Source organism: Lactuca serriola, chromosome 9 (assembly GCF_051521515.1).
Source record: "Lactuca serriola cultivar US96UC23 chromosome 9, Lser_US96UC23_V15, whole genome shotgun sequence".
Lineage (NCBI taxonomy): Eukaryota > Viridiplantae > Streptophyta > Magnoliopsida > Asterales > Asteraceae > Lactuca > Lactuca serriola.
Window position 1 is genome coordinate 59132073 of NC_136416.1, and position 72089 is coordinate 59204161.

The window sequence follows — 72089 nt, forward strand, 5'->3', positions numbered from 1 at the left end:
TTGTCCAAATGAGGGTTGATGTGCTAAATCTTTTATGGAGGGCATGTAATGACATTTTTAAGCAATAACATCATGCATGAACGTAAAGATTGAAGCTTTACGTGATTATTGAGCCTTTAGATGATATATCTATAGTTTAGAGTGATAGATCTGAGTGAAATCGTTTGAATGAGAAAAGGGCTGGATAGACTCGCCGAGTCCATGAGCCGACTCGACGAGTCAGTTAGGGTTTTCCTGGTTAAGCTGAATCGCATACTAACTCGACGGGTCAACTCGATGAGTTGATCTGAATCTTTGCGAAACTTCGTAGAAAGTGAGTGGACTCGACGAGTCACAAGGGTGCACTCGCCGAGTCAGGTCAGATCTAGACTGTGGACTCAAATTTGACTACGATTGACTCTAGGGTTGGGTCAACCATGTGTGATGGAAGCCATGGAGGGGTAAAATCGTCTTTTACCCACTTCAAGAGTTAGACAAAGAAAGAGAATATCATAGGGTGCATTTGAGTATGAGTAAGTATGGCTAAGAGATGTTTATCCTATGTGTTAGGAGGAAGCTAGGTCGAGATTTCTGAGTGCGAGGCTGTCACTTGGTTGCTTTCAAGGTGAGTCTTCTCACTATACCTTACCAAGAGTGGTAATTATGTGTGACCAGAAGGTCTTATGTGTTATGAGGAGTATGTGATATATGTTTCGATGTGATATGTATGTGTTATGATATGTTATGAGTAGTATGGTATGGACCGGAAGGTCATCCTGGTAATAGGTATGTGTTATGATATGTTATGAGTAGTGTGATATGGACCGGAAGGTCAATAGGGTATGGACCTGAAGGTCAATATGGTACGGACCGAAAGGTCGGCAGAGTAGGACCGGAATGTCATCATGAGTAGGATCGGAAGGTCTACCAGGATTGTGGGACCGGAAGGCCCCTGAGACATATTGACTAGAAGGTCTCGTAGAGTTATAGCCTTGAGTGGCTAATTGTATGTACATGGTATTTTGGGGAACTCACTAAGCATGCGTGCTTACTGTGTTATGTGATATGTGTTTTAGGTTCTTATTAGGATCGCGGGAAGGTGGCGACTCGATTGTTCACACAAGAGAAAAAAGTCATGAATGAGGATCCTGGATTTTGATAATTACTTTTGAAAAATATTTCGAAATACGTTATGACATCGACACTCAAGATTTTGTGAATTGTTATATGTGACGTTGGTAATTTAAAATTGAAAAATTTGTTTGAAAATTTTCGGTGTTACAGTTTTCTCTCATGGATTGCATCTCTGCGTTTATGGCTTCAACCCAATTTTCAGATTTAGGATCAGCCATTGCATATTGATGGCTGATGGGCTCATCAGCATTCATCATCATGAAGCACTCATCAATGAGAAATCCATATCTCTCAGGTTCTTGACGAGTCCTACCAGATCTGTGAACGCTTTGTGTTTGCGTAGGTTGAAGAACAATAATTTCTTCATCCATTTGAAACTTGTTTTCTATGAATTCAACTTTTCATGAAATAAAGATCTTATTCTCACTAGGGACGTAGAAGTAATATCCTAAACAATCTTTGGGGTATCCTACAAAGATGCATTTGGTATATCTAAGTTTGAGTCTGCTTGAAGTTTCCTGTCTAACATATGCTTCACTACCCAAAACCTTCAAATAAGATAAAGGTGAAGCTTTTCCATACCAAATCTCATATGGTGTTTTGTCTACCTTCTTAGATGGTGCCATATTCAAGATACAGGTTGCGGTGAGTAAGACATAACTCCAAAGTGATAAAGGAAGAGTACTTATGCTCATCATAGATCGAACCATATCAAGTAAGCCTGATCTCTTCTCTCAGACACACCATTAAGTTGTGGTGTTTTGGATGGAGTAAGCTGTGAGATTATTCTGCGACTTCTAAGATGATATTGGAACTCTTGGTTCAAGTACTCGCCACTTCTATCCGAACGAAAAATTTTGATTGTCGTGTTGAGTTGATTTTCAACTTTACTTTGAAACAATTTGAACTTTTCAAATGCTTCATGTTTATCTTTCATCAAATAAACCTAACCAAAACATTTTTTTATTGTGTTTATATTTTTGTATGATTCATGATGAGTTAAATAAACTATATGTTTATTTTATATTTTTCGTGTTTATCATGTTTTTTATTGTGTCAGTAAAGCAAAGCACAACGTTGTATCGTGTCATCTTCGTGTTATATAAAAAAATATTGTGTCGTGTCCAATAAAAATACGACAAGACCGTCCGAAATTAGAATATTTAGCTATTAAAAAATGATTGAAGAAGTTATATGTTTGGCCAAAGTTATAAAGTATAAACACGTTAAAAGCAACTACAACAAAAGTTTTTGTGATTTTTCCGAACAAAAAATCTCATGAAATTCGAAAACATTATTGTATTTGTTTTTTCAAACCATAAATTTTTTCAAAAATACCTATGTTATTTATTAAGGGGGTGTTTGGATAGAGAAAAAAATAGACTGCTTATTGCTTATTGCTTAATCTCACTGCAATAAGCAAATTTAAGTGTTTGGATAGGAGTCTTTAAAAATCAGTTTATTGCGGTAGGAATAAACAAAATTAGCTGATTTTAATAAGCAAGGAGGGGAATGCTTATTGCTTATTGGTCATTTTACTCATATAAGCTGTTTTATTTTGCCAAACACTTAAATGCTTATTGTTTATTATTTATTCCCACCGCAATAAGCTAATCCAAACACATTTTAAAAAAATGCTTATTCTCACCACATTAAGCAAATAAACAATAAACTAATAAGCTAAAAACTATTTATTCAAACACCCCCTAAATTCTTATCATGAGTTTTAGATAAGCTCACATATATTTTCAATCAACTGTAAATAAATTTTTTATAAAACAATCTATAAAAAAATAAATTGCAAAAAACTCTCACAAGTTTATTCATTTTAAACCATCTATATAACAAGTTTTTTCGTTTTAAGTTTTTCTCATGAAAAACTCCACCAAAAAAGAAGGCCGAAAAGACTTTACACAATGTGTGGGGAGTCTATGTGATAATTTTACATACTTGAGGGTCTAAAGTAAAAAATTCGTCCGCGTTTGGGAAGTAGGCTATGGGGAAATATACCCAATTACACAAATGAAGAAACACCATAGAGTTCGCTAATGGAGTAAATGCTCTAAAATTCTGCCCAGTCCAGGTCATCTCTCTTCCGCCATTGCTAATCACTGAAGCTCAAACTTTCACTTCTTCATTCTCTTCCTTAACTCTCCATCCGAGACTTCAAGCGGAGATTTCAATTTTAAAGAGGCTTAAATCTGAAAGCAGCAAAAACAAGAAGGTTATTGGGGATTTAGAAGAAGATCTGCACAGAAAACTTACGTTTCGGCGCATGCTATATGCGGATTTAGGTAAAATTCGTGATACTTTACAGTTCATATTACATGAGTTGTTTTTATTGTATGTAACAATACAGTAGAAATCGGAAAAAACTCACTGGAAGTTACATCTAACTAGGCTACAATGCGACGTTTGAAATTGAGTATTTTTTTTTCCAAAAATTCTGTTTAGTTACTCCCAAGGTTCCTAAAAAGGAGCCGCGCTTCGTTTTCGATGGCAGACCTAGTAATTTGAAATGCAAATTTGATCGAGATTCGATCCGAACTTTTAATCTGTCTGTCAAAATCATCAACGCACTGAGTTTTTTTTTTCTTCGTTTTGAAGTTGAGAAGCAAGCGTGACATTCGAAAACGAAGTGTAGCGTTGATTTTTTTGACAGGAATTTGTAGTTGAGCCGCGTGTTGACGCTTGCTGAAACTTGCATTTGAGTTTGAACAGGTCTTGATGAAGTACACGAATTGCGGAATATTGTTTTGTCAAGTTATGTTCGTTTTCTTTCTTCTTTGATCTTCCTGGCTTTAATATTAGGGTTTTTTTTGCTTGTCTATTACAGTTCTGACATGGCAGACTCAAGCTCAGTGAACGTCATACTTGAATTTCTGCGAAGTAATAAGTTTGCTAAAGCTGAGGCTGCATTGCGCTCTGAGATAGGTAACCAGACTGATTTAAATGGGTTTATGCAAGGTCTTAAGCTTGAAGGGAAGGACATAGGAGGGAAGTTAGTAGATGAAGACAGTAGGTCAAAACCTGGTGTGAGTGATGAAGTATCAAAAGAGGAGCTTGTTGTGAAGGAAATAACAAGGAATGGATCAGATAGTAAATGGAAAAATGTTGCCTTTGTTGAAGAGCAAAGTAAAGCGGGAGAGTCAATTGGAACAAGGGATAAAAATTATATGTTATCTAATAATTCAGAAGAAACTGTGATTGATTTATATTCAAGAAAGTTTAATTCCAGTAATGGATCGGTTGATCTCTACCAAAATGATGCTGCTTCAATCAGAGCAAATGATGCAAAAGAGTATCTGGTTTCTTCTCAATCAAAGATTCATCCATCTGAATTAGCTGATAAAGATAGAGTTATGGACAACCCTTGGTCAAGAACTGATGAAATTAAATATAGTTCATCAGATGTATGGAAAGATTGTTCTGTTAAAACAGTGTTTCCATTCCCCAAGGGAGCTGCATCAACTAGTTATGATGCTAATTCAGGTATAGGAGAAAAAGAAGATAGAAAACGGGGTGTTGACAACAACATTAGGGCAGCAATCAAAGAGCAAGTGGACGAGGTTGGAAAATCTTTGTATTTTTCAACAACTCAAGGGAATAATGAATCAAAAGCTTTTGGTGGGTTGAGTTTTCCAGTTATCTCAGAGAAACATAAGGAAGAATTACCTAGGTTGCCACCTGTCAAACTCAAGTCAGATGAGAAAGCATCAAATATAACTTGGGAGGAGAAGTATCAACGTGATGGGCCTTGTTCAAAGACTATTAATGCTGATACTAGTTTTCTTATAGGCTCATTTCTTGATGTTCCTATTGGTCAAGAAATAAGCTCTTCAGGTCAGTACTCACTAGTATATATTATATAACTATATGTATGATTTTTATTTTTTGTTAAAAGCTATGCTGTTCAAGATGTAACTAGGGAAGTAGGGATGTTATTTGATCTTACCTTCTACTCCTTTAATGATTTAGGTGGAAAAAGGCCTCCAGGTGGCAATTGGTTTTCTGTAAGCCAGGGAATCACTGAGGACACTTCTGATTTAGTATCTGGTTTTGCAACAATTGGTGATGGAATGAGTGAATCCATTGATTACCCAAATGACTATTGGGATTCAGATGAGTATGATGATGATGATGATGTTGGCTACATGAGACAACCAATTGAAGATGAAACCTGGTTTCTAGCTCATGAAATTGACTACCCAAGTGACAATGAAAAGAAAACAGATCATGAAAACAATCGGGACCCACAAGAAATATCTCCAGAAAAAAACGAAGATGACAATCAGTCGTTTGCTGATGAGGATTCATATTTATCAGGTGACCAATTTTTTCATTCAAAAAGTATGGATCCAGTTATTGCTCAGTATGATGGGGAGCTCATGGATGAAGAGGAGTTGAATTTGATGCGTGCAGAGCCTGTGTGGAAAGGGTTTGTGACACAAACAAATGAGCTTATCATGTTAAGTGAAGGGCAAGTCTTGGAAAAGACTAAAATGCCCCTGTTGGATGATCTTTGTGTAGATGAAGAACAACATGGTTCTGTGAGATCAATTGGTGTTGGAATCAACAGTGATGTTGCAGATTTTGGTAGTGATAATGATGTTGGTATTTCATCACATGATTCCGAGAAGAAATATATTGACAAATCTACGAAAGACAAAAGGGTAAAACCGTCATTTCATCATGATAAACCTGTAGTTTTGACAAAAAACACGACAAACAGTGGATTTTCTTTTCCACCACCTAGAGACGGGCAGCCGGTGGCTGCTTCTAATAAAGCTTTCTGGATAAACAAAAGCGAGGAAACTGATAATCGATTGCATACTTTAATGGGAAATGACGATTTCGCCCCTCCATGGAGACGAAAAAGCAGTAGTTCATCACCTGTTAAGAGTTCAAGGGAAGAAGAAGAAGAAGAAGATGATCAAGATGCTGTAGGTTCAGCAAATTCGAGCCCTTCCACTTTCTCAAATTACGGTTATGCCGAAAATGCCCGTGTTGCTAAGAAAGAAACCAATTCTAAAGAAGACGATCCAGGGGCATTATTGGAAGATGAAGAAGCAGCTGCTGTCCAAGAGCAAGTGAACCAGATAAAAGCTCAAGAGGAAGACTACGAAATCTTCAACCTCAAAATTGTTCACAGAAAAAACAGGTATGTCTTATTGTCTTATTTAATTTTTATTGTCTTCTCTTGCATCTAAAAATTACCACTTTACCCTCGATTTTTGTTTTTTTCTCAGAACTGGATTTGAAGAGGACAAGAATTTCCATGTAGTTTTAAATTCTGTGATAGCTGGTAGGTATCATGTTACAGAGTATCTTGGTTCTGCTGCATTCAGCAAAGCTATTCAAGCACATGATCTTCACACTGGCATGGATGTTTGTGTGAAAATAATAAAAAACAACAAAGACTTTTTTGACCAAAGTCTTGATGAGATAAAGCTTCTAAAATATATCAACAAAAATGATCCCGGTGACAAATACCACCTTCTCAGACTTTATGATTACTTTTACTACCGAGTAAGTCAAATTCATAACTCTATTTTTTATAAATTTGATTTTTCCTTTTTGTATTATTAACTTGTTTATATATATATATACTTTCAGGAGCATTTATTAATCGTTTGTGAACTTCTCAAGGCAAACTTATACGAATTCCATAAATTCAATAGAGAATCCGGAGGAGAGGTTTACTTCACAATGCCAAGATTACAGGTTTTGTTTTGTTTCCATTTCACCCCTTTTTCTTTTTATGATAAAAAACTAAAAAAATAACATTTTTTTTGCAGTCGATAACGATCCAGTGTTTAGAGGCGCTTCAGTTTTTACATGGTCTTGGCTTAATACATTGTGATTTAAAGCCTGAGAATATTTTGGTGAAAAGCTACAGTAGATGTGAAGTGAAGGTGATTGATCTTGGAAGCAGCTGTTTTGAAACAGATCATCTTTGTTCTTATGTTCAATCCAGGTCATATCGTGCACCCGAGGTTATTTTGGGACTTTCATATGATAAAAAGATTGATATTTGGTCCCTTGGATGCATCTTAGCTGAACTTTGTACTGGAAATGTAAGTTTCTTTTAAATAATTTATAAAGTATTCAAATTACCAAAGTGGAATAATTTATTTATTTATTTATTTATTTTTTGTAGGTTCTATTCCAGAATGATTCCCCTGCTACTTTGCTTGCTAGAGTGATTGGAATTATTAATCCCATTGACCAAGACATGTTGGTCAAAGGGCGAGATACGTATAAATATTTTTCAAAAAACCACATGCTTTATGATCGCAACCAGGTACACTTTAAAATATAGAGTAAATTACTGAAATGGTCCCTATGGTTTGGTCAAAATTACATGTTTGGTTCCTAACTTTTTTTTTGCACTCGGATAGTCCCCGTGGTTTGATTTTATTGCGTTTTTCGTCCCTTACATACATAAAGTTAAGGACCAAATATGCAATTTTGACCAAACCATAGGGACGGAAAACGCAATAAAATCAAACCACAAGGTCGATCCGAATGCAAAAAAAAGTTAGGGACCAAATGTGCAATTTTAACCAAATCATAGGGACGGTTTTAGTAATTTAATCTAAAATATATAATTCTAATAGTCTTTGTATACATGATGCTTTATGGTTTGTGTTTGTATTCAGGATACAAACAGATTGGAATATCTGATTCCAAAGAAGACATCATTAAGGCATCGGTTACCAATGGGTGATCAAGGGTTTATAGATTTTGTGTCTCATTTGCTTGAAATTAATCCAAAGAAACGGCCTTCAGCAACAGAAGCTTTGAAACACCCGTGGTTATCATACCCTTATGAACCAATTTCATCTTGAAACTTGAAACAAAATGAAAAAGAGTTGGATCAAATGTATTTATTTATTTATGTGTTTGGGTTAAGAGCGTAATTGTGATATGTTGAAACTTGAAAGGAGTTGGTTTGGTTTGGTTTGTATGGTTAGGGAAAATGTTGAAGGAGGTTGTTGTACATATCATGATGCTACCAAGTACTGATACTATATCATCATGTGTTTAGGGGTCATTTTGGTAGTGGTTAGTGAAATAGTGTTTTAATCAAATTTTGGGTTGGTTTTGGTGTTTTTCATGTGTTTAAAGCCAAAATGGAATGGTGTTTCTTGAAATTGTTTTTGTTTTTGTTTTTGAATTGGAGTTCGTATTTAAGAGCATCTACAATAGAAATAGAAAAAGCTTTTCTGCTAAGCTGTTTTATGATATTATTGTCACGTCAACAAACCAAAAACCTTAATATACCTTGACTATGGTGAACTGTTTTCATTTAGCTTGTTTGTGGGTCTCATTAATACATCGTTAACTTTTATGAAACCCTTTGAAAAAAATATATCTATATATGTTGGACTTATTTACGATTTAGCCATACATTTTTAACATAGTAGGACATGAAAACGGGCAATTTATTCAATTTCGGGTTATCACACAGTTACCGTGAATTACCCGTGCCCTTACAAACGTTTACATGGATTATGAGTAATTTTCTAGGGTTTTTAAGGGGTTAGAGCTTCACATTTCTTCCTCTTTTTCACAATTAACATCAAAACCTAACAAAACGTATTTTCTTCTCGTTGAGTACGTGGATGATGTATTATAAGATGTGGTGGAAGATGATTTCAAAACAAAAGCCAACAATAGGTGCAAATATTGTAAGATAATAGATTGTTTTTATTGACAAATACTGAGGTTAAACCTCATATAAATAAGGTTGCATAACAGACCCAATCTAAACCCTAAAGGGCTTGCGCCTAAACCCTAATCACTAACATCTCCTCACAGTATGATCGGGAGGGGACGATTAAACTGGAATAATAAAAACATAAAACATAACATAAATGAAGACATCGTCAACGACGGTGGCAGAGGTCTAACGATGACGGATAACAACTGCTTGTCGGAGAAGGAGAGAGAAGAAGCGACGACCAACAACGGTTCCTTTGTGTAAGAAGAGAAGAGTGACGACGACAATAATGATCGTGCAACCAGTGACAGAGGGGTCCGAAGAAAGGCAGCTAGAAAGAAAGAAGGCTCGAGCTGCGGCGGACGGAGCCAATTCTAGCGAGATAGACGACTGCAATGTTGATAGAGAAAAAACGACTACAGATCAGAGGCTGCCCGGCAAAGAAGGTGCCATCGGAGAGAGGCAGCGACAACATCAGAAGAGGCTGAATCGGAAAATAACTCTGAAGAAGTGGCCAACCGAGAAGGAGGCAGAAGTAGACGAGGCAGTAGAAGAAGCCGATGAGCGGCAGGGGCGGTCCTAGATAGGTGCCTGGTGTGGCACTGGCAACACCTAGCTTCCGCGCACGTAGTAGAAAAAATTTTGTTTTTTTTTTTTTAAATTTTTACCTATTGTGCCACTACGTAAAAAAATCGTGCAACTACTAAATTTTTTTTGTGCAACTACATAAAAAAAAATATTGTCACTCTATGGGGAATTACCAGACGAAAAAAAAATAATAACGAGCCCAAATGCCCAATGTTTTAATCAATTATTGTCTAATACCAAAATAAAACTTAATTGGATAAATTAGCAATTGGGTTAATTACTTGTAAAAAACATAGCCCAATCCTAATTAATTGAGTGTTTAATTGTGTATTATCGGTACAAGGAAAAAAAAGATTACGATTACAGAATCGACATCGACTACTTGACTTCTTGATCCTGCGTCCAAAATTCCTTCGATCGTGCCTTGGCTACTGTCGCCTGTCCGACTCGTGAACTCACAATCCTTCATCCTTGATCGATTTCAGTGTTGGATCCATCACAATCATTGATCGATTTCAACAATACTCAATCACTCAATGTCTCAATCTATCGTTCTCTTGAAGACTTGAAGCAAGTATCGATCAACTTCTGTCTTCTTTCAACTTCTATTGTTTTGGTTTATTGGTTAACAAATAACAAAATCCACTTCAAAGTTCAAACATCAAAGCCCTACACTACAATGAAACAAGTAAGTTTTACTATCAATTCATTTAGATATTTGAAATTGATATTTTTTTTTGAAGATATTGATTGACTTGGGTGAAATTGATTTGTTTTATTGAAGTTATATTGTTTGCTTAGGTTATATTGCTATGTTTTTATTGAATTGATTGTTTGATTAGGTGTAATTGTTATGTTTTTATTAAATTTATTGTTTGATTAGGTGAAAGCAGCTTGTTTTATTGAAGTCATTGTTTGATTATCTGTAATTGTTATGTTTTTATAGGTTAAACTAAGTGAATTTTTTTTACCAAAAGACAAAGACCTAATCCTAATGAAAGTGGTGAATAATGCTCCTAAATACCAATCACCAATCAATCAATCCTCGTACTAACCATCAAACAAGAAAGGTGAAAGCAACTTGTTTTTTTTATTATTTTTTTTATTATTTTCTTTTATTTTTACCAAAGGACAACTTGAAATATTTTATCACTCTTGCATCAAAGATGAACGCTTCACTAGTTTGAAACGAATTTCCGACCTTTCTCGTTTGATGGTTAGTACGGGGAAGCATCGATCTTATCCTTTGGTTTATAAGCTTTTAAAGTTGGCTTTGATATTACCCGTAGCGACCGCAAGTGTAGAAAGATGTTTTTCAAAGATGAAGCTCTTGAAGACCGACTTGCGTAACAAAATTGACGATGAATTTTTGAACGACGCATTGCTTTGTAATGTTGAGACCAAAGCACTTGCAAAAGTTGAGAATGTAAAAGTAATGGAGCGGTTTCAAAAGATGTCTGCATGAAGATGACAAATTTAAATTCTAATAGATCGTTGTTATATTATGTTTAACCATAAAAAAATTGTATTAGATGTTTTATATCATGTTTGACCGGAATTTTGTTTTTAATGTTTTATATTATATTTGACCGGAAAAAAAATTGTGCAACCCCTACCACTAATTCCTGCGTCCGCCCCTGATGAAAGGGCTTTGGTTTGGTGCCATCTGACTGTTTTATTATTTAGACGAAGAAGAGAAGAAACAAAAAAATAAGGAACATATGACGGCACCTCCGACGACTATTAGAGAAGGTCGCCGGAGGTGGAGGGCGGCAGTAACGGGTTATGGTCAGAAGTAAGGTTTTAATCGATACCATGTAAGATAATATATTGTTTTTATTGATAAATAGTGACGTTAAACCTCATATAAATAATGTTACATAAGAGCCGTAATCTAAACCCTAAAGGGTTTGGGCCTAAGCCCTAATCACTAGCAAATATGATTCTTCAACAAATTTTGTGTTGAAGACTTTGATTTTTTTTTTTTTTGTTTTTTATTTTTTATTATTTATTACTTGAGACGACCAAATCTCAAGTGGAAATTGGTTATGAAGACGATAAAGACGATAACAAAGAGATAGCTATGGTCGGGTAAAATACAATATCTACCATTCAACAATGAAATAGAATATGATGAGATGAATTGTTGGAGAAAGATATAACTCATCACATCAACTAACATATTGTTTAACTATGTCATAAGAAATAGTTATTGGCTTTGGGTTTCACAAATATGGTATTGTTCGTTTAGTTGTTAGATGTGGGGAACACAAACAAACTTCTGTGTCCATGTTGACTTTGGGCATAATGAATGAATAAAGAGAGGACTTTCCAAATTTAATATATATATATATATATATATATATATATATATATATATATATATAGAGAGAGAGAGAGAGAGAGAGAGAGAGAGAGAGAGAGAGAGAGAGAGAGAGAGAGAGAGAGAGAGAGAGAGAGAGAGAGTTAGGATTAAATGTGAATTCTAAATATTGTGTGAATGTGTGACCAAACTATGATCATTGGATTAAAAAAAATTAATAACTATGATTTTAGGGTGCATTATATTAATGTAGGATAACAATTACTATATAATTACAATCAATTAATTCTAAGGTTATTAAAGAGTAATTATGACATTTTATTAAATGAGATAAAAGAGAAGTAAATATATTTTAGGAAACTAAGTCAAATATATTAACAAAATCCATATTATTATTTTTAAAACCAAATCACAGAAAATCACGTATTGGAAAATGTGCAATATTTTTTTACACGATAATCACAAAAAACAAAATAGATTTCATTCTTTAAAAATTACTTAGTTTGATAATATATTTCTTTCGATAATAATTAGACGATTTCACTATTAGTTTTAAAAACTATTAACAAAATGTTTTTATACAAAGTTTAGAAAGTATAAAATTAAAGAATTTGACGGTTTGATTTTTTAAAAATCAAGAATTTACTTGAAACTTATTTCATTTTTTAAGAATGCATTGACTAATAAATATTTGTGAACTCCTGTCATAAAACTAGTGAGATATATGAGACAAAAAATCATTCTTTAAGAACGATCCATTAATATTTTATAACATATTTTTTTAAAGTATATATAATATTCTTTTTATATAGATTCACCAAACCTATAGACCAACTCAAAATTCTTGAAGAATAGAAAAATATTATTTTTACAAATAAAAATATGTTATAGTATGTAACATAATCTTGAAGAATATGCAATAAACTAATATATTCTTTATATGAATTCTGAAAGAATGAGCATTTGATTCGACATTATATCTGAGTTTTAGTCACCAACTTTCTTGATACATATATTAAAGAATTCAATTTAAACTACTTACCAAAATTATAGGAGTGAAGTTAAATGAAATGAGTTACAATAATTATAAGATTATAACTGAAAATACATTTATTGATTTATATGTTAATTAGTATCATATCTTTTTTAAATGATTGGTCAAAAATTGGTTATACAATCACACAATATATAGTGTTTATATATGAACCTAACTATATATATATATATGTATATATATATATATATATATATATATATATATATATATATATATATATATATATATATATAGGGTTAGGTTCATTTGAGACCACTTATATTTTGTGAGATCGTGAGACGCATTTTTTTTTTTTTTTTACTTTTTTTAGTTAATTCAAGTTCCGAAAATAATATTTAAAAAAAGAATTTTTGGATTTTTCTATTTATTTTGCATTTTAAAATTATTTTTTAGAATATGTACAGTGTAATATTCTATTAGAATATTTCACGTATTTAAAAAAAAAAACGGATTTTTTTTTATTTTTTTTATTTAATTCAAGTTCCGAAAATAATATTTAAAAAAAGAATTTTAAATTCTCCCACAAGTAAACCCTAGGCTAACAGGCATCATAAATTAGGCAACATTATCATGAAATCATGAAGATCCCTAGCCTAGTACTAGCATGCTGTTCTATCAAAGCTCAAAAACAAATATCATGTATGGTATTTTGGGGTTACTTACTGGCTCCGGCTGATCGTACCTCCGCGTCCTCCTTTACTCATTTTGAAAACCATTTTAAATTCTCTTTTGAAAACCCTCCTCGATTTGAGACTGGATTCACACGAATGTTCCTCCAATTCACTCAAACCAAGGCTCTGATACCAACTTGTAACGACCATAAAATTCCAACCAATTTAAACTTTTCAAAAACAACACGATTTCATAAATTTATTACAAAAAGATTTTCAATACAATTATTTCAGAGTATTCCCAGAATCACATCACAAAACATAATCATGAGGAGCGGTACGATCACGCCTTTGCCTTGCCACGGTCTCCTGAAGAACCTGAAAAACATTAAACCACAACCGTAAGCCCGAAAGCTTAGTGAGATATCCCCAAAATACCAACCACATATACCATACATGCATAACATGCCATATCATAACAGAACATAGAACAACCATGCACTTCGGGTCTGCTGTGTGACTGGTCCGCCCGCACTGGGCCTTCAGTCCACCTGGTCCACCCTCCGAGTCTAGCCACATACATCGAGTCTATAGTGTGATTGGTCCGCCCGCACCGGGCCTTCAATCCACCTAGTCCACTCCTTGAGTCTACAGTATGACTGGTCCGCCCGTACTGGGCCTTCAGTCGGCCTGGTCCACTCTCCGAGCCTCGGCACGTCTGGTCCGCCCTCTCGGGGCCTACAGCCTATCCGGACCGCTTGCTGGGCCTTCGGGATAACCGGTCCGCCCTGGGTATGTTGGCCTACAGCACAAAGCAGGACTCGCCTCAACCCAACCCCAGTCCAACAACCATGTGCACATAAACCTTCAATCATATAACAAATCATATCCAATCAAACTGATCTAACAGATCACATAGCATAGCATCATCCTAACCAGGATACCGACCTAACCGGTCACTAGCATAGCATCATCCTATATACCAAGATACCGACCTTAACCAGGTCTCTAACATATACCATCCTAACTACCGGATGCAAACATAGCACAACAAAACATATCAACGATACCCGAATCACAATCCGATAAAGGGCCGACCTTGGTGCCGTAGACCTTGTCGATATAGTGAGGATAACTCACCTCGCAACTGCCGACTGAAAAGATAAAACCAAGATGCTCCGACCACTGGCACGATCTCCACCACTAGCCGACACCAACACTGAACTCAAAACAAAGCCAACAATTACCAATATGCCCCTGGAAGTCAACTAGTCAACCCTTGGTCAAAGTCAAAGTCAAAGTCAACCTTCTGACTGACTCTACTTGCCGAGTCAACCTGATGACTCGTCGAGTCCCCATGCTCAGAACTTCTCGATCCGCGACTCAACTCGTCGAGTCACCCCGAGACTCGCCGAGTCCAACAACTCTGAGTCCCCTCGCACTCAACTCACCGAGTCCTCCCTTGACTCGCCGATTCACGGCTCGACCAGAAGAAGGTTAGGACCTCGCGACCAGACTCGCCGAGTCCAAGGCTATCTTCAACCAACTTGCCGAGTTGTTCTTCCAACTCGTCGAGTTCCTGCCCACCTTCATGCAACTCGCCGAGTACACCCTTGTGACTCGCCGAGTATGCCTAGATCTGAAACCATACAAAGGCTTTCCAAGCCATGCATATGCTCTAAACCATAGATCTACCCTTCTACAAGCCATCCATCACGTAAAGTGGCAAACTTTACGTGAATCCAAGTAGATCTAAGCATTTTACACTCTAGGGTTTGGGTTTGGGACAAAAGGGCTTCATCAACCATTCAAGAACAGGGACTTTAATGCTCTCTAGACCTCCTCCATTCCAGATCTGAGGTAGCAACCTCAGATCTAACTTCCAACTCACAAAACCACAAGCTATTATTTCCCAATGCTCCAAAGATGATGAATCTAGAAGAATAACAGCCCAAGAAACAAAATAATACCTCAAAAGAAAGCTCCAACAGAAGAGAAATCCGAATCCTTGCAAAGCCCCTTGCTCCAAGCCTCTTAACTCTCCAAGATCTCTTCCAAAATCTCTTCTCCAAGGTTCAAAAGCTCTTAATCCACTCACAAACGCGTCTTAGGGTTTTCTGGACTTCAAGAGAGGGTAAAGAGGCTGAGGAGAGGGTTTAATGTCCTTTAAATAGGGCTCATCCTCCGAAATTAGGGTTTTCTCCACTCAGCACCAACTCGCCGAGTCCAGCCGACGACTCGCCGAGTTGGCCACTTAGCACACGACCAGAGTCGCGACCCTACTCGTCGAGTCCACTCATGGACTCGCCGAGTTGCCCTCTCACACTTACACTTTTAGCCCTTCTACTTTACTTCCGGTATTCCGGGATGTTACATCTAGCTTATTAATCCCTATAATACTTTCATTTTTAACATTATATGCTCAAATCATGATTTAAATGGGTTTTTGGAAGCTTCATGGTACAACTCAACAATGACGGATCTTTATTTCTATATCCTTTTCATGGAAGTAATGTTGTTTTAAAGCAAATAATATGTTTCTAATCTCCTCCATGTAAAGGAATCCACCATTGTTTTATGGTTGTGTTGTTTGATCCACTTAGCTGATTTAAGTTAACTTATGTTTTGTTTAAGCTGCTTCCATGATTTGATCTTGTTATTAAGTCACTAGAACTCATTTAAGTGTTTTGATGTTAAGCCATTATGACAATGTGAAGCTAGCACAAGTGTTGATAATCCATAATTATGCGAGTTTATGTCATTTCTAAACATTTGGATCAACACATTTGTACTTTAGATTTGGTTGAAATCATGATTTGGAATGATGAAAATGAAATTTTTATGTGTTATAGAACTTGAGGAATCATTTGATAATGAAAAAGGATTTTTTAAGGAGTATTTTAGTGATCATTTGTAAACAAGATTTTTATTATTGAGTTCATGCCTCATTTGAGGTTTTTATTATTGTAAGTAAACTTCTAGTCATTATCATCCATTTAAAGAGATTAAATCATCATTTTAGACAAAAGAATTGACAATAAATTAGTCCTATTTATGTTGGGAACAAGTTAGTACCTAAGTAAATAATTAAGACCGTTAGGAATGAGTTGGATGTTCATATAACACATTTGGACAACTGAGGGAAGTTTGGAAGACATTTCTGCATGTTTTAGGGTTGTGCATATTTGACTTGGTGAAGTCAAATCCATGTACAAATTTGACTCAGTCGAGTAATGTATTGTCCTAAATCTTGTTTACCTTATAATTTTTGCATCCGATATCTAAATAAGTCCCCGTTTTCACTTACGTTCATGTTTTAACATTAGGAATGCTTTGAAAAACAAAACTTTAGTTTTGGAATTAATAACTTAATAAGTGAATTAATGGAGCACTTAATGGGATTTTGATATACTAATTGTTACTTATAGGTGATATTTAAGTTCTCAAACCATTTTAAAAGGGGAAAGGGGGTGTTTGAAGCTATAAAAACTTTAAGGTATAGAAGTAAATGTCCATATATATATATATATATATATATATATATATATATATATATATATATATATATATATATACATACTTTGTTGTTTTTAATTTATTTGGCCTATATAACTTTCTTGATGTGCTAAGTGCCTATAATAAATATTTCTTGTGCATTGCAAGAAAGTTGCTTTGAAAAGCCTTTTGTTTATTTGGGAAGTTGGTTGTTTTGGATTTTTTTTTGACATTTTGGACGATCTGAAATGATTAGATTTATTGGTTATCATGAATATGCACAAGTGAGGCTAGTACCCTTGTGTGGTGGTTCATAAGATACCTAGTTGGAGGGTTATTGGTGTAACTTTTAAACTATACCAGCCTAAATTTGAACCACAATGACTCTTGAGATTGACTTGAGAAACGAGAGAGATGCATAATGCATTATTATTATGGTTTGTTGAATTATTCCATTTGTTTGATTGTATTGTTGGATCCAAGGTTCTAAATAATGTTAGACGTGACTTGACGATAATCTAAAGCCTCAAGCTTTTACTAGCCGTGACGAGCCACACCGTTTGTAAAGTGTGACTTAAGGCGACAATTTTGTATATAATTAATAATTATATATATTTTTCTACTAGTATTCATTTTTATACATATATGGCTTAAAGCAACATTTTGTTAAAGTATGATGTCAAGTACAAGACTTGGAGCCATGACGCGCCATGATGAGTTTTTTAGAATATTGGTTGGATCTTTCTTGATCTTATTTGGCTAACCATTATTAGCATCTTTTGAATTAGAGCTTGGTTTTGAATATATGGGTTACAAACAATTTGACTTTAACTTGTGAGTTGATAAACCCTTTGAATTTAGATTACAGGATATTAGACAATCCATGATTTGTGTGGTTGAACTTAAACTTTGTTATAATATTATATTGATACAACCTCACTATCTTTTTAACTAAAACTTTTGTTTGGCACTTGACACCAATATTTTTGCAATTTTACTTTTGAAACTCTTTTGAACTAAAATAAGAGGATTTTATAAATGTTTATAACTACCCTAACGAAGAGTATTTCAAGTGATGATAACTATGAAGAATTATGAAATCTCATCAATCAATCAATCAATCTCTCTCTCTCTCTCATGTTTTTCTTCATGTTTTCCTCAACATCTCCACATAAGAGGTTGTTTATGATGTCGATGGTAAAGAAGGGAGTGTGGGAGGTGAGTTGGCGATGGTGAATAAAGGTGATGCTAGAGGTGGTTTGAAGATGATGATTATGTTCAGAGATATAAGTTTCTAGGTTTCATTTTGAAAGTTGGGATGAATATGACAATTTTTTTAGGTTTTAAATTAGTTTTTAAATTGATGTGTGTGTGAGAGAGACAGTGTGATTAGGTGTAGAGATTTGTCTGAGATATAAGTTTATAGGTTTCATTTTGGAAGTTGGGATGAATATGACAATTTTTTTAGGTTTTAAATTTAAATCGGAGAGAGAGAGAGAGAGAGAGAGAGAGAGAGAGAGAGAGAGAGAGAGAGAGAGAGAGAGAGAGAGAGAGAGAGAGAGAGAGAGAGAGAGAGAGAGAGAGAGAGAGAGAGAGAGAGAGAGAGAGAGAGAGAGAGAGAGAGAGAGAGAGAGATTTTCATTTACAAACCATTAAAAAAAGGTATATTGTTTCAATTTCAACAAAATCTTAACCTTTATTTTCGACCGCCTTCAAACTTAAGGACCATCCATTCAACAAATTTCTCATAAGGACCATCTATGGTACTTTTTGTAAACTATTGGGACATTTTTGAAAAATTGTCTAATTATTGGAAGGGGAATCGAGCTTTTGTACAAACTCTAATCTTTTATCGTAAATCCAGAGATCCATCCCTGAGAGCAAAAATCCTTCTGCGGCTTCTTCCTCATACTCTTCTGTACTCGAGGTAGCTTCTTCATCTCCATCTCTGCCTTTTCTCCTTTATGCTAACCCTAATCCCTCCATCTTCGATGCCGGCCGCCATTGTTAAACGGATTTGGTGATTGAGTACGGTTGTTGGTTTCGGAAATTGGTTGATTGGAGCAACCAAGTTCCGCCATTGTTACTCTAGTTGAGATACTAGATTGGTAGAATCCGAATGTTTTATCGATCAGTTTCTCATCTTCAGTCTAGTTACTGCTTTTCCTATTACTGGTTTTCTCTTTTAGATCAACTTCTGCAGTTCTGCTATTAGTATTTTTGAAAATTACACAAATTTTTTGTTGTTACAATGCGTTGCGATGATTAAATTATGCACGTGATTTCAAATATTTTGCCTTCATTTTGCTTCGAGTTTGTTATCTGTAATTTGCAACATGTAGTTCGTTTCGTGTCGGCATTTGCAATTGGATATTTTAGTTCTAGGTCGGTTGTATTGGAGAAAAAAACTTGAAAGTATAAAATTACAACGAGAAAATGCAAGAGGATTGGGGCCATGATGGAGAATTGATTTAGAAGTGCTAAATAACTGGACGCCTTTAATCCTATGCTCTGGTCCATCTTCTTCACTTTTTTAAATTCCTTACTTGCAGATCAACATCATCCACCACGTTTTTCTCATCATTCAGCCAGGTTGGTGTTTGTTTTGTAAGTAAACTCATTGTATGTAAAACAGATATGCCACCTTTATCCTTGTATGACTGTGCTTTATGCTATCAATGTGTAACATATGAATGATGCTCTAACTCTAAAAACTCAGTTTTCTCTCCTCTAATGGGAGACTTGCTTAAGCTGCACATCAATCATTGATTTTTGGTGCATATGCATATTGATTTCAGGTTATTGTGAAGTTGAGGATGAATTACTTACTTTGACAGTTGCTAATTGTTAATATGGCTTAGCTGATTCATATCAGCTTTTAGATTTGGGTACAAAGTCATTTGCATGTTTCATGTGCCAAATAAGACATTAAGAAGCCTGATGTCAATTATCAAGTTAATTGAGTTCTGATTAAACTTTCTACTGCATATAAGCACCATCATGAACCTAATGGCGTTATTTGATTGTCCGAGTCTTACATGTGCACTTTGTGTAATGCAAAATGCAGTTAATATGACTTAAAAATAAGAGGCAAAGTTGTAATGTGTAGTTTATACATTGTATGTGTGTTTTATATAATTGGCAGGTTGTAAAAGCTAAGTTGCAGAGTATATCCAATGGGATATATAGGTGTTCATGGCATAAATGCACTTCACAAATACAAGTACAGTGGAATTGATCACTCTTATCTTGCAAAATATGTCCTACAACCATTTTGGAGTCGATTTGTTACTTTCTTCCCTCTTTGGATGCCGTAAGTGATGTTCACCTTTTTCTCTTCATACAACATACATACTCATTGGTGATTCTTCTTTATGTATGTAACTAATTTTTTTTTTGTCTTCTTGCTGCATGTCATGGATGCTTTAGACCCAATATGGTAAAATGCCTTTTCAACTATCTTATCTTGCATTGCTATATAATCTAAAGCTTTTTTTTTCCTTGTTTTGTTTTCTTACACAGATTTCTTCTCTTTTCAGATAACACTAACAGGATTCATGTTCTTGCTCATCTCTGCATCACTTGGCTATGTGAGTTTGCTTTCAACTTTTTACATAAACAAACATTTTTAACTATTACTTTTTGCTTTTGTTCTAACTTGTAGTTTATGTTTGGGAATGTTTTAGATATACTCACCTCAATTAGATTCTCCACCACCAAGATGGGTTCACTTTGCTCATGGATTACTCCTCTTCTTATACCAGGTTTTATTCACCTTTATGAAATCATGTCTTTATTCCTCTGATATACCTAAGTATCTATATTTCATTAGTTAAAGTGGAATAGAATTGTCTAGGTGTTCATTTGGGTGTTATTTCTTCATTAACAATGTTCAAAATTCCTGTATGTTGATTCTAGACTTTTGATGCTGTTGATGGAAAGCAAGCTAGAAGGACAAACTCATCTAGTCCACTGGGAGAGCTTTTTGATCATGGTGATTATTACTTTTAAATAATGTTTCATATTGTTTGCTAATAATGTAAACTTATGCCTTTTTTTTTTTTTTGTAATTTCTGCAGGATGTGATGCACTTGCATGTGCAGTATGCCTTCTTTGTTTCTAAAGTCTATATTCAACAGCTGTCATTGTTGTCCAGTTGTAATTTATTAATGTATGAATTATGATTCAGTTGGAAGCATTGGCGTTTGGAAGCACTGCTATGTGTGGAAGATACACATTTTGGTTTTGGGTGATTTCAGCTGTTCCTTTTTATGGAGCAACATGGGAACAGTAAGTAACAAAAGTTATTTTTCTTTTTAATTTTTTTAGAATTTAATAAATATAAGTATGCTGAAGTTAGTTTTCATGTTGCAGTTACTTTACAAACACATTAATCCTTCCAGCAGTAAATGGACCTACAGAGGGTCTCATGCTGATCTATGTGGCACATTTCTTCACTGCTATAGTTGGTATGCAACTCTTAGGCTTCTAGAATCTTCTATTCACTCCTTTTGTAACATTATTTAATTGTTTATTTATTCACATGATCATTTTAATTTCAGGTGCTGAGTGGTGGGCACAAGATGTTGGGAAGTCTATTCCCCTGTTGGGTTGGGTTCCTTTTATAGATGGTCTCTCTCTCTCTCTCTCTCTCTCTCACACACACACACACACATACACAAACATTTTTGCTTAGGCCCCGTTTGATAGTTGCTGATCGAGAAAGTGCTGACTGAGAAAGGTCTGTCTCAGTAAGAAATTCTGACTGAGTAAGAAATCATGCTGTTTGATTGAAAATCTGACTGAATGTGCTGACTAGTGCAAAATGACCATTTTACCCCGATGTTCTACACGTTTCTATGCAATATGAAGATAACAACAACAACAACAACAACAACAACAACAATAATAATAATAATAATAATAATAATAATAGACATTGATAATAATAATAATAATAATAATAATAATAATAATAAACTTCCAGCATAATAGACATTAAATATATTATTTTAGGAATAAAACACAAAAACCCATTTAGCTTGCTGGTAAATGACATCCCTTCTACAATGGAGACCTAAGTTCTAATCTCGTAACCTTCATTAGCTATGAATTTTTATCCAAGCCAAGGGTACTATTGGAAACCCTCACTTTCTTTCTGGGTCAGCCATCTCCCAACTTCTTTCTCGGTCAGACCTTGCTTTCCGAGTCAGACGTCAAGATTTTGTCTATCAAACACCTTTCATCTGACCGAGTCAGCCAAAAATGTCTGACCTGACTCGGTCAGATGCATATCAAACAGGGCCTTAATCTTTTTTATATTATTGAATTCAGGAATCCCTACATATGGAGCAGTTTTGTTTTGTATGATAGTTTTTGCAGTTATACCAACACTCACCTTCAAGTAAGTATATATCTTTTTCTAAATTAATTTTACTCTTCTTTTATATCATTTTTCTTTGACTTTTATTTATTTATTTATTTTTGGTTTTAGTGTGCAGAATGTTTATAAGGTTGTATGCATGAGACATGGAAGCATGCTAAAGGCCTTGGCTATGGTAATAAGTAATGGCAATTTTTTTCTTAATCATATGGCTCATGTCTTGATTGTTAAAAAGACTTATTTGCCCCTGTTTATCTTTCCATGACAGCTTGTCCCATTTGGTGTACTCTTGGCAGTAGTTCTTCTGTGGTATGTGCCTTTTTCTATTTTTCTTACTCCATATGTCCCAAAAATTTTAACACTTATTTTTAGAAAGATTTAACACTTATTATGTATAGGGATTTTATGTCTCCATATGATTTGATTGGGAGTTACCCACATATGGTTGTTATGGGAGTTGGACTAGCATTTGGGTTCCTTGTGGTAAGATTCTATTCTATGTGGAATATAAAACTCAAATTACAAATTATAAACTGAAAATTAAATTTATAGTTTTTTTTGGCTTCTTTTAGAAATTAAATTCATCTATTTGCAGGGAAGGATGATATTGGCTCACTTGTGTGATGAGCCTAAGGGATTAAAAACTAGTATGTCCATGGTAAGTTTTAATTAAAATATTTACTAATCACATCTTTTAATTAGTCAATGATATGATTTACTAATCCATTTTATTTTCCTTTTTAGTCCTTGTTCTATCTCCCGCTTGCCATTGCAAATGCACTCACTGCCTGGTTGAATGAGGGGTATGTGGTCTTCTAACCTATAATAAATATAATCCCACTTTTTTCATCTTCTAATGCTAGAAATAGCAACATATTTCTCACTCATTTGTTTATTATAGGAAAGTCTATTGCTATAATAATAATTAGTAAACAAAAAATAAAATAAAAGTACATTGCTGTTTGTTGCATTTGATTGGCTAAAAATGGTTATTGAAATATGTGGCAGAATTCCTCTAATTGATGAGAAATGGGTTCTGCTAGGTTTCTGTCTATACACAGGTATCTAAAAATCAACATTATTACTTAAAATTTTGATGAAAATTGTAATTGAACATATATTCTTTTTTCATGAATATCTCTCAGGTGCACTGTATCTACACTTTGCTACATCAGTGATTCATGAAATCACAACAGCACTTGGAATCTATTGTTTCAGGTATAAACCATTTTTTTTTTCTTTTCTCTTGATTATTTGGTTGCTAACTATGTGGTAAAAATAACAGGATCACAAGAAAAGAGGCTTGAGAAATGTGATTGCAGAAAATTCATGTGTATCCTTACTGTGTTTTTGGTGCGACTTTTGCTACACACTTGATGTTTTTTTTTGGTAGGAAAAATTCACAGTTTATTCGTTTAGTCTGCTTTATTACTTTTTATGATGTGGTGCTTTTGGGTCGGCTTTAGTGATGGTAAATGGTAATGTCTGTGGGAATGGAATCACACTTTCCCCCAATTGGATTCTTCTCCAAAATGATTGTGCAATTTCAAATAGGCAAATATGAAGGATATGGTATGGAATTTAAGCGCGTGATGATCGAAATGTATTAGATGTATTATTGGCAAGTGTGTAGTCAAATCAGGTGTCTTTTTGTAGAAAAAAGATCCCTTCCTAATAATAGTGGCTGGTGCCTAGGGATAATCGAAACATTTTTGTTGGGATCCACTCATGTAAATTACAGAAGGGTGGATCAATAAGTTGGCCCATTAAATAGTTGCAACGACGACAGAGTGAGGAGAGTACGCAAAGGTGTGTCGGTGTTCTAGATGCTTAAACAGAACGAAAGCATGAAGAACGGACTAAACGAAGGGACTTTTGAGATATTGAAATTAAGAAACCGATGTCCGCGAAATATGGAATATCACAATATATATATATTTTTTTTCAATTTGTTTAATTAATTTATAAGGTATAAAGAAATATAATATGTAAATCAATACATGAAATTGGGTAATTTGGTTTGGTTTAGTCTGAATTCCACCGGACCGTAACTCAAACCATAAATCAAATCCATAATTCGGTTTCCAAAACCAAACGAAATACTGAATTTGAAATTTGGTTTGGTTAGAATTTGGTTTCAGTTTTCGATTCCAAATCAAATAACACCACACCCCTCGTAATTTGTTGATCTTTATATTGAAATGACTATTGTATCTTTCTAACATACGTTTTACATTTTTTTTTTTTAATTTTAAACTATTAGGCGCATCCACCCTCTCTATCTCCACAATTTGCACCTTTTTTTTTTAGCTTGTCACCTCTCACATAGATCTTGGCATGCCGAGGGCTCTCTGCTTGTCTTCACTTCTCGGTAAGAGGCAACAAAAAAAAAAAATGCCTTGATTGACATCTGCTCATCGGGTTTCTCTCCAATAGCAAGTGTTTGGTTGATATGGGCATGAGTTTGGAGTTTGAGAAGAGGTGTGCTACGCATATAGCCATATTTTTATGGGCAAATTTTATAAAATCATGTAGTTTGTCAATTTTTTGGTTTAAGTTTAACCATTCCTAGATGCCTGTTATGCTTTAACTTCTATCAAAACTAATAATATAATACTTTTAATTATATATAAACCACTGTAGTTTATATATATATTCACTTGAATTATTCTTATGATTTTACAACACCATTTTTTTTTTTACTTTTTTCTTTTTATAAATCCACTTGAAACATCACTTGTATGGACTTCAATAAAATGATGTGAAACATAAACCTCCCCCCTTCACTGGAACATCCCTACCATCAACTACCGCAACTATTGGTCAAATGATTAGGGTGATGACTTTCCTCTTCATGATTTGGGACATAAAACCAATTTTTTCTCCGAAGTAATGTTTTTTTTTGACCCATTGTCCCATATGCCATATGAAGATAAGTAGATTCATTTCCGAACGATCTATGTCAGTGGTAGAGCTAATAGGGGGATATATGGGTGTTGAGCCCTCCACAATCTATCTCTTTTATCTGGACTAGAAGTCAACAGCAAACTACAACTCACTAAATCTTGTTCATTTCTTTTAAGCCCTCATTATTCAAAACTTTTATATTCAAATTAAAAAAAATCTCCAGATGATTAAATCAGATAAAATATAAAGCTACAATAAGTCTTATATAAAGTTTCCTTTTCTTAAGCTAATATATTTACATTATTTTACTTAACTTCCAAAGTATAAAGTATAAACCAAGAGCCAAAAATTGTTTTTGGACTTATTTTTGGATAACAAGACGAATATTTTAGTACAGAGAGGTGCAGTTTGACGTGGCCTGGGTCCCACGTGGGGTCCATAAACGCCTTTAATATTCGAACTCTGAATTATGTATCACTCCCTCACGTCACTCCGTCTCCATTACAAACAACTCCCATTGCCGGAAAACTCAAAACACTTGATAATCCATGGCCACTGCCACCGCCGGTCCCGCCTTTGCCTTCTCCGCCGTCACTATCCGTGGTAATTCTTCTGCCAGACTTTCCGGTTTCGATTTTTCATATTCAACGATTCCTCAGCTTTCTCCGTTCAAGTCGTCTTCACCTCACCTCGCTTTCTCTCCCCGTGGATCATCTCATTTTGTTAGAAAGTAAGTTTAATATCTGGAAAAAATTGGTAAATAAGGTCTATTGCTGTTTGATAGTCAGAGATTTTGATGGAAATGATGTTTTGATCTCTACGAATGAACGAAAAATCGTGTTTAATCATGTAGTATATGTGGTTTAACTGACTGATAGTTAGCTTCAATTGTTTACTTGTCAATTTGTTTTTACGATTGTTCTATAAACCACGAGGTTTTTGCGAGAAATTCCGTATGGTTTTTGTACTTCAGACAAAGTCAAAGTGGAAGAGGTGAAAATGATATAAACGAATTGACCTAATCAGGATCACTATTTCTAACAATACGTTTTCTGTCAATACCTTTGTTGCTAAGCAGACATTTTCTTCATAGAAGGTCAAAAACGTTGTTAATAGTAGTGGATCGATAGGATCGTTCTGATTTGTGCTAATTTGGGTTGATAATCGGGTCAGATTGAACTGGTTACTGTTTGTTCACCTTTCACACAGTTTGACCAAAAATGCAGCAAGTTTTGTAAGTCAGATGTCTTAATCAAACTGTCTTCAGTACTAATTGAACTGTTATGCAGGAACATTTTCCAAGCTTCCATTGATGGTGTCGACTCACTGGGTGTAAGCTCTTTGGTCAGTTTCTAATGCTTTATCTGCTATATAATCAAAGTTGTTGTTCTTCTTCTTGACATTAACATTGTATCTCTGTTACATATTCTTAAACAGGATGCTGATAATATTCCTACTCCAATTGTTTTAATTGATCAAGGTTCAGATCCATCTGCAACTATTGTACATGTTAGCTTTGGTGATCGTCTTGGTGCCCTCATTGATACGGTAAATGACAAGTATACTTACTTTTTTGACCATAATACCCTTGTTGTTCTGAACAAACAACAAAATTTCTGTAAGTTATAGCTAATAAGCTTGCATATGTGATGCAGATGAAGGCGTTGAAGGATCTAGGCTTAGATGTAGCCAAAGGAACTGTCACAACTGAAGGATCAGTCATTGAAACAAAATTCTTTATTACTCGATTGTGAGTGTGCTTCATAGTAATTAGGTGTCAGTTTCTTTTTTTATATAATGGTTTTTATTTTTATAGATCCACTGGACGAAAAGTTGAAGATCCTGATCTCTTGGAGAGAATCAGATTGACCATCATAAACAATCTCTTGAAGTATCATCCGGTATTTATACCTAATTTATGAATAATCACTTCATGTTTATCTGTTAATTCAGTTATTATGATCTATGAACATATATTTGGTTTGATGCTTTCTTGTTATTTATGAATTTAAGGAGTCTAGTGCACGACTTGCAATGGGGGAGGCTTTTGGCATACAAGCTCCAGTCAAGAAGGTAATTTTCTTCAACAAATATATTGTAGAGATCACTTCAAGGGGCATTTTGGACTTTTGATCACTTATCTTTCTCATATATAAATTTTATAGAGATTAATAATAATAAACTCCTTCCTATAAATTTTATATCATTCAAATTAAAATTTGTATCTTGATGGCAGCTTGATAGAGATATAGAGACTCATATTCATGTCAAGGATGCTGGGCCTAAAAGAAGGTTAGCAGCTATGCAATTTAGAGTAATTTTTCAATTACTAAAATAAAAAAAATAAACTTTTTCACATTTTCAGCATTTGAAATTTACGAGTTTGTAATGTGTGTTTTGTTTTTAGCTTGCTGTGTGTAGAGACAGAAGATAGACCTGGATTGCTTCTAGAAATTGTCAAGATAATGGCTGATGTCAATGTCACTATGGAATCAGCAGAAATTGATACTGAAGTATGTTAATTTTTTTTTTTTTTTAAATATATAGAAAATACAAGGACATTTCAGTCATTTTCTCCCTCTTTTTTATGGTACAGGGGTTGATTGCCAAAGATAAATTTCACGTTAGCTACAGAGGGGCATCTTTAAATGATTCTTTGTCTCAGGTAACCAAAATGTCTTCGTTCTTTTCCAGAGTAAAAGTGAAATTACTATTATACCCTTTTGTAAACTGTTTAAATGGGCAGGTGTTGACGAATTGCCTACGCTATTACCTTCGAAAGTCGGAAACCGATGAAGACAGCTACTAACTAGGGGAGCACACGTGCGTCTTCCATGCATTATGCATGCTATCTGTAAAATTACACAAAACTCCCTGTGCTTGTTTTTGTACACATATTTCAGAATCATGAATGTATTCAAGAAGATAACCATTCCATTAAAAATAATCATATTGTGACTAGTTTATAAACTATGTCCGGTTTATAATAGTAAAATATCAAATAATATGGTTTAGGAAGGCAATTCACATATAAAAATAAACTATCATATTATGATTCATTCTTATGCGTACCCTTAACATATGCGTTAGGACCAGATCTATCTTTAATCTGTAAGACCGCTTTTATGGTTTCAATTCATAAAATTGCATAGTATATAATTGGGAAAATTAAGTTGATAATCGGTTGTCATCCGCATATAGTTCATTTATGCCAATGAAGGATCAATGTTATTGACATGTTGAATCCTGTGTCTATGACCGGAAAATAAGTTAATCGGGTGGTGTTTATATTCAAAACTTATAAATATGACATAAATATTAGAAAATCGTCACGAAAATGGGGTATGAAATAATAAAAAACTTGGTTATCGGATGGATTGTGTTAAGCTTTCTTTATGGTATTATGGACTGCGAGTTAAGGTATATACATATTAGAAAAAACCAAAGCCTCGAAACAAAGGAATTTGATGTGTGTATATATAGCCATATTTACTCCGAAATGAATAAATATCACAAATGTTATGAGATTTTTTTTTATGTTGTTCTCAACAGTTGCGAATGTTCAACATAAACAGCAATATCGGCCGTTCTTGAAACAATCACCGGATCCCATTATTGAACTACCAACTCAAACAACCCTAATATACTCATAAATTCCAACTTTCTGCAAACCGACATTTGAATCTTCAACCTACTGACTGACGGACACCTTTCCTTATCGTACTTGTAATACAATTTCATTGACTAATGCATGACTCCAACACTTGATATATAAATTACATACCAAAAGCATAAACACATCAACAAGATAAATAAACAAACCCAATATACATAACTAAAGTATTGAATAATATTTTTGAGATGTAAATTATGACACAAAGTAATAAATGTTTGCAACAAATGAAAAAGAAAATGAGGTACCCATAAACATTGAAATTCACAAGGAGGGTGTATAAGAATGTTTAAACAACTTAGCTAGTTAATTGAAATTATGCTTGATATCTTTCTTATACGTAGTATGGTGGAGACTTGTAGATGTAAGGAGGAGGTGGTGAAGGTGAAGGTGGCGGCGGGGATTTGTAAATGTACGGAGGAGGAGGCGATGGTGATGGTGGGGGAGGAGATTTGTATACATAAGGCGGGGGAGGCGAGGGTAAAGGTGGTGGCGGTGACTTGTAGATGTAAGGAGGAGGCGGTGATGACGACGGTGGCGGAGGTGAGTTGTAAACATAAGGTGGGGGAGGTGAGGGTGAAGGTGGCGGTGGCGATTTGTAAGTGTATGGAGGAGGAGGCGATGGTGATGGTGGGGGAGGAGATTTGTATACACTAGGTGGTGGTGGGGAGGGTGAAGGTGGTGGTGGGGATTTATAGATGTACGGAGAAGGAGGTGACGGTGATGGTGGGGGAGGAGATTTGTATACATAAGGCGGGGGAGGTGAGGGTGAAGGTGGTGGTGGGGATTTATAAATGTATGGAGGAGGAGGTGATGATGATGGTGGAGGAGGAGATTTGTATACATAAGGTGGGGGACGTGAGGGTGAAGGCGGTGGTGGAGACTTGTAGATGTAAGGAGGAGGCGGTGAAGGTGATGGTGGTGGAAGTGACTTGTAAACATAAGGCGGGGGAGGTGAGGGTGAAGGTGGTGGTGGCGACTTGTAAATGTAAGGTGGAGGCGGTGATGGTGACGGTGGGGGAGGTGACTTGTAAACATAAGGAGGAGGTGGTGAAGGTGAAGGTGGCGGTGGGGATTTGTAAATGTATGGAGGAGGAGGCGATGGTGACGGTGGGGGAGGAGATTTGTATACATAAGGTGGTGGAGGGGAGGGTGAAGGTGGTGGTGGGGATTTATAGATGTATGGAGGAGGAGGCGATGGTGATGGTGGAGGAGGAGATTTGTATACATAAGGTGGGGGAGGTGAGGGTGAAGGCGGTGGTGGAGACTTGTAGATGTAAGGAGGAGGCGGTGAAGGTGATGGTGGTGGAGGTGACTTGTAAACATAAGGTGGGGGAGGGGAGGGTGAATGTGGCGGTGGCGACTTGTAAATGTAAGGTGGAGGCGGTGAAGGAGACGGTGGGGGAGGTGACTTGTAAACAAAAGGAGGAGGCGGTGAAGGTGAAGGTGGCGGTGGGGATTTGTAAATGTATGGAGGAGGAGGCGATGGTGATGGTGGGGGAGGAGATTTGTATACATAAGGTGGTGGATGGGAGGGTGAAGGTGGTGGTGGCGACTTATACATGTAAGGAGGAGGAGGTGATGGAGATGGTGGAGGAGGAGATTTGTATACATAAGGTGGGGGAGGTGAGGGTGAAGGTGGTGGTGGCGACTCGTAAATGTATGGTGGAGGCGGTGACGGTGACGGTGGTGGAGGTGACTTGTAAACATAAGGAGGAGGTGGTGAAGGTGAAGGTGGCGGTGGCGATTTGTAAATATACGGTGGAGGAGGTGATGGTGATGGTGGGGGAGGAGATTTGTATACATATGGTGGGGGAGGTGAGGGTGAAGGTGGTGGTGGCGACTTGTAGATGTAAGGAGGCGGTGGTGATGGAGATGGTGGTGGAGATGACTTGGAAACATAAGGAGGAGGCGGTGAAAGTGAAGGTGGCGGTGGGGATTTATAGATGTACGGTGGAGGAGGAGCCAATGGTGATGGTGGTGGAGGGGATTTGTAGATATAGGGAGTACGAGGAGATGGTGGTGGTGGTGGTGGTGATTTGTAAATATATGGAGGTGGTGGTGTCCTAGACGGCGGCGGCGGCGACTTGTAGTAGTATGGATGGGGAGGAGGCGATTTTGTTGGTGGGGGTGGTGACTTGTAGTAGTAGGAAGGTGGTGGTGATTTAGTTGGCGGTGGGGGAGATTTGTAATAATATGGTGGCGGTGGTGATTTTACCGGTGGTGGAGGTGACTTATAATAATACGGTGGAGGTGATTTGACTGGTGGCGGTGGTGACTTGTAATTATAGCTCGGTGGTGGTGGTGATGCATAAACATAATGATCATCATGATCTGCCAGGACTTGAGTTGCCAACACAAATATTGCAAAAGAGAAGAGTAATCGAGGACAAGCCATGGCCATCTCTATCATCTATTGTGTGGTTGAGATATAATATGAATGATTTGGATATGTTGTGCAATGTGTAGAGCCCCTTTTATAGTTTCAATTCCATCAGATTGCATAGTATTAAATTCGGAAAATGAAGTTGGATACTTGGGACTTGGGAGTCACTAACATATTGTTCATGTACGCCAAGAATTGGTCAAATAATATTTGACATTTTCAACAACAACCTTTATAAACAATCTTATAAAAGTCAAATACATTATTTACATCTTATATTGTTAATTGTTTGTCGATGTCAGACAAAATACCGAATTAATCAAAGTTATAAATCGTATATGGGTGTGTACCCAGCAAAAGAATTGTCAGAAATCATATATCTTATCATAAAACTAGGACAACCAGAATTCAGACATATGACGTAAAAATAATGAATTATTAAGCAGGTTCAATGCATGATGAATACTCGAGCAACCGAATTTTGTTATGTTAAAAACCCAATTGGTTTGTTAAAAACCCAAATGTGCAGATTTACGAGAACTTTGCATCTTTGCTTTTGCAATCACATATTTTATTGGGATAATCACAAAAGGAACCTGGAATGGGGGGCTTTAAGTTTCTAACCCACATTTTTAACATTTTCCAAAATGACCACAACAAAATTCTTTATTACTCGATTGTGAGTGTCCATATTTCTATTCTTTTTTCTCTAAGCTGTCTGTTGGTACCCAGATGTTATCTTTATAAAATATATTTCCTTAATCCTTTCCTCTAAATCTTATATCTCTCCACTCATCTGAACCTACATTATTCTCTTCTTGCGATCACCTTCTCTCTCGGCTTCTTCCTCATGGCTTCTTCTAGCAATACAGAAAAACACTATCTGATTACGAACATCAAACTTTACATCTCCCTTTCTCTACTTCAGGTGATCCTAAAAATAAAAGAATGCAACTGCTCGACAGGTTGGGCAAAACCTAAAGACCTTGTTTCGCGATAACAATGATGCGAAGGCTATATATTAAACTATACAACCAGCTTCACAACATCAGAGATGGTGGTTGCTAGCTCTATATCCGACTATTACTTCCTCTTGTAATTTGCTTAAACGGGCAGGTCTTCACGAACTGCCTTCGCTATTACCTTCTGAAGTCAGAAACGATGAAGACAGTTACTAGGGAAGCACTTCCAATTCGAGCGTATATCTTCCACAAATGCTATCTGTAAAATTACACGTATCTCGCTGTGCTTGTTTTTGTACACATTTCAGAATCATGAATGTATTCAAGAAGATAACCACTCCATTAAAAATAATCATATTGTGACTAGTTTATAAACTATGTCCGGTTTATAAAAGTAAAATCATCCCTTCTAATAAATAAGTAGGATGAATATCCTAATGCCATGTGTCAACCTCTAACAACTCCTAATCAATTACACATGCCACATGTCATGTTTTTGCTATTCATTTTTACATTTAATTCTTTTCAAAATTTCAAATTCCAATATCCTTTTATTCATCTACATTTACTGATATTGAATATTGATTTCTGGAATCTATTTCTACTTAAAATAATATTTTTACTTTAAGGTTTCAACCCATTATTCTTCATCTTTTGTTATGCCATCCATTTTGAATTCCCTAAAAATTAGCCAAGAATTTTGTTAACATAAACCCAAGATATGCTGCAGATATTATATACCTTCCATATCAACATTACAGTATATTAGGAATTATGAATTATGAATAGAAATATGAATATATATTAGGAATATGTATATTAAATTTAATGCAAAATTGAATGAATTCCATCACACCAATGGTATATAAATTACAACACAGAGACCAATTTTAACACATTTGTTTTTTTTTTTTTCTCTCTACATTTTTTTCTCCTCCTGCAATTTCATACTACAAGGTACTATAAATCCATTCTTTTCCTGCTGCATAACATTTCAATAACAAAACATTAATAAAGACTATTTAAGCCATATTCAACCATCTTAATATTTATGTATTTGTCGTTATTACAATTTCATGGCTGCTGGTAATTTTACTCTCATAAGAAATCTCGATATCTTGAAGGACATCTTCACAATGAAGCTTCGTGTTATCAGATTATGGACACTTGACAGTTACTACAACAAAAATGAACTTTTCTTTGTTGAGCTTATTCTAATGGACGAAGAGATATATTTCATATATCTATTTTTATTATTTATCTGTTTACTGCTTATACTAATCTTTATTAATTGTATTTGCATCACATCTTTTCTTCATTCAGGGTAACAAGATCCAAGGTTATGTTAGAGCCGCTCCAGACGGTGGGTAACCCGGGCGACCGACCAGGGCCCACGTCCCCAGGGGGCCAAAAAAAAGTTCTGGGTTATGTAGTGTTTATATATAAAAAAAATTATTACCTAATGATTTTTAGGGCTTAAAGTTGGTTTAAACTCAAACTAGCTTAAAAGATAAACAATTTGAATTGCTTGTTATTGGTAATTGAACACATTTATAGTGAAAAATAAATAATATATTTTTTAATGTTTATTATATTTGTCTTTAAGGGGCTATTTTTTTCTTTTCGCCCCGGACCCCATATACGTTTGGACCGGCACTGGGTTATGTCCATAAAACTTACTTTTACACGTTCAAAAAACTTCTAAAAGAAGGTGAAGCTTTTATCATCAAACCTCCGAATTTAGCAAAGATGCAGGAAGGAAGATTTCAACTTACCAATCAGCTACAAAAGCTTGCTTTTTGAATCTGGGGAATACTGTTACTCCGTGTGACGATTTTTGTGGATCATTAAATGGCTTTGATTTTTTTTAATATCGGACGGTTATCAATGACACTGTTCTAGAAAATATGTCATTGGGTTAGTATTTTCTATTTAATAATTTTTATATTATCCTTCAAACATGCATATATAAAACATTAACAATTCTACTTCTGCTAAAGAAATTAAGGAAATTATATTTGGATAACAGAAAGACAGTCCTTATCTAAGGTTGGTTTGTTTTTGAAACATCCGGTTTTTAGACATGGTCAATTATATGTTGCCCTATCTAAAGTTCAAAGTAGAGAAGCATTAAAATTGCTAATTTTAGATAAGGATGGTAGACTTACAAATAAAACTTCTAATACTGTTTATAAATAAGTTTTCAGAAATTTGTAAGTTGTTTGTAAAATATTATTCCTCATAACATATTTTCTTATTATTATTAATAAGACTTTGTTAATTTTATTTATATTATTTGACTAATAATTACAACATTTTAGTATGAAAGTGTAATTAATCTCGCAACTGTGGTTCCCAAGGGTTATAAACCAGTATAAAATAATATGGTTTAGGAAGGCAATTTGCATATAAAAATAAACTATCATATTGTGATTCATTTTATTACGAACCTTGACATATGCGTTAGGACCGGATCTATCCTTAATCCGTAAAACCGCTTTTATAGTTTCAATTCATAACATTTCATAGTATATAATTGGGAAATTTAAGTTGATAATCGGTTGTCATCCGCATATAGTTCATTTATGCCAATGAAGGATCAATGTTATTGAGATGTTGAATACTATGTCTATGACCGGAAAATAAGTTAATCGGGTGGTGATAATTTTCAAAACATTTAAATATGACATAAATATAGAAAATCGTCACGAAAATGGGGTATGAAATAATAAAAAAATTGGGTTATCGGATGGATTGTGTTAAGCTTTCTTTATGGTATTATGGCCTGAGAGTTAAGGTATATACATATTAGAAAAAACCAAAGCCTCGAAACGAAGGAATTTGATGTGTATATATAGCCATATTTACTCCAAAATGAATAAATATCACAAATGTTAAGAGATTTTTTTAGGTTGTTCTCGACAGTTGCGAATGTTCAACATAAACAATATTGGTCGTTCTTGAAACAGTCATCGGATCCCATTGTTGAACTACCAACTCAATAAACCCTAATATACTCATAAATTACAAGTTTTTGTAAACCGAGACTTGAATCTTCAACCTACTGACCGACGTACACCTTCCTTATCGTACTTGTAATACCATTTCGTTGACTAATGCGTGACTCGAGCACTTGAAATATAAATTACATACGGAAAACATAAACACGTCAACAAGATAAATAAACAAAACCGATATACATTACTAAAGTATTGAATAATATTTTTGAGATGTAAGTTATAACACAAAGTAATAAACGTTTGCAACAAATAAATAAGAAATGAGGTACCCATAAACATTGAAATTAACAGGCAGGGTGTATAAGAATGTTTAAACAACTTAGTTAATTAATTGAAATTATGCTTGATATCTTTCTTATACGTAGTATGGTGGAGACTTGTAGATGTAAGGAGGAGGTGGTGAAGGTGAAGGTGGCGGCGGGGATTTGTAAATGTACGGAGGAGGAGGCGATGGTGATGGTGGGGGAGGAGATTTGTATAGATAAGGTGGGGGAGGCGAGGGTGAAGGTGGTGGCGGCGACTTGTAGATGTAAGGAGGAGGCGGTGATGACGACGGTGGCGGAGGTGAGTTGTAAACATAAGGTGGGGGAGGTGAGGGTGAAGGTGGCGGTGGCGATTTGTAAGTGTATGGAGGAGGAGGCGATGGTGATGGTGGAGGAGGAGATTTGTATACATAAGGCGGGGGAGGTGACGGTGAAGGTGGTGGTGGGGATTTATAGATGTACGGAGAAAGAGGTAACGGTGATGGTGGAGGAGGAGATTTGTATACATATGGCGGGGGAGGTGAGGGTGAAGGTGGTGGTGGGGATTTATTGATGTATGGCGGAGGAGCCGATGGTGATGGTGGAGGAGGAGATTTGTATACATAAGGTGGGGGAGGTGAGGGTGAAGGCGGTGGTGGAGACTTGTAGATGTAAGGAGTAGGCGGTGAAGGTGATGGTGGTGGAGGTGACTTGTAAACATAAGGCGGGGGAGGTGAGGGTGAAGGTGGCGGTGGCGACTTGTAAATGTAAGGTGGAGGCGGTGACGGTGACGGTGGGGGAGGTGACTTGTAAACATAAGGCGGAGGCGGTGAAGGTGAAGGTGGCGGTGGGGATTTGTAAATGTATGGAGGAGGAGGCGATGGTGATGGTGGGGGAGGAGATTTGTATACATAAGGTGGTGGAGGGGAGGGTGAAGGTGGTGGTGGCGACTTATATATGTAAGGAGGAGGAGGTGATGGAGATGGCGAAGGAGGAGATTTGTATACATAAGGTGGGGGAGGTGAGGGTGAAGGTGGTGGTGGCGACTTGTAAATGTATGGTGGAGGCGGTGACGGTGACGGTGGTGGAGGTGACTTGTAAACATAAGGAGGAGGTGGTGAAGGTGAAGGTGGCGGTGGTGATTTGTAAATGTACGGTGGAGGAGGTGATGCTGATGGTGGGGGAGGAGATTTGTATACATATGGTGGTGGAGGTGAGGGTGAAGGTGGTGGTGGCGACTTGTAGATGTAAGGAGGCGGCGGTGATGGAGATGGTGGTGGAGGTGACTTGGAAACATAAGGAGGAGGCGGTGAAGGTGAAGGTGGCGGTGGGGATTTATAGATGTACCGAGGAGGAGGAGGAACCAATGGTGATGGTGGTGGAGGAGACTTGTAGATATAGGGAGTACGAGGAGATGGTGGTGGTGGTGATTTATAAATATATGGAGTTGGTGGCGACCTAGATGGTGGTGGCGGCGACTTGTAGTAGTATGGATGGGGAGGAGGCGATTTTGTTGGTGGGGGTGGTGATTTGTAGTAGTAGGAAGGTGGTGGTGATTTAGTTGGTGGTGGGGGAGATTTGTAATAATATGGTGGCGGTGGTGATTTTACTGGTGGTGGAGGTGACTTGTAATAATACGGTGGAGGTGATTTGACTGGCGGCGGTGGTGACTTGTAATCATAGCTCGGCGGTGGTGGTGATGCATAAACATAATGATCATCATGATCTGCCAGGACTTGAGAAGCCAACACAAATATTGCAAAAGCGAAGAGTAATTGAGGCCGAGCCATGGCCGTCTCTATCATCTATTGTGTAGTTGAGATATAAGATTAATGATTTGGATATGTTGTGCAATGTATAGAGCCCCTTTTATAGTTTCAATTCCATCAGATTGCATAGTATTAAATTCGGAAAATGAAGTTGGATACTTGGGACTTGGGAGTCACTAACATATTGTTCATGTACGCCAAGAATTGGTCAAATATTATTTGACATTTTCAACAACAACCTTTTTAAACAATCTTATAAAAGTCAAATACATTATTTACATCTTATATTGTTAATTGTTTGTCGATGTCAGACAAAATACTGAATTAATCAAAGTTATAAATCGTATATGGTTGTGTACCCAGCAAAAGAATTGTCAGAAATCATATATCTTATGATAAAACTAGGACAACTAGAATTCATGACGTAAAAATAATGAATTTAAATAATTTATTAAGCAGGTTCAATGCATGATGAATACTCGAGCAACCGAATTTTGTTATGTTAAAATCCCAATTGGTTTGTTAAAAACCCAAATGTGCAGATTTACGAGAACTTTGCATCTTTGCTTTTGCAATCACATATTTTATTGGGATAATCACAAAAGGAACCTGGAATGGGGGGTTTAAATTCCCTAAAAATTAGCCAACAATTTTGTTAACATAAACCCAAGATATCCTGCAGATATTATATACCTTCCATATCAACATTATAGTATATTAGGAATTATGAATTATGAATAGGAATATGAATATATATTAGGAATATGTATATTGTATTTAATGCAAAATTTAATGAATTCCATCTCACCAATGGTATATAAATTACAACACAGAGACCGATTTTAACACCTTTGCTTTTTTTTTTTTTTTTTTTTTTTTTTCTCTACATTTTTTTCTCCTCCTGCAATTTCATACTACAAGGTACTATAAATCCATTCTTTTCGTGTTGCATAACATTTCAACAACAAAACATCAATAAAGACTATTTAAGCCATATTCACTTAGTATTTATGTATTTGTCGTTATTACAATTTCATGGCTGCTGGTGATTTTACTCTAATTTGAGATCTCGATGTCTTGAAGGACATCTTCATAATGAAGCTTCGTGTTATCAATTATGTACACTCGACAGTTACTACAACAAAAATGAACTTTTCTCTGTTGAACTTATTCTAATGGACAAAGAGGTATATTTCATATATCTATTTTTATTATTTATCTGTTTACTGTTTATACTAATCTTTATTAATCGTATTTGCACCACATCTTTTCTTCATTCAGGGTAACAAGATCCAAGGTTATGTCCATAAAGCTTACATTTACAAGTTCAAAAAACTTCTAAAAGAAGGTGAAACTTTTATCTTCAAATCTCCGAATTTAGCAAAGATGCAGGAAGGAAGATTTCAACTTACCAATCAGCTGCAAAAGCTTGCTTTGAATCTGGACAGTACTGTTACTCCGTGTGACGATTTTTGTTGATCATTAAATGGCTTTGATTTTGTTGAGTATCGGACGGTTATCAATGACACTGTTCTAGAAAATATGTCATTGGGTTAGTATTTTCTATTTAATAATTTTTATATTATCCTTCAAACATGCATATATAAAACATTAACAATTCTACTTCTGCTAAAGAAAGACGAAAATTAAGGAAATTATATTTGGATAATAGAAGGACAGTCCTTATCTAAGGTTGGTTTGTTTTTGAAACATCCGGTTTTTACACATGGTCAATTATATGTTGCCCTATCTAGAGTTCAAAGTAGAGAAACATTAAAATTGCTAATTTTAGATAAGGATAGTAGACTTACAAATAAAACTTCTAATGCTGTTTATAAAGAAGTTTTCAGAAATTTGTAAGTTGTTTGTAAAATATTATTCCTCATAACATATTTTCTTATTATTATTAATAAGACTTTGTTAATTTTATTTATATTATTTGACTAATAATTACAACATTTTAGTATGAAAGTGTAATTAATCTCGCAACTGTGGTTCCCAAGGGTTATAAACCAGTATAAAATAATATGGTTTAGGAAGGCAATTTGCATATAAAAATAAACTATCATATTGTGATTCATTTTATTACGAACCTTGACATATGCGTTAGGACCGGATCTATCCTTAATCCGTAAAACCGCTTTTATAGTTTCAATTCATAACATTTCATAGTATATAATTGGGAAATTTAAGTTGATAATCGGTTGTCATCCGCATATAGTTCATTTATGCCAATGAAGGATCAATGTTATTGAGATGTTGAATACTATGTCTATGACCGGAAAATAAGTTAATCGGGTGGTGATAATTTTCAAAACATTTAAATATGACATAAATATAGAAAATCGTCACGAAAATGGGGTATGAAATAATAAAAAAATTGGGTTATCGGATGGATTGTGTTAAGCTTTCTTTATGGTATTATGGCCTGAGAGTTAAGGTATATACATATTAGAAAAAACCAAAGCCTCGAAACGAAGGAATTTGATGTGTATATATAGCCATATTTACTCCAAAATGAATAAATATCACAAATGTTAAGAGATTTTTTTTAGGTTGTTCTCGACAGTTGCGAACGTTCAACATAAACAATATTGGTCGTTCTTGAAACAATCATCAGATCCCATTGTTGAACTACCAACTCAATAAACCCTAATATACTCATAAATTACAACTTTTTGTAAACGGACACTTGAATCTTCAACCTACTGACTGACGGGCACCTTTCCTTATCGTACTTGTAATACCATTTCATTGACTAATGCATGACTCGAGCACTTGATATATAAATTGCATACGAAAAGCATAAACACATCAACAAGATAAATAAACAAAACCAATATACATAACTAAAGTATTGAATAATATTTTTGAGATGTAAATTATAACACAAAGTAATAAATGTTTGCAACAAATAAATAAGAAAATGAGGTACCCATAAACATTGAAATTCAAAAGGAGGGTGTATAAGAATGTTTAAACAACTTAGTTAGTTAATTGGAAATATGCTTGATATCTTTCTTAGACGTAGTATGGTGGAGACTTGTATATGTAAGGAGTAGGTGGTGAAGGTGAAGGTGGCGGTGGGGATTTGTAAATGTACGGAGCAGCAGGCGATGGTGATGGTGGGGGAGGAGATTTGTATACATAAGGTGAGGGAGGCGAGGGTGAAGGTGGCGGCGGCGATTTGTAGATGTAAGGAGGAGGCGGTGATGGCGACAGTGGCGGAGGTGAGTTGTAAACATAAGGTGGGGGAGGTGAGGGTGAAGGTGGCGGTGGCGATTTGTAAATGTATGGAGGAGGAGGCGATGGTGATGGTGGAGGAGGAGATTTGTATACGTAAGGCGGCGGAGGTGAGGGAGAAGGTGGCGGTGGGGATTTGTAAATGTATGGAGGAGGAGGCGATGGTGATGGGGGAGGAGGAGATTTGTATACATAAGGTGGGGGAGGTGAGGGTGAAGGTGGTGGTGGGGATTTATAGATGTACGGAGGAGGAGGAGATGGTGATGGTGGAGGAGGAGATTTGTATACATAAGGTGGGGGAGGTGAGTGTGAAGGTGGTGGTGGAGACTTGTAGATGTAAGGAGGAGGCGGTGAGGGTGATGGTGGTGGAGGTGACTTGTAAACATATGGCGGGGGAGGTGAGGGTGAAGGTGGTGGCGGCGACTTGTAAATGTAAGGTGGAGGCGGTGATGGTGACGGTGGGGGAGGTGACTTGTAAACATAAGGCGGAGGTGGTGAAGGTGAAGGTGGCGGTGGGGATTTGTAAATGTATGGAGGAGGAGGCGATGGTGATGGTGGGGGTGGAGATTTGTATACATAAGGTGGTGGTGGGGAGGGTGAAGGTGGTGGTGGCGACTTGTATATGTAAGGGGGAGGAGGCGATGGTGATGGTGGAGGAGGAGATTTATATACATAAGGTGGGGGAGGTGAGGGTGAAGGTGGTGGTGGCGACTTGTAAATGTATGGTGGAGGCGGTGATGGTGACGGTGGGGGAGGTGACTTGTAAACATAAGGAGGAGGTGGTGAAGGTGAAGGTGGCGGTGGGGATTTGTAAATGTACGGTGGAGGAGGCGATGGTGATGGTGGGGGAGGAGATTTGTATACATAAGGTGGGGGAGGTGACGGTGAAGGTGGTGGCGGCGACTTGTAGATGTAAGGAGGCGGCGGTGATGGAGATGGTGGTGGAGGTGACTTGTAAACATAAGGAGGAGGTGGTGAAAGTGAAGGTGGTGGTGGGGATTTATAAATGTACGGAGGAGGAGGAGGCGATGGTGATGGTGGTGGAGGAGATTTGTAGATGTAGGGAGTACGAGGAGATGGTGGTGGTGGTGGTGGTGATTTATAAATATATGGAGGTGGTGGTGACCTAGAGAGTGGTGGCGGAGACTTGTAGTAGTATGGATGGGGAGGGGGCGATTTTGTTGGTGGTGGTGGTGACTTATAGTAGTAGGAAGGTGGTGGTGATTTAGTTGGTGGTGGAGGAGATTTGTAATAATACAGTGGCGGTGGTGATTTTACCGGTGGTGGAGGTGACTTGTAATAATACGGTGGAGGTGATTTGACCGGCGGCGGTGGTGACTTGTAATCATAGCTCGGCGGTGGTGGTGATGCATAAACATAATGATCATCATGATCTGCCAGGACTTGAGTTGCCAACGCACATATTGCAAAAGCAAAGAGTAATCGAGGCCAAGCCATGGCCATCTCTATCATTCGTATACAATTGAGTAGAGAACCGGTTAGAAGTATATCGAGTAAAAGATTTGGATATGGTTTACATTGCATAGACCCCTTTTTATAGTACCAATTCCATCAAATAGCATGGTATTTAATTATGAGAAGGAAGTTGGATATGTACTTGGGAGTCACTAACATATTGCTCATTTATTCCCAAGAATTGGTCAATACTATTTGACATTTCCAAAACTGCTATACATCTTAAATTAGTTTTATAATTAATAGACAAAAAAATATCACTTTTAATAGTGTTTATCTATTTGTCAATGTTAGAAAACATCGACTTGACCTAGTCATCGTTACTAATTTAAAAAAGAGCGTCATAAACATCATAAAATATCCGTTCAAAAAAACCTACGTAATGAATTTAAATCACTTCAACATCTCCAATAAACTCTCACTCGTTGTGCAATCGATGAAAAAAAAAACAATATCTAACTAAGATAGAAATATCGACGGAATCATTCGATAAGTTAAACATGATTTTTTTTTCTTTTCTGAACGTCTGTTTCCTTATAATGACTCTAGAAAAACGAATACGAACTTTTTATTGTTTGTTAATTCATTTTTCATAGACGATGTTCTTGTTTATTACATGAACTATATGGTATGTGTAGTTTGAACCTTACGTTGTACAGGTTAATATTATAAAAAAGTCTTTAACTATTATCTGGAAGTTTTCAAAACTGCAGGCCTTTTTTTACTTTTTAATTAAGTAATTATTTGAATTTTTATCTTATTATTTCTATGGACGAACAAGGCAACAAGCCGCACCCAGTACTCATTCCTTTCAGCCGACTATGGCATCTACAGCTGTGTCAAAATTGATTCAGTCTACCTTAGTAATGGAACAACATTTCTGCATATATCATCAACGTTCATGTATATATGTTTATGAATTATGACATAGTGAGTCAACAAGGTTTTATGGCCGCGCGATGCAGCAGAACTTTAAGCAATGACTTTTTTTTAATATAATATATTATTTTAAAGTTTAAGTTTGACATTGTTTAATAAAACTTAATTTAAATTTTTGATGAAAATTGTACGAATTATGTATTTTGGTATGTTAAATTTGTTAAATGGTTAAGCAAAATAAATATGTTTACATAAACAGTGGCGGACCTTAGTGGTGCCCGGGGGTCCGAGCCACTGCTCCGATTCCGGCACGTAGTGTAAATTTTTTTTAAATGTTTTTTTATTAGGTGCACCGATTTAAAATACAAATGTCACTACTAATTTAGATTTTTTCGGAATTTTTTTTAGTACCACCCCTACTAAAACGTTCTACGCTCGCCACTGTACATAAACAAATTTACATAGTTGTAGACATATAGAAGGGTCATTGATATTCAAAATATTTTTAACGAATAGAAAAAATAACAGTTCTTCAAAAGGTTCCAACAAAATACAATAGTGACAACCACAACAAGAAATACGCCCTTTAGGGACGCCAATTTTTGTGACAACGACTGGTTTTAGCGGTGACACTAGGGGACATCGTCGCTAAAGGGTACTATCGTCACTAAAGGGGTTCCACCGGCGATCCTCTTGTGCCACATGTCATTTAATCGTGACCGTAGGCTGTTATGGTGATCCATCAGTTAGGTTTCATCTGGTGGGAAGTATTAGCGGCGACACTAATAGCGACGACGTGTCGCCGCTATAGTTAGCGATCCGTCTGAATGTCATCGTGGCCCTTGAATTGTTTTTAGATCGGACGACTACTAGGCACCAGAGAATGGCGCGTGTTTTTCCCTCCAACTTGTCGCCCCAATTGCTAAGGCGTCGCCGTTAAAGGTGTCGCCGCAATTGCTAGGGTGTCCTTTTGACTACCCTTCGTCCCAGACGACTCAGTCGGCCTCTACCACTCTCTCTCGCAAACTACGGCGACCATCTATGTTTTCCGTCATTTCCGGCGTACTTCACCAACCCAAACCACCACTCATTCTAGGCTTTCATTTCAGTCAATTTCTAGCACATTCCGGCAATATCCGGCCATTTCCGACGAGATTCTGAGTTTTCCAACGAGATTAAAACTCCGGTAAGGTTCGTTTTGCTCTTCCTTTTTAGCTTTCTCTTGTTTTCTGATCTATATTTAACCTTAATTTCATTTTCTTGTGATTTTAAGTAAACTCCGATGGCTCTCACAATTTTCCGGCGGCTAGAATATTTCCGACGACTTACCCTTTTCCGGCGACTTTCTTCTGTTTATAATATATATGAAATTAGATGAAATATATGAATGTGTATATATTTTGGTATGTGAAATCAGATGAAACATGTAAATTGTGTATGCAAATATGTATCTGAAATTAGATGAAATTTATAAAATGTATATGCAAATATGTTTGAAAAAAATGTATATGTATGTCTATGTATGAAAAAATGTATATTTATAAAAATGTATATGAAAATATGTGTATAAGTGTATTTCTATGTGAAATATATGTGTTATACATATATGAAAAAAATGTATGTTAAAAAATATATGTCTATGAGTTATATGTATTGTTATGTGAAAAATGTATGTGAAAATATATGTGAAAATACAGGTATTTATATCAAATGTATGTGAAAAAAAAGACATTTTTATATGAAATGTATGTTACAATATAAGTATTTTTATAGGCTCCCACGGGTTAACTTTAGACTTATGAAATATTTATTAATATTAGCTTGTATATTAATATTAATTATGGGTAACAATTTTGAAAATGTTATCTTCGGTAAATAAATATAAACTTGTTTTTTTTTTTTAAACTTTATTTAAAACCATCAAATAAATTATATTTTTAAAAATTTAATAACATATAACTTTATAGTATCCATAAAGAAATAGTAATAGCTTACTATTTTAAATAAAACAAACTAAAAATAAAATAAAAGAAGCATGTAATAACTAAGATACACTGAAAATGAAAAATGTTATATCTTAAAAATATACAATTGGTTGATTTGATGACGTGGACTCTTTTAAAAGTGCCTCGTCTTTATTTATTTTTTAAAAAATTATACTAAATTGATGGCGCTAAATATGAAAAAAAAAGATGATATATATAACAAATATATAATATCGTTTAAAGTACAATGTTATACGAAAAATAAAAATGAAAAATTAAGACGCTAAATCCACTAAGTTATAATTACTCAAAATAGAAAAATAAAAACAAAAATAAGTTGGGATTAAAAATCAAAATATGGAAAAGAAAAGATGATATAAATAACAAATATATAATATTGTTGAAAGAATGTCATAATAAAAAATCAAAATCAAAATTAAGACGCTAAAGTACTATGGTATAATAAATAAGTTATTTTTAGTTTAAGTCTCTTCTTTTTTAAATCATCGAAAGCCTAAAAATACCCGCCCGAAATTGATTTTGGGTTGTCCCCGTTTTGGAACTGCGTTTTGAATACCTAACCTCATTTAGGATGTAAATGTATATTACATGATTGATATTTTAAGAAATATTCGGTTGTATTTTTCTCTTTGCTCCTCGGTATATAATTTTATATATACTTAGGAGCTAAGGGGGAATGCTGCCGAAATTTTCTTAAATGGTCAATCATGTAATACACATTTGCATATGAGGTAAGGTATTCAAAAAGTGGGTTTAGAAGCCTACCATTGTGAATACTCTCCCGTTGTCCGATTTTCTATTCCATCTGATTGAGCGGTTACTCTATCCTTATAAATATTCAATCCTAATTCTAGTTCTTGTAGAGAAAATACTAAAACCTAACTTATGTTTCAGTTGCAACATGTTTATTGATAAAACGTGGACTACTATTGAAAACTGTAATTCTACCTTGTTCCAACAAGGACTCGAATCTTTTCTCGAGAGGTCCAAACCACACGTTGATAACAAAGGTCAAATCAGATGCCGGTGTAACAAATATAATCTCAATAAATTTATACTACTAGCCATAATGAAATTCCATATACTTCAACATGGTTTTAGTCCACATTATATTATATGGAAGTATCACGGCGAAAATACAACTCACCCGATTGTCGAAGACATACCGCGTAGTAATGAGATGGCTGATGTTATTGATGATGTTATGGGGGGTGTGATTGAAAATGATACCAACCACGACAAAGGGAACCCAGATACAGACGGTAGTGGTGTCGATGATAGATTTCAAAAGTTGTTAGAGGAAGTCCAATTAAAATTATATCCTGGATGTTCGTTTTCGTCCCTTGACTTTTTAGCAAAGCTGATGCATATCAAGATGATCAACAAATGGACTGATAGTTCATTCGATCAACTTCTTGAGTTGTTGCAAACTGCATTTCCTCAAGGAAATAAGGTCCCCCCCCCCCCCCCCCCGTCACATTACGAAGCAAAAAAGACACTTAAAAAGATCAGCTTGGGTTATGAGTCGATACACGTATGTAAACACGACTGCTTTCTTTTTTGGAAAGAACACCAGTTGGTGCAAAAGTGTCCAGTTTATAACGAGAGTCGGTGGGTTAATGAAAATACAAAGGGTAAGAAGGTGGCTCATAAGGTTTTACAATACTTTCCTGTGACCACCAGACTACAACGTTTGTATTTTTCTAGACACACAGCTAAAGATATGATTTGGCACAGTACCGGACGATCCAAAGATGGTATGATGCTTCATCCCGTTGATGGTACTTCATGGAAAAAATTCTATATGAAGTATCATGACTTCTAAAGGGAACCCAGAAACGTACGCTTAGGGCTTGCTGCTGATGGTTTTAATCCGTTTGGTAACATGTGTAATCCTCATAGCACGTGGCCCGTCATACTCACCACTTACAATCTTCCACCATGGATATGCATGAAAGAGTCATCTTTCATGTTGACCTTGTTGATTCCCGACCCCAAAGCACCCGTGAAGGACTTTAGATGTTGACCATCCATGGAGAAAAAGTTTGGACTATAATGGCGAGCATGAGACAAGAGGCCCTCCAAGAAAGTTGAGTGAGGAAGAAATACAAGCGCAACACGCTCGTCTATTCTTTTGTCCACCGGGTAAAGTAGCTGCTCAACGAGCTGGTATTAAGAGAGATCGTGAGGATTTCGAGTTGAATTGGTCTAAAAAGAGCATATTCTTTGAACTTGAGTATTTGTAATGCTCGCGTTTCCAGGCTAGTCATTATTGTTGATGTAATAGTCTAGGTTAATCCTTGTAACTCTTTTTGAAGTATTAATGATGAAATATTTGAGTATTATGTGAATTATGTGTTTATTTTCTTAATTATTATAATTTAATGAATTAAGAATAAAATAAGCGTCAAAATTGAAGTGTGAGATAAGCCCGATATCTTTGCATGAAGATGTAGTGGTTGAACAAGGATTCCGGAGATATAAAGAATGCCGAAATCCGAGATGACCTATTGAAGTTTCGCGATAGAACCGGCAACGCTGAATGACGTAAAATGTGAAATTTACGATAGAGCGATATTTAGCCTTAGTGATCTAAACGAAAGTCGTAGATTTCGTTAAACCGAGAGTGTGCATAAAAAGATCGTCCAAATCTGACTTCGTATGAGGAAGTTATGATTTTCCGAAGTTTCGACTTAACAGTATACAGCCCGAATACTCGATTTGAGATCGAGCGCTTTTTAGCCAAAACAATCTAAACGAGAATCAAAGATCTCGTTAATGGTAGTGAAACGATAAAAAGAAAGACAAAAACAGACGTCAGATGAAGAAGTTATGAATTTATAACGGAGTTTTCTTGTCTCGGCCTACTAAAAATAAATAATAAAAATAAAGTAAAAATTAGCCGACGAAGTCTAAATAATAGTTGTAGAGTATGGTCTCACCTAGACCTGGCAATGGGGCGGGTTTGGAGCGAATCGACCTTGATTCAAACCCTTTTAATAAATTTCAAAATCCGATCCAAACCCGCTCCATAACCCGCATGATTTTGAATAATCAAACCCATACCCTTATCCACCGAATCAGCAAATATCCAAACCCGCCCCATAACCCGTAGGTTTTTTGAATAATAAAACACATTTTACATAAATCATAAAATCACATTTATTAAATTAAACTAAATTTTGATTTAGAAAACACATTATGTACTCGAGGACTTTCTATTGGAATTAAAATCCTTATTTCAGTTACTTCCGATTGGTTTTTGACCGTCGATTGCATTGATAGAGAATAGAAATTACAAACTTTCTTCTGGTTGATAAATAACCTTATTGATTTATAAATGAAATTGGTGATTACATGATGAAATATAAAGGAAATGAAATCATGAATCTTGGGAGAAGAGTAAAAGACTGGAATTCTAGAAGTTGAGTCCTTGACTCCTATGTAAAAACAATTTAGTCTTTGGCCTTTTCTCTTAGGATTTCTGATTAGAATTTAATGTAAACTTTAGGCAATATAAAATATAAATTTATACTTCTAAAATTTATCTGGGGCGGGTTATAAATGGAGCGGATCGGTGCTGATCCATACCCGACCCTTTTAATAAAAGGGTTAGCAGGTACGGGTCGTTAACGGGTAAACGGATCAAAAACTATGCTCCAAACCCATATAATTGTTAAGGGTTTGGATCGGATCAGGGTCAAAACCCGCTCCATTGCCAGGCCTAGTCTCACCTACGCGGGGATATAAAGAACGTCGAAAACGGAGTTCGTATGAGGAAGATATGAATTTTTGAAGTTTATTAAATAATTAAAATATTATATTTAATTATAAATTCTGATATTATCCAAAGGGGGGGGAGTCAGCGACCTTATCCGGGTTACGCCCAACATAACTAGGATTTACGCCCAACGTAAATCGAAGATCCAGCCCCCTATAAAAAGAAGTCGAGGCTACCGAGTTTCAGTTGCTATTTTCTTTCCTCCTCTCGCGTTTTTACCTCGTTTTTCATGCAAGAATTATCCCGAAGCCCCAGTATCATTCCGGAGACCCAAAGCAAGTCCCGAAGCCCCAAAGATCCTGATAAATAAAATTCCTGAGCCGAAGCACTTCCCGCGAGGAGCCTGATTTTTGTGAAGATCTTCCAGATCTACCGAAGAATACTATTTCTACAAGTCGTAGTGCTGTCCGATCATCTTCTGATCAAGTGAGTGTGTAGTCACTTTCTTCTAACGCATAATTATGATGTATTTTATACGAAATACATGTTATGTGTATATTTTTTGGTTATATGTGTGAATGTATATTCACTTTCTTCTATCTCATAGGTATGATTTATTATCTATGAAATACGTGTTATGTGTATGTGTCTCATCTGTTGTTTGGAATATGTATTGAATGAGAATAGTATATAGGTTTTAAACTATGTATAAAAATATATATTTTTATCTACTAATATGTTGGGTAGAACATGGGTAGATAGTTGATGTGTGATAAACAGATGAGAGGTCTCGATGTTGTTTTTGATTCAGTCATCTAGCGAAGTTTAGATGATGACCACAGACTTTTCTAGACAGTCCTATGGAACGCTAGCAGGCTCGCCACCTGTAGGTGTTAATGTCCTTGGGTGTTCATTCGCTATACTCCATCCCCCTTATGGTTGCCTTATTTGACATATATTGCTGGGAAACCCATGAATGCATGTGTTGTCGCCCCGATGAAATATTCTTAGACTAGGTCCCTTATGTTAGTTGTCTTAGGGACGTAAAGTGAGAATAACGAGAATGGTTAATTGGGTTATTGTTGGTTGGTGGAATTAAATATAATTATTTATTGTGGGTTGAAAACCCTATATGCTCACCAGGCTCCCAAGCTTGACCAACTCAGTTTTCTTTGTATTACAGGTAGTGGCTCCGGAGCATAAGTTGGATGACTTGTCAAGTTATTTTTGGATTATAGACTTGTTGTTGTAAATAACTGTTGTAAGGTCTGTATTGAAATGTTTATGCTTTTGGTCTGTTTATCGGAACATGACATCCCGAGTATTGTAATATAATGAAAACTACATTTCTATAAGAAATGCTTTGGTATATCTTATTTTTATCATATTTTGTTTTGGGAACAAATTCCGCAACTCTTTTAATCAAAGGGTTACTCTGTAATCATTTTAAAATCATAAATTAAACCTGTTTTTTTTTTTGCCGTGATTTTGGGGATGTCACAGTATTGGTCTTTTTTGGAGCTGAAGCACAACTTTGATCTTACGCATATTGAAAAAAATGTGGGTGAGAGTCTTGTGGGTACTTCTCTGATGACTGATAAGTCTAAAGACACATCAAATGCTTGGGCGGACTTGACAAAACTGAACATTCGGAAAAGTCAATGGTTGAAAAAGAGTGGCAACAAGTTCCTTAAACCCCATCCACCTTACTCGTTCACGAAACCTGACCGCATTCGTTTTTGTAAGTTTATAAGAAATGTGAAACTGCCAGATGGGTTTGGATCTAACATCGGTAAGAAAGTGAATGAAACCAATACTAACATTATTGGGTTGAAATCTCATGATTATCACATTTTCATGCAACGTTTGGTACCCATTGGAGTTAAAGTTCTTTTGGGCAAAGGTGTTTATACACCAATAATAGAGCTTTGTATGTTTTTAAGCAACTTTGTTCAAGAACACTATCAACGAAGGATATTATAGAAGCGAAACCAACCATTATTAAAATATTGTGCAAATTAGAAGTGATCTATCCTCCTGCCGTTTTTTGACATTATGGTTCATTTAGTTTTGCATTTACCTGATGAAGCTATTTCCGGAGGCCCAGTATGTATGAGATGGATGTATCCCTTCGAAAGTTATATGAAAAAACTAAAAAACTATGTTAGAAACAAGGCGAGGCCGAAAGGTTCTATAGTTGAGGGTTATGTTGCTGAAGAGGCATTATCATTTTGTTCGATGTATCTTGAAGATGTTAAGACTCGATTCAATAGCCTCGAAAGAAACGAAGATGATGTCATAGAAGAAACAAAGTTACGAGTGTTTCAGTCTAAGTGTCGACCGACTAACGCAAAGAAAATGAAAAATCTCAGTCTAGAGGAGAGAAAACATCTACATTGGTTTGTGCTTGATAGTTGTGAGGAAGTCAGAAAGTATATTGCGTAAGTGTTCTTATCTTTTAATTCATTGTCTATTTTTAATTTCTCCTTTTTTACTCTCTCTCTCTCTCTCTCTCACTATATATATATATATATATATATATATATATATATATATATATATATATATATATATATATATATATATATATATATATATCATTAATGTAGTGAATTCAAATCATTACATCCTGAAAGTGATGAAAAACCCGAATTCCCTAAATGGTTCCTTCATAAGGTCTATGATATGCAAAACAAAAATCTCCAGAGTTTAACAAAGAGTTATCGACTCTTTCAATCGGTGCGCATGCGAATACCTTTACTTACACCGCTTGCATAGTGAATGGTGTTAGGTTTATGGTACTTATGTGTGACACCTAACGATCAACACAAAACTCGGGGGTTCTAACTGTGGGAGAGAATAAGCAGAAATATTATGGTAAGCTAGAAGAGATTACCGAGTTGCATTATGCTCATAAATATTCCACCGTAATTTTTCGTTTCAAGTGGTTCGATACTACAGGAGTTAAATCAAATAATAATTTCACCAGTATCGACCCACAACGTGAATTGAGCAGCGAATATCAACTCATATTTGCTACGCAGGCCAAGCAAGTATTTTACATCCAAGAACCTTCTTGAAGTGAGGAAAATGACAACCAACGGTGGGTTGTTGAAAATGTTAATCATAGAAGAATTTGGGATCTACCGATGAACGATGTCGACCATGATCCCATTGAAAATGTCGACAATGATTCAACCGATGTCGTTCTTGGTAATGCTTCTTGTAATTTCACTCTCTCAATCGACTTTAGCCAGTACTTTCAAAATTCTCAATCGGTTGAAGATGATGTTGAAGTTGACCCACCAATGAGTATCATCAATAATGTGTCTGATTGCGAGACTGATTATGATGAGGAAGATTTGAATATGATAGTGATGTGTCAGCAGACACTGAAGTGTCTGAGGGCGAGAATGATCAAAAAAATCTTTACATTTGATTGGTAAAATAAGGTTTGTATTTGTTGTAATCATATCATATTATATGTGTGTGTGTGTGTGTGTGTCTATATATATATATATATATATATATATATATATATATATATAGGGTTAGGTTATTTTGTTTTTGATAAGTATTGTGTGCCCATGTAAATGATTGTAGGCCAATCATTTGTGGTAATTTAAGAAAGTTATTTTCTTTTTAAATTAAATATAAAAAATCAAATAAATGGGGTTTAATCAATTGACCGGTCAAACAAGGGTAGAATGGTATTTTGCGCCGTTATTTAATTAGGAAACGGTGGATAATATGGAATGATCAACCGATAATCCCAAATATCTCGCTTACTCTCATAATCCAGAACCCAAATCCTTAGGAGGTTGAAAAACATTCCGATTTATTGTAATCAGTCTTCAAAAATCGGAAGATCGTTTGTAGGTTTTCCCTATAAATATCGACATTTAACCCTAGAAGACGAAATCGACATTTGGGGGTTATATTAACGGTATTCTGCAACAATGAGGAGTACACGATCTAGTTCATTTAAGTCAAAGTTCAAGAACACAGTAGAAACAGCGTTGAATCTTGAAGACGACAATGATGATTCCGTTGCTAAAACTGAAGGTAATAATTTTATTGTGTTATTTAATGTTTATTTGGTTCGAAAAATGTAGTAGAATTTAGGAAGTGTTTTTGAAAATCTTTTATATGCATGTATGATTTGTGGTCTGGAAGAAAAAATGTGTCATTTTTTCGTATTTTATTAAGAATAGTTACTGTGTATAGTATTCTGCAAGAATGTTCTGTTTATATGATCGTGGCCATGGTTGTTATTCTGCTAGAATAAGTATACTTGTTTTACTGGTTAAAAGTGTAAAGTAAATTGCTATATTTAAGTTGTTAGTTAGCTTTTTTACAGGTTTTAAATTATAAAGGAATCACAATTTGTATATGATTTAGTACCTAAAACTGAAAAAATTGTAGTTATTGTATGTTGAATAATGTTCCTTTTTTCATATTCTGATAGAATGTTCTGTGTATATGAACCAGAATAATGTTGATATTCTGGTAGATTTGTAATATGTGGAAGAAAAATGTGTCATGTTTTCGTATTTTATTAAGAAACTTGATAATACCATATAATTCATCAAAAATGTTCTGAAACTTAAAAAAAGATAACTGTGTATGGTATTTTGCAAGAATGTTCTGTTTATATGATCGTGACCATGGTTATTATTATGCTAGAATAAGTATACTTGTTTTACTGGTTAAAATTGTAAAGTAAATTGCTATATTTAAGTTGTTAGTTAGCTTTTTTTTTTTATAGGTTTTAAAGTCTAATGGAATCACAATTTGTATATGATTTAGTATCTAAAACTGAAAAAATCGTAGTCGTTGTATGTTGAATAAGGTTACATGTTTCATATTCTGATAGAATGTTCTATGTATATGAACCTAAACAATGTTGATATTCTGGTAGATTTGTAATATAAATTTCTATATTTAAGTAGTTAAGAAGTATTTTAATCTGAAACTGAAAAATTGATAGTTTCTGTTTGTGGAATAAAGTTACATGTTTCATATTCTAATAGAATTTTATGTGTATTAGCATTGTATTCAGATTTTTAATTGTAATGTAATCACAGTTTGTATATAATTTAGTACCTAAAACTGTAAAAAATCATAGTGATAGGATGTTGAATAAGGTTACATGTTTCATATTCTAATAGAATGTTCTTAGTATTTGAACCTAAACGTTGTTGATATTTTGGTAGAATTGTAATCTAATTTTTTATATTTAAATAGTTAATTAGCATGTTAAACTGAAAAATTCATAGTTCTTGTATGTGGAATAAGTATACATGTTTCATATTCTGTTAGAATATAATGTGTATAAGTCTAGTTGTTTTACTATTTAACATTGTAAGATATTTTTCTATATTGAAGTAGTGTATTAGCATTGTATACATATTCTGGTAGAATTGTAATCTAATTTTTTATATTTAAATAGTTAATTAGCATGTTTAAGTGAAAAATTCATAGTTCTTGTATGTGGAATAAGTATGAAAAAAACACATTCTATTAGAATGTAATGTGTATAAGAACTTGAACATGGTTGATATTCTGATAGCATAAGTGTATTTGTTTTACTAGTTAGCATTGTAAGATAAATTTCTATACTGAAGCAGTTAAGTTGCAATTTACATATAATTTTAATTGTAATGGAACCACAGTATGTAGATGATTAATGACTGATACTGAAGAATTGATAGTTACTGTATGTAGAATAAGGTTACATGTTTCATATTCTGGTAGAATTGTAATCTAAATTTCTATATTTGAGTAGTTAATTAGCATTTTAAAATGAAAAATTCATAGTTTTTGTATGTGGAATAAGCTTAGATGTTTCATATTCTAAAAGAATGTTCTGTGTATATGAAACTGAAAATGGTTGATATTCTGCTAGCATAAGTCTACTTGTTTGACTATTAAACACTCCTAAATAGAATGTGATATTATATATGAGTGTGAAATTTGATTGTATGAATCTGATAGAATTCTAAATTAAATGTATTTGATTCTTGTAGAGTTAGCCTACTTGTTTTATTAGTTAACTCTGTAATGAAAATTTATGCTATCTATTGTTTGTTGTAGCAGAACAAATTCAGGAAGAAGAACATTTGAACCGAGAAAGAAGGTCAAAGAAAAAACTTGACAAATCAGTTGAACAAAAGACAACTCCTAAACCTTTAAATGCACTAATTTTGGAAAGAGAGATAAGGTCGAAGAGGCAATTTGATAGAGTTCCAATTGTAAAACATTTAAAAAATAAGGGAATTGCTGAAACTGTCAAAGAAGAAAAAGAAGATAATGTTAGAAAAACAAATAAGGAATACCCACCTGGTTTAAGATACCTTCCAACCAGAATGAAATGTGATAACATCACTTCAGCTGTTATGGGAATGTCGCCGGAACAGAAACAAGCAATCTTGAGAATGGGTTTTGGATCAATTCTTGAAGTGAATATTACAAGTTATCCGGGACAACTTAGCTACTATCTTTTAGATGTTTATGATGCAGATAGTAAAAGACTTGTCCTACAAAACTCTGTTATTGAGATAACAGAACAAACAGTGCCTGATATGATGGGGTTGCCATTTGGTGGAGAAGACATCAATGAGTTACCATTGTGTGATAAGGGAAATCAAATTCTAGAAGAATGGAGGGGACAATATAGTGGTGATAAGTTCAATGGTGAGGAGTATTTAAGAAGGATTCAGGCTACAACGAAGGATAATTTGATGTTTAGGCTGAATTTTTTGACCCTATTTGTTAACAACTTCATAGAGTCAATATTGATGGGAACAAATCAAATAAAAGTGGTAAGGAAGTTGGTGTTGGTAGAAGACTTCTCAAAGTTAAATTGGTGTAAATATATGCTTGATTGTTTGGGATCTAGAAAGAAACTATGGAAAAGGGATGACAAATCAAGCTACTACAGTGGTCCTATTACACTTCTGATTGTAAGTTTGAAATATTTTTATATGAATGTATATATTTCGTATCGATTTATTATTGATGTATTGATTAAGTTAATGTTTTTTTTTAGTTGGTGTACGTGTATAACATGAAGTATTCTATCAAGATAGACAAAAGGCTTCCTTTTATTGGGCATATAAACGGTGCTAAATTGTTAGAGGTTCAAAAATTGGAAATCAGTTTGGGAGGGTTTGGGAGGCAGTTTCGGGATGAGCATGATGATGTTGATATGGGCGATGAAACAGGAGCTGAAGAACAGCAAATGCTAAGCTTTAAGAGGGATTTTGGAGATGAAGAGGTAATATTATGGTAGATTATGAAGTACATATTCTGAAAGTAATAGTTAATGATATATTCTAATAGAATATATAGTACACATTTTTGTAACGTTATCATTTATTAATTATATGTGTTTCAGGCGTACGTTGCTGTTATAGAGCATAGTTATGGGGTAATTGTAACAGAGAAAAGTACTATGGAGGTTGCGTTGAAGGATGGGTTGTTAAAATTCCCTCATAGTGTGGTGTTGAATGAGTGGATGGAGAAAATGAATGAACTTTTTAAGGGAGTGTTTGAAGGGGCAGGTAACAAAAAAGTGCATGAGCCTGCCTGCTTTAATGAGGTAAATATGAATGATGTAGGTGATGGCGGTGAAGGAAATAGTTCACCTGTTAGAGGATTGATACTTACTGAAGTTAATACAGAAAAGGAAGACAATTATACCACACCTGTTGATACGACTTCTTTAATAATGACTTAGTTTCATAGACTTCCAGGGGTGAATGAGGAAATGATCAAGTTGTTGGATGAAACTGAGTTACAAGTGTATAAAAAGAAAAAATGAATGTCAGTAATCAGTGGGGATAATCTGGTAGAAAGAAATATAGGACAAGCTGTTGATAATGCTGGAGGATATGATGATAATGACAAAAGGGAAAAACGTATTCCTAAAAAAGCAAAAGTATTTCATTCGCCCTATATTGAAAGAATTGTTAAGGTTGGGGAAAAACTGTCTAAGGATGAAACATGGATATGCAATTCAGTTTTTGCATCTACAAGAGATGATGGGTCTGTATTTATATATATATATATATATATATATATATATATATATATATATATATATATATGTTTATATATGTGTCACCTATTATATTTCTATAATTTTAAAATGAATGTATTAAGATTGATGTTATACATATTTTTTTTCACAGGGATGAGATTTGGGACATTGGAACAGGTCATTTGATGCACCAGGGTTTTGCATATCAATTTAATCATGGAATGTTTTTGCATTCTAAAATAATTGATTGTTGGGCTGCGTTTTTAAATAAAATGGAGAACTACAAGGATGAATCATCGCTTTCGAGATTTTTCTTCGATACAACTATTGTGGTATGAAGTTATTTTGTAAAAAAATTTTAATTCAAATTTATTTCTGTAGAGTTAATATTGATGTTGAGTTGGGGTTTTTCAGACAGAAGATATATTGAATGAGCTAAAGTCGGAAGATATGAAATGTAGGCTTTTTGCTACTTTATTGCGAATCTACACTAAGAAATTTGATGTGAAGCCAAGTTTTAGAGACGTTGCACTTGTAAGATTATTTTATAAATATAATATTTGATGAATCAATTAATATTAACTTAACCTCTTCTTTTAATGTGTATAAGGTTTTCTTCCCAATAGTTGATGATGGAAAGTATTACTTACTCATCTTTGATCTGAGATCAAGTTTGTACTACATAGTAGATCATGTGAAGAGAACAGGAACTTTGGAAAGAAAGTATGGCATGATACCAAACCTGGTGGTAAGATAATCAATAAATTTCTGATTAATAGTAATTTTTGTTTTAATTCTTCAATTGCTGGTTTAAGAATTTGAACATACTTAAACATATTCTGTCAGAATGTCCAAACTAAAAACCTTATAATTAGTAAAAATCGGATTTTTAAAATTAATAGAATCTATGATCCCTTAAAATATGCAAATTTACTTTATTAAATATATATTAATTGACTAAAATACCCTTCTAGTTAAATTGGATGATATTTTTCAATTATATTAAATTCAATAATATGTATTAATCACGTTCTTAAAATAAATAAAATGATTGGTCCACATTTATGTATACAATAACACAATAATTAGTTTGAATAGAATAACCTAACCCTATATATATATATATATATATATATATATATATATATATATATATATATATAGAGAGAGAGAGAGAGAGAGAGAGAGTGTGTGTGTGTGTGTGTGAGAGAGAGAGAGAGAGAGAGCTAGGATCATTTGTTACCTACAAATATGTATATTCTGCATAAAATGTGTTTTTTTAATATCTAAAATTAAAATTAGATTCTTCCAAGAATGGATCTTGTAAAAAATATTCTTTCAAGAATGCATCCTATCAAAAATATGTAATTTTGTTCTTCTAATTTTTCCTCCTAGAATAAAACTAAAGTTAATATGCCATTCTTGAGCTAACATAGAGGAATAGATGTGCAAATGGGAAATTTTAGTAAGAATTGCAATAGTAACACAGTAACACAATAATTGTAGGTAACATATGATCATAGCTCTCTCTCTCTCTCTCTCTCAATATATATATATATATATATATATAACATAGTCAATTGACACCTTAGCCTTTTCTCGGGCATCTATAACATAGGCGACGCACCCTGCGCATCCCTGCTGAACGTAGCGCCTCGCTCTTGTTGCTGAACAAAGAACTGGTCCGCGCTGTGGCCTCTCGCCCTGAATCACTAACTCTCCCCCACTGGGAGTGCGAACCCTCACTAACTACAACTCACAATCAATCACTGCCCCATTGGGGCTCAACCAATCCATACCCACTATAACCTTATTCCATCTCAGGGGAATAGGAACCAAGTCCACTGAAAACTGCTCATCAAATAACCGCAACGAACACCCCCTATGCACTCTCGCGACCCTGACGGTCCTGTCATCAACTATCTCAACCTCGAGTGGACAATCCAGCTCCCCCGGAGCTCTACTAAACCTCTTGTTAAGCGCACGTGAAACAAATGATCGGGTGGCCCCCGAATCAAACAATATTGTAGCTGAAAAGTCGTTCACTAAGAACGATCCTAAACAAAAACATATAACTATGAGAAACAATCAATATCAATAAAGAGATAAGAGAAAGATGCATACTCGTCACCTCATCAGGAGTCGCTCGCGCCTCCTCTGATGTCATCTAAAAAGCTCTACTCTTCGCCACTGGCGCCTCACTCCAGCCCTGACGGCCGTCTGTAATCCTCAATGTTGTAGTCTGGGTGAGATCCTGAAGCTCCCTAGCTAACTGTTGCACCTCAATGACTGGTGCAAACTCGGCTCTGAAGCAGGTAGTAAAATCAGGCCAGGTCATCACATCAAGAGCTACGTCATCTCCGATAACATGCCCGATCTCCTCCCACTAATCTCGCGCCCTGTCCTTCAGAAGACAGGATGCTAGTCTGACCTTGTCCCCCTCGGGACATCTGCTGGTGCGGAACGCATTGGCGACATCCGCCAACCACCTGGTACTCGCAATGGGATCCCGTGTCCCATGGTAGTCTGGAGCTCCACAAGCCCGAAACTCCCTGAAGGTGAGTGTGCACGACCCCATCATGGCCACCACCTCAGCACGGAATGTGCTCGACCTCTCATCCATCAGCTCTAAAATACCCTCCTTGATCGAACCGAAGATCACAGGAGTCTGCTCAAGTATGGTGCGAGTAACCTTTGAAGAGAGGAACTCCTTGGTTTGCTCATCTAGATGCTTGGCCCTAGAGCCTGATCTTGATCCCTCGTCGGCTCCTGAACTGCCGACTGCTGGCCTAGGGCGTAAAACCACCATTCTGAAATCACATCATGCTAAACATCAGAAACACTAATATATCTCGAGGGATCGCTACTACTTACAAGTTCCCTGGTCTCATCTCAGCCTTCCTTGGTTCAAGTACGGATCCTTTGCTTTCAGTAGTACGGGCGCATACTACCTTCCACATCTATCCGTACTTTCCTCAAGAACTGCCTTGACTCCACCAAGTCACTTCTACTCTCATCCTAGGCTTGCCCTAGGGAAATATCTGACTCCCCCAACCCAATCCTCAGCTGCTGAAGGCCTCCTTGTAATGCAAATTAGCCATCACCTGAATACCATCACATGTGACGAGGCTCAGATAATCCTTCGAGTAAAAGACTCGTCCCTACAACGGTTAAACTCAAACAAGAGCTGTGCAATAGGGCCAAATCCAACACTTTGAGATTATTCAACCCTGACAACATGTGACAGGACGTATTCACCTAATGGCTAACTCCCATCACTCAGAGTTCCACAAAGCACAAAGCAAGAAGCATTCAGACATAGGAAACTACTCAAGTAATTCTATACTCATAACAAGAAACTGTACTGGCATACAATGCTAAGCTCATACTATTAGGCATAACCTAAACAGGCTATCCTACTACTGCCTTCTTAATACTACCATGCAATTCTCATAAATCTGAAACACATATAGCAGGCACATAAGGCATCCTCCTAGATCCTTAGTCCTATTCTAGCATGCTGTTCTATTGAAACTGAAACTGATAATCATAATATAAACTTATATGGTAATTTGGGAGTACTTACTTGAGCTCAGCTGATCACATGCACCAAACCATTTCTTTCTTTTTCAAAAACTCTTTTTCTTTTTGAGTTTTCTTTTTCAAAAATTCTTTCGAAAACATTTTTCTTTGAAAATCTTTTTACCATTTCCTTAATTTGAGTCCAAACAAACCCGAGAGTGTGCATGAATCCCTCAAACCAAGGCTCTGATACCAACTTGAAACATCCCAAAAATACAAGCCAAAAATTTCGTTTGAAAACATTACTAAAACCATAATATCAAAATATCATATGTAACACCTTGTTCTGAATCGATTCCTAGCCTGAGGGTGTGGGCCGAATATCGGTCATCATAAGGATTAGGGCCTTTGAAAAGGTAGGATCTAGGCCCATTTGGGTGCGGGTGATGTATTAGAAGTGATTTTGGTGTTCGGTTCGTGTTTTGGAAATAGGGGTATTTCGATAAAGTGACAGTTCGGGTTTTTGGTGGAAAATGGATTTTTGTTCGGAAGGTCTTAAGAAATGCTTGATTTGTTAGAAGTGTAGAGCTTCTCGTCACCTTTCCGTGGATATAAAGATCATCGGAATCGGACTTGTAACGAAGAAGTTATGGCCTTCGGAAGTTTCGTGGTTTTCAGGCTTAGCCGAGTAGCGGGGCGTACTAGGGAAAAATGGATTACGCTGGGTGTAATGACCAGGAGTGGTCGTGAAGGTTCTCTGGAGTACGCTGGGCATACAAGAATTACGCTGGGCGTAATTCCGTCAGATCAGAACCCTGTTTTAGGGTCTTGGACCCTATTTAAACTCCTTATATCATAACCAAACCCTAATATCTTCAGCCTCCACCCCTCTAAACACTAGAAATCGTCATATAGCAACCACGGTGGCATTTTGGAGCTTATGGAGTCCATTTTTGGGGTATTTGGCCCATTTTCAAGAAGATGGAACTTGTTGCAAGGAAGGGAATCAAGGAGGAGCTTATGGATCTGGCTTTTAGGACTCATTTTCAGCTTGATGAAGGTATAAAGCTTTAAACTTGATCATTCATCTCTTAGATCTACCATTTTGGGTTTTGGTTTCTTTTTGGTCCCAAGGTTGAAGCTTTATGGTTCCAAATCCATTTTTAGGCTTGGGGTTGCCATCCTTGATGCTATTTGAGTCCCTAAGGCAGAAAGTTGCCATCTTGATGGTCTTAATGGGTTCATGCTTGAGTTAGGGTCACTTTTATGGAAGTAGAATACCATTTTTGGAGTTTGGGTTTGTTTGGGGCATGCAAAGTCACCAAGTCAGTGACTTTATGGGTTTAGACGTTAAGTATAGCTCAGATCTGTGATTTGGACTTATTGGATCAAGTATTAAGCACTTAATGGATGTTGTGCATGAGTTGTTTGTACGCTGGGCGTATTATGCAGTACGCGGCGCGTACAGTCCATTTGCTGAGTGCGCTAAGCGTACAGAAGAGGCACGCTAGGTGTATGCTCTCAGGAGGACTTGGGCCTTTGTGGACTTCGAACCTTTAGGCCATAATGGTTTTGGGCCTGGATTTGCTGATAATTGGGCCTGAATGCATCTTTGGGCCAATAATGGAATAATTGGGCCTATTAGGCCGTGTGGCCCAATATAGAAATGAACTTCGCATTATGGGCCTCGAGTTAGGCCAATTCTTGGACTGGGTTGTGGTGGGCCTTCGTGGGCCAATTGGGTCGGGATTATTGACTAAGGAGAACATTGGGCTTTAGTATAAGGTCCATTAGAAAGGTCTGGGCCCAATTTGGAAAATTGGGCCATTGATGGATTTATGGACATTATAGTGTTGGGCTTTTGGTTTGGGTTTGGGCCTTAGTTTGAATCATACAGAGCCAGGGGTAGAATGGTCATTTAACCCAATGCATGGATTAAGGATTATGCTATGGACCCAATTGCTAATTGGGTATATTGATTGGTAGTGATAGCTCGGGAAGCTGGCAAGGCAGCATCTAATGATTTCATGCGAGAAGCTTCTGCAGTGAGAGGTGAGTCTCCTCACCATACCAATGGGTCTAAAGCACCAAGGCCGACCCATTATGTGTTACGATATATGTGTTAGCCATTCTGTGAATTCATATGCTTTGTGATTGTGCTTGCGTGAAAGACCTCAGGGGGTTCCCGGGGCACTTAGGTGTAAGACCTTGGAGGGTTTCCTTGGCATCCTAGGTCAAAGACCTCAGGGGATTCCCAAGGCACTTAGGTATAAGACCTTGGAGGGTTTCCTTGGCATCCTAGGTCGAAGACCTCGGGGGGGGGGGGGGGGGTTCCCGAGGCATTGGGCTAAGACCATGTGGGGATTCCCATAGCACCCGGAGTAAGACCCTGGAGGGTTTCCAGGGCTTCCCTATGTGTTGGCTTGCATGGTTTATGCGTTATGTATAGATGATTAGCTAGTATGATATGTTATACATGATTGTGTGTGGGTATGCTCTGGGGAACTCACTAAGCTTCGTGCTTACAGTTTTGTTTATTGTTTCAGGAATCATCGATTGGAAAAAAAAAGGGCTCGGATTGATCGCAACGCACACACCCATGATTTCCGCAATGATAGATTTTGGGAGAAACTCTGATAAATGTTTTTAATTAACGATGTTTTGGAACGATTGAAATAAATGATATAAATGTTTGGCTATAATAAAAATGAAATTTTTACCTTTGATTTTTGGGTTGTTACATCATATGAGAAAACCATAAGTCCTGTGTCACAAAATATTATAAAATATGTCTCATATCAGACTGATGTCGAGAACATGACAAAATATCAGAGTCTAACTCCCAGGCTAAAACTGTGGTGTGTGCCATGCCATCATTCCGAGCCCTTCCCCTTGCTAGCTGAAGTATCTAAAACCAAAAATGAAACTGTAAGCACAAAGCTTAGTGAGCTCCCCCAAACTACCAAATACCATATAATAACATATAAAGCACATACTGGGCCTTGCCCACTGCATCGGAATGAAGTCCGGGAAACTGCATCAGATCGAAGTCCGGAAACTACATCAGACCAAAGTCCGGAAACTGCATCGGACCGAAGTCCAGAATTAACCAGGGCCTTGCCCTCTGCATCGGACCGAAGTCCGGAAACTGACTGAACATAGCATAGCATAATCATAACTACTAGCATAAACACATATACTGCATACTGCATCGGACCGAAGTCCGGAACACATAACACAAAGACATGCTTGAATCACAAAGACATCAAGCACACTGAACTACTGCATTGGACCAAAGTTTAGAACTACTGCTGACTAAACGTGCCGACATTGTGGCCGTAGACCCGTTCCTACTGGAAGGAAAACTCACCTTGTAAGGCTGGCTGCTGAAATGCTGCTCGGGAACTGTTTGACTGCTGCTCCGATAACTCCCCAGCTACAATTCCCAAAAGACACTTAATCAAACACTGATAACTAATCTTAGGGTAAAATGACTATTTTACCCCTTGGTCAAAGTCAACAATCCGTTGACCTAACTCGCCGAGTTGGGCCACCAACTCGTCGAGTCCCTATATTTCTTTCTACCCCCCTTCCCGACTCTACTCGTCGAGTTTAACCAAAACTCGACGAGTTCTCCTTCTTTACTGATATCCTGTCAACCTTCAACCGACTCGCCGAGTTGTATGATCAACTCGTCGAGTTCACCTTCAACATAAGAACACGTCCAGTCTATGACTCGCCGATTTGTATGAGCAACTCATGGAGTCTGTTCTTATGGGTAAGGAGATTGCCTTGGACTCGCCGAGTCCCCCTACACTTAGAACCATGTCTTAACTCAGTGAGTATTTAATCCACTCACTAAAGAGACTCGCTACTACTGAACAGGGAATCCAAGACTCGTGACTTGACTCGCCGAGTCAGAAGAACAACTCGCCGAGTCCGTTGCATGCAGTTTCTATTCAGTCGATTCTAATCAGTTTTGGTGCATCCAATTCATAGATCTGGGTTTCTGGGACTATCTGAACACGTAAAGTTGCTAACTTTACGTGTATCTATGATGTAATGAAGCAATAACACTCAAACTTGGCTATTATGGGGGTTACTTGACTAGAACAAAGCCATGGCTGCCAAAAGGTGGCCTTCTTGAGATCCTGGAACTCAAGAGAGGCTAGATCCGAGATATGACTTGATTACAAAGCTTCATCACTAGGGATTTGGGGGTTTTTAGCTCAAAACCATCAATTTGGGGACAAACTAGATCTAGCAATATAATAACCAAGATGAAAGCTTTATTACCAGAAAGGATTGCCAAATAGGAGTACAATCTGGATCTACTTCTTCTTCCTTGAGTTCTTCTACCTTCTCCTTCTTCTTCTTGCTCAACAATGCACCAAGATTCCTTCACAAGGGCAAAGATCACTCACACACACTTCAAGGAGGCTAGGGTTTCAGGAATAAGTCTCTGAGAGGTAAAGAAGGCTGGTTTGGGGCTATAATGGTGTTTAAATACGGTACACACCCTGCAAATTAGGGCTTCATCCATACTGGCGGACTCGCCGAGTCCGGAATATGGACTCGTCGAGTCGCCACGCCAACATCACGTGCTGACCCGCTGCTACTCGACGAGTTAGGGCCACTGACTCGTCAAGTAGCTTCTAAAATAAGAAGGAAAATAATGTTTTAAATGCGTACCAGGAACGGGGCGTTACAGCTACAATACTATGTAGAATGCTAGACTGTCTTTGTGATTCTTGCATGTATGTTGGGAAGGGCCCGTTATGTATGTTGGGCGTGGCCCGTTACGTATGTTGGGTGGGGCTCATTACGTATGTAGTGCGGGGCCCGTTATGAATGTTGGACGGGTCCATATTGGTATATGGTATCTTGAGAAACTCACTAAGTTTCGCATTTACAGTTTAAAGCTATTTATTTCAGGTACTTCTAGTAGCAAGGGTAAAGAACCAACTTGATTGCACTGCATCCACGGATGGTTTCCATACTATGTGATTTTGGGATTACTCTGATATTTTTATGAAAATTGTAAACTTATGTTTTAGATAATTTGACCTTATGAATTTTATGGTATGGTTTTATTACTTTCAAAATGAAAACTTTTCCTACTATTTTTGGAGTGTTTCAAGGTACAACATGAAGAGGGGAATCAACACCAAATCACCATTATAATGCTTCAAAAATTCACTCCTTCTTCACTTGAACCACCCACTCCTTTCACAATTAGAAACTGCATTTTGGAACTCTTGCAAGGTGGCTTGTTGGCTACAAATAGAGTTACTAACACCGATTCTAGGGTTATGCCACCTTAAATAGTCCACAACTTTCTCATTTAGCCCTCAAAGTATCATGAAATGACCCCTATACCTATATACATGATCAATGTTCATTTTATTAAACTTTGGCCCTCCAAACATAACTTTAAACAAAGGAAAAGGTTATTTAAGAATAAAAATCAACGGAACACTAACCTCAATGATGGATGGAAATAAGGTTTGTTTCTTTCCCCTCTTTAAGAGGATACCAACACAAATAGTTGATGATAATGAGCCTTCATGTCTTCTTTAACCTCACAGATCATTTCTAACCCGTGTTTGTTCCTCCATTGGACCTTATCACGCTCGACTTATTTCTTCTATAACGGTTTGATCTCACGATCCAAAATAGTTATGGCTCTTCTGTTAAGCGCCTCGAATCTGTTGGAATAGTGTCTAAGCCCGAAACTATATTTGGTATGTACTTGACCCAGTTGTGCATGGTCCTTTTGGGTTGCCTTCTCCAAAGCAACTTGACAAGGTAATTTAAGGAGAAAGAGAGAGTATTATGATTTATTAATATATTATAAGAATAATATATTAAAGGAGAAATCATATTTATTTAATTACTATTGGTCATAAATTAATTAGGAATTAATTTGGTGATCAAAAGAGATTAATTGAATAAAGGGGTATAAACTGTCAAATGTATGATAGTTGAGTTTTGGGTTAAGGAAACCTAATGGGCTTAAGGGGGAACGAAATTATGATGGGTAACCATCATATTTTCGTCCAAGGCCTTATTCCAGAAGGTTCCATGGGATGCTTGGTGGCTAAGCTGTCCATTAGGGTTTAGATTGAAACCCTAGTAACCTATAAGTATAAATATGACCCATAGGGCATTGAATTCGGCTACCACATGATTCTAAGAGATCCCTAGGCCGATTTCTAGCCTCTCTCTCCCTCTCTCATATTGCCTTCTTGCTTGTGGGGTTTGTGAACCATTAGAGGAGTTGCATTTGTGACTCTAAGCTCAAGAGAAGAAGAAAGAGAAGGTCTAAGCCAACCATTGAAGAGGTAAACATCTAGATCCGATTCTATATGTTATTTTAGTTGTTTATATGCTAGATTAGGGTTTGTAAGTCTTGGAATCGAAGCATGTTCAATAGTGAAACCTAGATCCAAGCATTAGGGTTTGCATGAGCACATAGGAATGATTCTTATGCCTAAAACTCATCAGTGGTATCAGAGCCTTGATTGGTTTTAGTTGTATGTGATGCTTAACTGTTTTATTTGCAAAAAATCGAGTTTCTGGCCTCTGCCCGACTTAACTCGGCGAGTCAGTATCTAGACTCGGCGAGTTGGCCCCTACTCGGCGAGTCCAGGTCTGACTCGGCGAGTCAGTTCGTCAGGCAGAGGGATTTTCGGGTTTTGGTTGCTGTTTTGACTTGGATTTGATGCTTAATTTGTTTTATGAAGTTAAAATCCGAATTTTATCTTAATTAAGTGATTATCTTTGCCAAAACAATAGATAATTTCAAAATCTTTTAAATATTAGTTGTTTATGTGATAAATATGGATTATTTAAAAATTATTTGGTAATTATCTAATGACTAAAATTAAGATCAGGTCAAATATAGATAATTATGAATTAATTGGTTAATTTGAATTATTTTTTATTTGATTCCTTGTGTTTTGAAAAGTTCAATTCTTGCCCTCAAGTTTTGAAATTTGAATTCATGATTAAAAGTTTAATTTTGAGTAATCTTAATTTCAAACCCTTAGAATTTTACAAGTTTAAAATTCAACCCTATACTATTATATATTATTACAAGCTTAATTAATATATATATGTATATATATATATATATATATATATATATATATATATATATATATATATATATATATATATGTATAACTTAAAATGCTAGTCTTACCGTTAGTAGGCCTCATTCACAAAGCCGATCTATAAGGTGGGTATAAGGTTGCTGCTTATAAAATGGCGCTTAATGGGTGTACACTCACACCTACCGCTTGCTTGACTGGTGGAGGGTCGTTAGCCGAACGGGTAGGATAGGGCAACCCTCTCCTCATTAAAAGTATAATGTTAATTATAAAGTAACTACATATTTTACAAATTCCCATTCCTAGTTACTTTAGGGTAAAATGTGAAAATGATGCTAATCCATGGAATTACACTTCGTACCCTTGTCAAACGTTAATGGAGCGCGTGTGGTTAACCGGCACATCAATTTGGGGATGCCATTGGTAGCGAAGGGTGACTCGATGTTTGTCATAGATCAATGGAGCGTGAGTGGTTTACCGACACATTGATTAGGTGATAAAGACATTGAGTGCACCACATTAATTCACATGGTTATTCACAAATTTGTTTGTGATCCTCGGCATCCCAGTCGCAAATTTGAAATGCATATCGAGATTTAAACATGCCATTGAAAAGTTCAATGAATCTCAAAGATCTAGGAGTTTTCAATACATTTAAAACCTAAATTACTTTTTCGTTTTTCATGGTGAGAATTAGTGAATCGTCATTCACTTACCTTCAAATTATTTACTTTTAGAGTACGGCATCCCTTTCTAAGTTGTAAATAATATTGTTGGATCCTAGCCCTAATTTCTCATTTGGGTGTTTAATTAGGGATTCATTTCTAATCAAACTTTGTTCCCTTCTTTTTCAGATGTCTGCAAACAACAACAACAACAACGCTTCTGGGTCATTCTCGTTGATGAACTTGTGTCAGAAAGTGACATTTGATGGTTCAAACTTCAACGAGTGGATGAGGTATATTCTCATGATCACACGCTACGATGACAAAGAATATGTCCTCGATGAAAAGCTTGAGAAGATCATCCCAGATGTTGCTACTCCTAAGGAATTGGCCGCCTTTGAGGCCCATGAGCGTGATGCCACGAAAGTTCACTGCATCATGCTGGCCACCATGAACCTCGAACTCCAAAAGTCCTATGAGGACATGTACCCATATGAAATGCATCAGGATTTGCTGGACAGGTATCACTAGAGCGCGAGGCAAGAGCGCTATGAGATCATTACTAACATGATCACCGCTAAGATGGGGAGTGGAGAATCCCTAACCTCTCATTTGCAGAAAATGCATAGGTATGTTGATCGTCTTCTCAAACTTAATGTTAAGTTTGATGAGGATTTGGCTATCGACATAATCCTCCACTCCTAGCCCTCCTGCTACAATCAGTTTAGGATGACCTACCATATGAACAAAGAGGAGGTCTCCTTGAGCAAGCTCCAAGGACTCTTGAGGACTGCTGAGAGCAACCTCAAAGACAAATCCGTTGCACCGTCCCCTGCTGTGGCCGCTCCTGTGATGGCAATAGGTCAAGGAAAGGGCAAAAAGAGGAAGGCTCCATGTAAGAGCCAACATAAGGGGAAACCACATGATGGTTCGTCCTCAAGTGGGACCAAAGCTGGCCCTGCTAAGCCCTCTTCCGATCCCAAAGAAGCAGAGTGCTTCTATTGCCACCAAAAGGGCCACTGGAAGCGAAGCTGCCCACAATATCTGCAGGTCATAAGAGATGGGAAGATCAAGCCCACCTTTGCAGGTATGTATTCTATTAAATCTAATAACTCATCATTTGCTACTTCATGGGTTCTTGATACAGGGTGTGGTTACCACATTTGTTCTGATTTGCAGGGCCTAAAAAGAAGTAGGGAGATGGAACATGGGATGATGAACTTGATTATGGGAAACAGAAGATCGTCGCCTGTGACCAAAGTCGGTGTTTATTCTTTGGTGTTAAGTAATGGGTTAGGGATACATTTAGAGAATTGTTGTTATTCGCCAGATATGGAAAGAAACATTATTTCTTTTCACGGGTTGTTTAGACAAGGTTTCAGATATTCTTTTTATAATAGTAATGGTTCTATTAACGTTTATTTGAATGGTGTCTTTTATTTCAATGCATTACCTTGTAATGGGATTTATGAATCTGTGATGATTGTTGATAATTTTGGAAATAATGTTTTGAATATTGATTCATCTACTAGTCTAGACAAGCATGCTTGTGGCATTGTCGCCTTGGCCATGTCAACAAGAAACGCATAGCCCAACTCCAAAAGGATGGAGTGTTGGAGTCATTCGACCTTAAGGATGATGACACGTGTGAATCTTGTTTACTTGGGAAGATGACCAAGTCACCCTTTACTGGCACTTGTGAAAGGGGTGAGGGTTTATTGGATCTCATACACACCGATGTATGCGGGCCCTTTAGATCCACCACAAGGGATACTTGCCGCTTCTACGTGACTTTTACAGATGATTATAGCAGATATGGATATATCTACTTAATCAAGCAAAAGTCGGAAACCTTTGAAAAGTTCAAAGAGTTTAAGAATGAAGTGGAGAATCAGTTGGGCAGGAAAATCAAGATGCTTCGGTCAGACCGAGGAGGAGAGTACCTAAGTCTTGAGTTTCACGACTATCTAAAAGAATGCGGAATTGTTTCACAATTGACGCCTCCGAGGACGCCACAATTGAATGGTGTGGCTGAGAGACGTAATCGGACCTTGTTGGACATGGTTCGTTCTATGATGAGTCGGACTTCGTTACCAATAGCTTTCTGGGGGTATGCCTTAGAGACTACCGCCCATATACTTAACTTAGTTCCCACCAAGAAGGTTTCCAAGACTCCTCACGAAATGTGGACAGGGAAGGCTCCCTCGTTGGCACATACCAAGGTTTGGGGTTGCGAGGCTTTCGTAAGACGAGAGACTCACGACAAGCTAGAACCTCGCAGTGAGAAGTGTTATTTCATCGACTATCCGTAGAAGTCTTTTGGCTACCTTTTCTATAGACCGAGTGACAATGTTGTCTTCATTGCTAGAAGAGGAGTTTTCCGAGAAAGGGAATTGATATGCCAAGAAGACAGTGGGAGGCAAATTGAACTTGAAGAGATTCAAGATCAAAATGATGAAGGTGTTGGGTTTTGAGCATTCTAACACTCCTAAGTGTACATGCAACCCTAAATACCTTGGATCTATGTTTTCTCTATTATACATGCAAATAAGAACATCCAAGGTATTATCCTAATCTAGCATACAAAACTATGACTATAGCAAGATAGAATACATACCTCTTTGGTGTAGAATGTCTTCATGAAGCTTGAGTGCCTAGTGCCCCAAGTGTGACACCTCAAATGGTTCACACAACACCAAATACACTTGGAATGACTTTAGAGAATTCTACACTTCATGAAAATCGGCTAGCCCTTTCTTACTCTCACTCTAGTGGCCGATTTTTCCCAAGAATGTGATCTTTATATAGTGTTACAATTAGGGTAAACCCTTAATTGTCATGGCTTTCCATTTCCTTGGATCCATGGGTTCAAATACACCATGGAGCATCCATGGACCATCCTATGGGTTTTAGCCCAACTTGATTATCCATGGAGCATTAGCCCACTATACAAGTATGGATGATTTACACAATCAACCCATATATTTAATTAGTCTTCTTTTGATCACTTAATTAATCCTAGATTAATTCTTGATCAATACTAATTAAATAATCTCATTATTCTTATTATTAATATACTAGAACTTATAATATATTAATAACCATAAGTGTCTTATTTCTCTCATTTAGTCTATCCAAGTGCATGATGCCATGCAACCCAAATGGACCATGCCGGGTCGGGTCAAGTCTTACCAATTATAGTTATGGACTTAGACATTAATCCAACATAAGGAACCTCTGACACTGGCACTTAACTTGAGGAGGAAACTCCTGTTAAACCTGTTGACGAATCCTTACCTCTTCGACGTTCCACTAGGGCTAGTGTTCCACCCCAGTTTTATGGTTTTCATATTACTACTGAAGGGGATACATTTATTAGTGATAGTACACTAGTAAATTTGGATGAACCTAGCAGCTATAAGGAAGCCATGGCAGGCCCAGAGTCTGCAAAATGGAAGGAGGCTATGGATAGCGAGATTCAGTCCATGTACGACAACCAATTTTGGAATTTGGTTGATAATGTACCGGGTCGTAAGACAGTCGGGTGCAAGTGGATCTTCAAGAAGAAGACGGACATGGATGGGAAAGTGCATACTTATAAAGCGCGATTGGTCGCGAAGGGCTTTACTCAAACTCCCGGAGTTGACTATGATGAGACCTTCTCACCAGTTGCGAAGATAAAGTCTATTAGGGTGATGCTTGCCATAGCTGCATTTCATGATTATGAAATATGGCAGATGGACGTGAAAACCACTTTCCTTAATGGAAAGTTGGCTGAGGATGTCTACATGAATCAGCCAAAGGGTTTTGTCGATGCAAAGCATCCAAATAGAGTATGCAAGCTTGAAAAATCCATTTATGGATTGAAACAAGCATCTCGCAGATGGAATCTTTGCTTTGACGAGAAGGTTAAAGAGTTTGGCTTTCTGCGAAGCGAAGATGAATCTTGTGTGTATGTCAAAGCCAGTGGGAGTATAGTAAGCTTCCTTGTATTGTATGTCGACGACATACTACTCATAGGAAACAATGTCCCAACCTTGCAGGAGGTCAAGTCCTGGCTTGGGAAATGTTTCGCTATGAAGGACCTCGGAGAGGCTGCTTATATTCTGGGAATAAGAATAGTAAGAAATAGGGAAAAGAGACTGATAGGACTCAGTCAGGAT

General features: G+C 36.3%; 6 protein-coding genes across 8 annotated transcripts; 3 read left to right on the forward strand and 3 right to left on the reverse strand.

Annotated features, from left to right (window-relative positions):
• Positions 1 to 3127: 3127 nt before the first annotated feature.
• Positions 3128 to 8270, forward strand: LOC145072227 (uncharacterized). Of its 2 annotated transcripts, XM_079018624.1 has the most exons (9): positions 3128 to 3407; positions 3721 to 3834; positions 3950 to 4956; positions 5092 to 6274; positions 6363 to 6642; positions 6730 to 6837; positions 6912 to 7190; positions 7274 to 7417; positions 7776 to 8270. In XM_079018624.1, exons 3-9 carry the CDS (start codon positions 3957 to 3959, stop codon positions 7962 to 7964), a joined length of 3183 nt encoding a protein of 1060 aa, XP_078874750.1. In that variant the 5' UTR covers positions 3128 to 3407; positions 3721 to 3834; positions 3950 to 3956; the 3' UTR covers positions 7965 to 8270. The 2 variants fall into 2 exon arrangements, with proteins under 2 accessions (XP_078874750.1, XP_078874749.1); XM_079018623.1 differs by lacking the exon at positions 3721 to 3834.
• Positions 8271 to 18711: 10441 nt separating this feature from the next.
• LOC145072425 (choline/ethanolaminephosphotransferase 1-like) lies at positions 18712 to 23829 on the forward strand. The gene is made up of 20 exons (XM_079018845.1): positions 18712 to 18840; positions 19466 to 19505; positions 20059 to 20226; positions 20343 to 20352; positions 20453 to 20503; positions 20600 to 20677; positions 20832 to 20907; positions 20993 to 21015; positions 21103 to 21203; positions 21288 to 21382; positions 21476 to 21544; positions 22248 to 22317; positions 22408 to 22471; positions 22565 to 22605; positions 22695 to 22779; positions 22892 to 22954; positions 23041 to 23099; positions 23305 to 23357; positions 23442 to 23514; positions 23582 to 23829. The coding sequence occupies exons 3-20, from the start codon at positions 20090 to 20092 to the stop codon at positions 23601 to 23603; spliced, it is 1170 nt and encodes a 389-aa protein (XP_078874971.1). The 5' UTR covers positions 18712 to 18840; positions 19466 to 19505; positions 20059 to 20089; the 3' UTR covers positions 23604 to 23829.
• Positions 23830 to 25673: 1844 nt separating this feature from the next.
• Positions 25674 to 28176, forward strand: LOC145072292 (ACT domain-containing protein ACR12-like). Of its 2 annotated transcripts, none has more exons than XM_079018695.1 (10): positions 25674 to 25933; positions 26493 to 26547; positions 26641 to 26751; positions 26859 to 26953; positions 27020 to 27104; positions 27217 to 27276; positions 27440 to 27495; positions 27611 to 27716; positions 27800 to 27868; positions 27950 to 28176. In XM_079018695.1, exons 1-10 carry the CDS (start codon positions 25752 to 25754, stop codon positions 28010 to 28012), a joined length of 882 nt encoding a protein of 293 aa, XP_078874821.1. In that variant the 5' UTR covers positions 25674 to 25751; the 3' UTR covers positions 28013 to 28176. The 2 variants fall into 2 exon arrangements, with proteins under 2 accessions (XP_078874821.1, XP_078874822.1); XM_079018696.1 differs by having other exon boundaries at positions 26493 to 26535.
• An 870-nt stretch (positions 28177 to 29046) lies between these two features.
• On the reverse strand, positions 29047 to 31334 carry LOC145072289 (uncharacterized). Its single transcript, XM_079018692.1, has one exon. The coding sequence runs from the start codon at positions 31287 to 31289 to the stop codon at positions 29211 to 29213; it is 2079 nt and encodes a 692-aa protein (XP_078874818.1). The 5' UTR covers positions 31290 to 31334; the 3' UTR covers positions 29047 to 29210.
• Positions 31335 to 35494: 4160 nt separating this feature from the next.
• Positions 35495 to 37315, reverse strand: LOC145072291 (uncharacterized). Its single transcript, XM_079018694.1, has one exon. It carries the CDS (start codon positions 37289 to 37291, stop codon positions 35600 to 35602), a length of 1692 nt encoding a protein of 563 aa, XP_078874820.1. The 5' UTR covers positions 37292 to 37315; the 3' UTR covers positions 35495 to 35599.
• Positions 37316 to 40097: 2782 nt separating this feature from the next.
• LOC145072290 (uncharacterized) lies at positions 40098 to 42011 on the reverse strand. The gene has a single exon (XM_079018693.1). The coding sequence runs from the start codon at positions 41969 to 41971 to the stop codon at positions 40277 to 40279; it is 1695 nt and encodes a 564-aa protein (XP_078874819.1). The 5' UTR covers positions 41972 to 42011; the 3' UTR covers positions 40098 to 40276.
• Positions 42012 to 72089: the final 30078 nt, after the last annotated feature.

Coding starts and splice junctions, on each gene's coding strand:
- LOC145072289 (XM_079018692.1), bottom strand. CDS start 31,289: ATGATAGAGATGGCCATGGCTTGTCCTCGATTACTCTTCTCTTTTGCA.
- LOC145072292 (XM_079018695.1), top strand. CDS start 25,752: ATGGCCACTGCCACCGCCGGTCCCGCCTTTGCCTTCTCCGCCGTCACT. Junction 27,105..27,216: donor ATCTCTTGAAGTATCATCCG/GTATTTATACCT, acceptor TATGAATTTAAG/GAGTCTAGTGCACGACTTGC. Junction 27,277..27,439: donor TACAAGCTCCAGTCAAGAAG/GTAATTTTCTTC, acceptor TCTTGATGGCAG/CTTGATAGAGATATAGAGAC.
- LOC145072291 (XM_079018694.1), bottom strand. CDS start 37,291: ATGATAGAGACGGCCATGGCTCGGCCTCAATTACTCTTCGCTTTTGCA.
- LOC145072227 (XM_079018624.1), top strand. CDS start 3,957: ATGGCAGACTCAAGCTCAGTGAACGTCATACTTGAATTTCTGCGAAGT. Junction 4,957..5,091: donor TCAAGAAATAAGCTCTTCAG/GTCAGTACTCAC, acceptor TTAATGATTTAG/GTGGAAAAAGGCCTCCAGGT. Junction 7,418..7,775: donor TGCTTTATGATCGCAACCAG/GTACACTTTAAA, acceptor GTTTGTATTCAG/GATACAAACAGATTGGAATA.
- LOC145072425 (XM_079018845.1), top strand. CDS start 20,090: ATGGGATATATAGGTGTTCATGGCATAAATGCACTTCACAAATACAAG. Junction 21,383..21,475: donor TTTCTTCACTGCTATAGTTG/GTATGCAACTCT, acceptor TTTTAATTTCAG/GTGCTGAGTGGTGGGCACAA. Junction 22,955..23,040: donor TAAAAACTAGTATGTCCATG/GTAAGTTTTAAT, acceptor TTTCCTTTTTAG/TCCTTGTTCTATCTCCCGCT.
- LOC145072290 (XM_079018693.1), bottom strand. CDS start 41,971: ATGATAGAGATGGCCATGGCTTGGCCTCGATTACTCTTTGCTTTTGCA.